This window comes from Theobroma cacao, chromosome 1 (assembly GCF_053813885.1).
Source record: "Theobroma cacao isolate CCN51 chromosome 1, ASM5381388v1, whole genome shotgun sequence".
NCBI classification, from domain to species: Eukaryota; Viridiplantae; Streptophyta; class Magnoliopsida; order Malvales; family Malvaceae; genus Theobroma; species Theobroma cacao.
This window is the reverse complement of record NC_142639.1, coordinates 30,744,170-30,806,273: the sequence shown is the minus strand read 5'-3', so window position 1 is coordinate 30,806,273 and position 62,104 is coordinate 30,744,170. Positions and strand designations below refer to the sequence as shown.

General features: G+C 32.6%; 3 protein-coding genes across 5 annotated transcripts in view; 2 read left to right on the top strand and 1 right to left on the bottom strand.

The window, feature by feature from the left end:
• The first annotated feature begins 23,138 nt into the window (after nt 1-23,138).
• ALE2 (Protein kinase superfamily protein) lies at nt 23,139-29,841 on the top strand. Of its 2 annotated transcripts, none has more exons than XM_007050037.3 (9): nt 23,139-23,810; nt 24,633-24,704; nt 25,545-25,655; nt 25,733-25,843; nt 26,162-26,530; nt 26,618-26,878; nt 27,347-27,736; nt 28,019-28,259; nt 28,701-29,841. In XM_007050037.3, the coding sequence occupies exons 1-9, from the start codon at nt 23,741-23,743 to the stop codon at nt 29,410-29,412; spliced, it is 2,337 nt and encodes a 778-aa protein (XP_007050099.3). In that variant the 5' UTR covers nt 23,139-23,740; the 3' UTR covers nt 29,413-29,841. The 2 variants fall into 2 exon arrangements, with proteins under 2 accessions (XP_007050099.3, XP_088660025.1); XM_088803899.1 differs by lacking the exon at nt 23,139-23,810 and adding an exon at nt 24,151-24,442.
• Nucleotides 29,842-29,983: 142 nt separating this feature from the next.
• Nucleotides 29,984-36,679, top strand: LOC18613022 (uncharacterized). Of its 2 annotated transcripts, none has more exons than XM_018125368.2 (13): nt 29,984-30,304; nt 30,442-30,493; nt 30,601-30,690; nt 30,893-30,970; nt 31,079-31,153; nt 31,989-32,041; nt 32,552-32,702; nt 33,138-33,248; nt 33,914-34,040; nt 34,192-34,289; nt 35,232-35,370; nt 36,097-36,149; nt 36,268-36,679. In XM_018125368.2, exons 1-13 carry the CDS (start codon nt 30,210-30,212, stop codon nt 36,346-36,348), a joined length of 1,203 nt encoding a protein of 400 aa, XP_017980857.2. In that variant the 5' UTR covers nt 29,984-30,209; the 3' UTR covers nt 36,349-36,679. The 2 variants fall into 2 exon arrangements, with proteins under 2 accessions (XP_017980857.2, XP_007050098.3); XM_007050036.3 differs by having other exon boundaries at nt 30,436-30,493.
• Nucleotides 36,680-54,795: 18,116 nt separating this feature from the next.
• LOC108661975 (C2 calcium/lipid-binding plant phosphoribosyltransferase family protein) overlaps nt 54,796-62,104 on the bottom strand; it is an 8,527-nt gene continuing 1,218 nt past the window's right edge. The window contains 5 exon segments of the mRNA XM_018120973.2: nt 54,796-55,442; nt 55,445-55,816; nt 55,819-56,122; nt 56,125-56,172; nt 58,375-59,115. Coding sequence (XP_017976462.2) covers nt 54,796-55,442; nt 55,445-55,816; nt 55,819-56,122; nt 56,125-56,172; nt 58,375-59,115 — 2,112 coding nt within the window.

The following is a 62,104-nucleotide window of genomic DNA, read 5'->3' as shown; positions in this document are numbered from 1 at the left end:
TTTTGAAGTTGGTTTTGAATTGAAAGATATTTCTAAGTCTTCAGACTTTAAATTTTCGGTTGCAAGAATCGACCTTGAAAAAATAGGAATCTATTTTCAATTGTATAGAAAGCAAAATCTCTTTTTCAATTACAAGAAAAATCAATTCTCAAACAAGTACATGTTCATTCTAAAGAAACATAAATCATTAGATAAAGCCAGAATTGACATTAAAAAGTTGACATGTTGATTCTGAAAGCTTCGAAGAGAAAAAGTCAAAAACTTGGAAAAGAAGCAAAAGTTGAAAAATAGATAAGATTGGAGCACAAAATTTCAAGTTTGAATTTTTGGATTGGTGTTTAACACACATGAAGAATTGACATCAAGAGTACAACATGTCGATTTTTGGAAAAGATAAAAAAGTGCAGACTTGGATCATGTCATGAAAAATCAACACCAGATGAAGAACATGTTGATTCTCAAGAAAAAAAATGTACAAATTTTCCAAAATTATAAAGAATTGACATCAAAGATATAACATGTCGATTTTACAAGCACAACAGATAAAGTTCCAACTGGCATGAAACGGAAGGAAAAGTTTTGAATCTTACTCCAATGGTAAAAAAAGGTTAAGGTTTATAAATACTCGACCAAAAAACAATAGACAAAAAAAAAAGAAAGAAGAGAAAGAGAATCAAAAGAGAAAGAAAAAGAACGGGAAAATAAGAAAAGAATATTTATGAAAGAGTTGTAAAAGAAAAATCCTTCCTTTACTCTGATAATGAGTTGAACATCTTTAAAGATCATACTTTCCTCACTATGGAAAGTCTCTAAGCTTAGATACTTCTATCTTCGACCTTTATTCTAAAAAAGTTTTCACCTTTAGTACTCCCATTGCTCATCGGCCTTCTTTAAAGGCATAAAATTCATACCTTTGTAATCCGTTGTTGTATTTGGTTATACTTTCGGGCAAAAGGTAGAACAGTTATGCTTTAACCTTAAAAAGATAGAAACTTTGTGAAAGGTTGTGCTTTAACCTTGAAAAGGCAATGACATTGTTAGGTTGTACTTGCTTCTTTTAAAAAGGCAACAACGTTCTGAGGTTATGCTTGCTCCTTATGAAAAGGCAATGTTTGTGAAAGGTTATGTCTATTCCTTAAAAGGCAATTTATAGTGGATTTAAATTCCTTGTGATATGCTTTAACCTTGAAAAGATAATGACTTTGTGAGGTTGTGCTTGCTTCTTTTGAAAAGACAGTGACATTGTGAGCTTGTGCTTGCTCCTCTTGAAAAGGCACTAACATTGTAAGGTTATGCTTGCTCTTTTTTAAAAGGAAATGTTTGTGAAAGGTTATGTCTGCTCCTTAAAAGGTAGTTTATAGTGGATTTAAACTCCTTGTGATATCAAGGGAGAAGATGCAAGCATTTAAAGTTGAACCTCTATAAAAATCATGATTTTGCACTTTTTAGTTTATGTTCTTTCATACTCTGTTATGCTTTGTTTTTAATTTCGCTGCACTTAAGTTTCATTTTCTCTTTAATTTGTGAAAAAATGAGTTTTTCTTCTAGTAACCAATTCACCCCCTCTTGGTTAATTTACTTTAAGCTTTTCTTAACTAACAATTGGCATCAAAGCAAGTTCTCAAGTTTGTAGGTCTAACAACCTTTGAGAGATCCTAAACAAAACTTAAAGTAACAATAATGGCATCCTCGAGCTTCATTGGTGAAGGACAGTCTATGATGCGACTCTTTTGTTCAAAGGAGAGAACTACCCATTTAAGAGAATGAGGCTTGAAAATTTTATACAATTTATTGGTTTGGATCTTTAGGGTATTATTGTTGATGGATATCATATTTCTAGCAAAACTATTGATGGTGGAAAATGTGTCAAAACAAGAGTTGAATGGATGACAAAGATAAAAAAAGCTGATTCTATTGAATCACAAAGCTATGATAGCTATCTTCCATGCTCTTAGTGAGAGTGAATTTAACAAGGTAGCTATGTGTACTTTAGCAAAAGAAATTTGGGACACATTAAAAAATTGCTATGAAGGCAAGAATCAAGTGAAAGAATTAAAAATTAGTATTCTGACTCTTGATTATAAACTCTTTAAAATGAAGGATAAAGAATCCATTAAAAGGATGTTTGAAAGGTTCACTAAAATTATAGGAGGACTTAAAGCTTTAGGGAAAGAAATGCACAATTAGTGAAGAAAATCATCTATTGCCTACCAAAGTCTTGGAGACCTAAGGTCACTGCCATAAAAGAAGCCAAAGACCTAAATGTGCTTAAGCTAGATGAGCTTCCAAGTTCTTTACTCACTTATAAAATGACCTTTAGGTATGAAAAAGAAAAAGATAAAGCAATTAGAGAAGAATCAAAGAGAAAAGACATTGCTCTCAAAGTTGTAAAAGAAAATGATGAAAAGTTACTTGAGAGTGATGATGAAGAAGATGATGATGATGTAACCTTGTTGCCAAGAAACTTTAGTAGATTCTTGAGAAATGAACAAAAAGACAAAAGACCTCCTAGGAGGGATGGACAAAGAAAGAATTTGAGAAGAGACACAACAAAGGTTGACCATGAAAAAAACCATATAATTTGCTATGAGTGCAAAAAGCCCGATCATACCAAATATGAATTTCCAAGACTCAAAAAGAGTCATCCTAAAAACTAGAAAAGAAAAGCCATGGTGGCTGCATGAAGTGACAATGATTAATCTCAAAATGAAGTGGAAGAGCAAGTAGCCAATTTGTGTTTCTTGGGAGTTGAAAACACCAAGGTATGCTTCTCAAACAATGCCTTTTGCTCCTATGATTTCAATGATGATTCATACACATTTGATGAACTTCAAGATGCATATAATGATTTAGCATTTGAATTTGAAAATATGACCTTGAAATACAAAAAGACTATCTCTAAACTCAAGGTTGAAAATGATTGTCTCATTAAATTAAAAGTTGAGTTTGAAGATAAGGTCAAACATCTATAGAATGAAATAAATGTGTTGAGACAGAAAAATGAGCAATTAAATGAATCATTCTCTAAATGAAATATGAGTTTCACAAAAGCTGAATGGGATGCTTAAAGCTTAAAAAGTCTTCTTTGACAAGCAAGTTTTAAGCTATAATTGGAGACAAAAAGAAGTTAAGACAAAAACTTTCTTTAAAAAAGAAAATAAAAAATTTGGTGCATCACATTTATGCATTTGTTGTCATAAGGTAGGTCATTCTATATATTTTTGCCTTCTTAGAAAAACATCACCCAAAGGAAAAGTAATAAAAAAGGTATAGGTTCCAAAAAGAAACAAGCTTACTTTTGGCAAGATTGTTAAGATCAATGAGGTTCCAAGAAGAACCAACGCGATTGGTTCTAACAAGAAGATCCAAAAAAATTTGGATACCAAGAATCAAATTGAGGTGTGTGTTGAAGGCAATTTAAAGTAAAAAGGAAGATTCTCATGGAAACTCATTACACAGCCGAGTGATTTCTATACCAAAACTTACTCATTTGCAAAATATAAATTCTAAATTGCATGTCTATTATCTTGGTTCGACTAAAATAATTTTTTATGCCACATTACATCATTTAGTTCTTTTATTTGATAATATGATTGTGTCTTTTTTAGTGCACACTGTACATCATATGTTAAATAATTATTGTGATATGTTGATTGATTTTGATGATGATTGATTACCTAAATTATTGCATTTTCATGTCATCATCCAAAACTAAAGACAACCATGTGTTGAACTTGATTTTGTCTATTTGCTTAAGTCAAAGAATCGACATCTCCTTACTTGAGAATAGATTCTCAAAAAGGCGCATTTTCTTTAAAAAGGGAAATCAAAATTTGAAGGAAAATTAAAATGTTAAGGTTTCTTATTTAAAAACAAGACTTTTTCTTTTCAAAGTGTTGCAATTCTTGAATGTCGTATTTCAGTGTAAAAAATTTCTTCAAAAGACACTAATCTAAAGTTGAAAAAGTTGAAATTTTTTAAGAAATTTCTCAAGCTTTCATCTTTAAAACTAATTTTGAAAAGGATGTTTTCTCTCAAACACAAAACCCACTATTTTTATTGAGAAAAAGTCGGTTCAACACACCAAAGCCAACATCTTTCTTCAAACACTAGATCCTTAAACTCAGAATCTCATAATTGAACTGAAAATTGACGAAATGGCCCTTCAAAGGACAAGAGATAAAAAAGGAAAAGCTCCCACAGAGTCTTCCAATGTGTAAAAGAGTAAAAAATTGGATCCTCTTGATGTACATTTCTCAATGAAGGATGAAAGGAAATAATTTGATAATCATTATGCGTCTAAGAAAGTTGTTCATGCCAGAATAATAGATTTTAACTATCTTGAAACAGAGTTTTATTTTCAATATATTGAAAAAAAAAAGAAATTTAAGTTGGTATGAATACTTGAGTATGAGAAGAGGAGTTTGTGAAGAGCTGGTAAAGGTATTTTACTTAAAGGGAAGAGCACACTATCAAGGAAATGATGATGAGGAGGTAGGGAATCATGATAATTCCTTTCCCACATCAATTGCTGGAAAAGCCTACATTATTTCCCCTATGTTGCTTCAGAGAGTGTTGAATCTCAAACTTGTAAACAGAGATGCTATTACTTATATAAGTGAAGAAAATATCATTCTAGAAGATGAACTAAATACTGAGTTTCTGGTTGGACCAATAACAACTCCTATGTTCCAAATAATGCTTCAAGGTTGAGTCTACAAGACAGAATTTTAAACCTTATAATTGTGTACAATATCAGACCTTTCGGATCAAAGAATGTTATTGTAACACTTGAAAAGATGTGGTTCATGCATCACATAAAACAAAGCACACCTATCGATCTTACTTAATTCATTTTCAGGGACATGAGAATTCTTGTTAGGGGAGTAAGAAATAATTTGATATATGGGATGGTTGTCTCTGAATTAATGGAAAAGTTGAAAGTAAGCATGAATCTTGACAAACCAATTATGCAAAACAAGATAAAGTTTCTGGACAGAAGTACATTTATCAGAATGGGGTCTGAATATGATGCAACATCAAACAAATGGGTAAAGAAGAAAGAAACACTAAAGTTGCCAACCAGTACCTATTACTCTTCTTATTCAGACAATAGCTAATCCTTCAACCAATACTCCTTTAATAAGTCATGAAACTCTAAGCCAACTAGATAAAATATACATTGGAAAAGGTGCTTATGACTATTTGAAGACTAGAATTGACATCAAGGAAGAATGATAAAACAAAATCTTAAGGCCATTGACGAGAAAATCGACCATTCAATTGCCAGATTTACTCCTTAATATAAGAATATGTTTGATCATTACTGTCATTCAATTGAAGAATTTGGGAAAAAGCTAAAAAAAATGAGGAAGGCAATTCTACAAGTGTCTGAAATTCAAATTGACTTGGCAAATAAACAAGAAACTTTAAATGATCAACTGAATGGCAAACCTTCCACAGTCTTTGTCATCTTGTTGAAAGCTCTGAATTTGATTCTAATTAGACCCTCAAACCTTTCAATCCTTTAACCCAAACCTAAATCATTCGCATGATATCATTTATGTGTTGTTGCTATATAATTAATAAATGTACTACAAACTTCTCTAGTTGAAATATCTTCTCTTACTAATTATTTGTTGTCAATTCCTTGAATGATAATATATGTCCAATTGTATGAGACATTTTCATAATAGTGCAGTAATTATTATTTATATGTTTACTTGTGCTACTAATGCTTTATTCTTCCCCGTGAGCTTTCATTATGGTACAATTTTTTCTTTTTCTTTTTTATATAACAAAAAATAGGAGAATATTTTGGGTAAATTTGCTATGCTTACTACTTTTTCATTGCTGGACTTTCTTAAAAATGTTTACACTTTTTTAAGTAAGCACAAATTCAAGGGGAGAGTTCTTCAAACTTTTAATGCACAAATTTAATGGGAGTTTTTCAAATGAGCAAATTTAACTCTTAATTTTGTAATATCAAAAAGGGGGAGATTATTATCTTTATTTTGATTTTGAAATGACAAAATTGATTTACTTGAAAGAGATGAAAAAAGTTTTCAAATGTGAAGAAAATCCTAAAAGAGTTTTGAAGTTGGTTTTGAATTGAAAGATATTTATAAGTCTTTAAACTCTAAATTGCCAGTAGCAAGAATTGACCTTTAAAAAGTGAAGATGTTGGATCCATAAGTTTTTGATGATAACAAAACATTCCCACTCATTAATGTCTAACTATACTACTTGAGTGTGTAGGATGAAAATGTATGTCAATAATAAATTAATCACTGGAAAGCAAATATCAAAACTCATTAGAATAAGAAGTTACAAATAAGCCACAAACAGAAGCTTCTTAGTTGGATAACCAAAAGAGTTAGTCAGCTAAAATCCAAAAATAAAGTTGGCTTGTTCAAAGACAGTAAGCTCTTAATCGGTTGAAGCCTTACTTAATCAATTAAGAGAGTAAAGTAGATTGCGAGACAAAGAAGACTTAATCGACTAAGAAGTATTGTTAGCCAATTAAAAGCACACTGTTTGAGAATTTGAATTTGAATAATTGAAGACAGACTAACGGCTAAAATAGACTCTAAACTATTTCTAATGGTCTGAAGTTATCAACATCCATCAAAATTGGTTTTTCAAGTATAAAAGACATCTCCAATGGCTAAGAAGAATATCAGATGCTTCCAAGAACAAAAAGAGCTTAAAAATAACAAAAACCCTCTCAATCCTTCTTGTGTTTCACTCTAATATTTGTAATAGAGTTTAGCACTTCATCTTGTACCATTCAGATTAAGTTAGTGATCATAGGTATTTCTTCATATCTATACTTTTTGATCACTTAAAGTGTGCGAGGCACTTTAAAGGGATTAATCAAGCTTGGGTTAGCTTGATTGGTTTTATACCTTCTAACTTAGCCTAGAAAAAGTTAGATTTGGGTTTTGGTTTATCTCAAGAAAACCCATTGTTAAAAGTTGTGACTGAGCCTGTGAAAAGCCCTTGAAAAAGTTTCGTGGAAGCTTAGGAATTCTACTGATTATAGTGATTTGGTTTGAAAATCCTTGATTAGAAGATCAAGGTAGTGGATGTAGGTCAAAGAGACCGAACCATTATAAATCTTTGTGCATTATCTACCCTATTTTATTTTTCATTTCATTCTTCTTTAGATCATTCTTTCATCTAGCATTTAACTTCTCATCATTAATCTTTAACTAGCCCCCAATTAGAAGTCAAGTTTAATGACATTCACAAAGTGTTATTCACCAACCCTCTAGCACACTTCTATGGGACCAATAAATGGTATCAGAGTTTAACCCTCATTTTTAAGGCTTAACATCCTAAGGGAAGATCCAAATGGCTTTTCAAAAATCTTTTGTTGCTAAGGGACAGTCCATAAACAGACTACCTCTGTTTGATGGATCAAACTACCCTTATTGGAGCACAAGAATGTCTATTTAGATAAGAGCAATAAATTATAAAATGTGGGATGTCATCACTAATGGACCTTATATCCCTTTGACCATAAATGTTGTGACAAATGAAAAGATACCCAAGTCGAGGGTTGAATGGACTGAAGTTGAAACCAAAAAGGTTCAAACAAACTTTAAGGCTATTAATACTCAACACTGTGCCTTGACTCCTACAGAATTTAACAAAGTGTCAAGATGTACCACTGCCAAATAAGTTTGAGACAAACTTAGAATTATCCATGAAGGGACTTCACATGTCAAGGAGTCCAAAATTACCCTTCTAACCCACAACTATGAAATGTTCAAGATAGAACCTAGTGAAGATATCACCAACATGCTTAATAGGTTTACTAACATCACCAATAAACTCAGTTAGTTAGGTAAGCCAATACTTGAACATGAACTTGGCAAAAGACTTCTTAAAAGCTTAACTAAAACTTAGACTCCAAAAGTGACTGCTATTCGAGAAGCTAAGGATTTAAATGTCATCACTCTTGATGAAATTTGTGGCTTTCTTTTCACTCATGAGCTGGAGCTTAAAGAAAAAGAAGAAAAAGACAAGAAAAAAGCCAAAGAAAGAAAGAAAAAACATTGTTATGAAAGTAAACATTCTTAAAGAAGAATTAGATAATATATCATGTGATAATAATGAAAAGTTAGCCATGATAGTAAGAAGATTTAGAAAACTTATGGGACAAAAAGATAGAAGACTGGCTAAGAAAAGTTACAGAAGATATCAAAGTTCTTCATAAAAGATCAAAAATAAAAATAAACCAAACAAGAAGGAAGTTATTATATGTTTTGAGTGCAAGAAACCTAAATACTTCAGATCGGAATGCCCCTTGCTGAAAGAGGAAACTCCCAAGAAAAATAAAAAATCAAAAAAAGCTATGGTGGCTGCAACCTGGTCTGATAGTGATGCATCAAGTTCAGAAGTTGATGAAGAGAAAGTGGAAGAAAGAGCAAACTTATGTCTAATGGCCAAAGATGATGCATCCGAGGTATCTTCTACCCTTTGTGATATTTCAATTGATGAATTTCAAAAAGAATATGTATGCCTCTATAATGAGTTTGAAAAACTTGCATCAAAATATAGCTTTCAAAAAAAGACTACATCTCTTGAGAATGATTTAGAAAAGATAAGACATGATTTCAACTCTGCTTTTAAACAAAGAAATTTTCTTCAAACTGAACTAGAACACTTTAGAACAGATTTTGAACATCTGAAATTGGAAATTGAAAACAGAAATGAAGCATTGTAAAAGGCAATTGATGAAAACATTGCTCTTAAGCGTTTAACAAAAGAAACATTAAGAAGAAAAACAAACTTTAAGAGAAATTTTTATGGTTTCTCATCTAGATGTTATGTTTGTGGCAAAATAGGTCATCTTTCTTATGATGTCATGGAAGAAGAAGCACTCAAAGAGCAAAAATGATTTGGGTACCAAAAGGCTCTTGTGTAGCAACTAACCTTCAAGGACTTATCAAGGTATGGGAACCTGTTAGGAAAAATTGAAAATTTGTTTTGTTGGTTAAGCCAAATCGAGAAAACATATGTTCAAAAGCTCAACTGAAGCAGAAGCAACCATGGTACATGGATAGTGACTGCTTAAGGCATATGACAGGAAATGAAATGTTATTTGCTTAATTGGATAAGAAAAAGGTTGGTACAGTGTCGTTTTGAGATGATTCAAAAGGTAGAATTCATGGTATAGGAACCATTGGTAAAAATTCTCATGCTTAAATTAATCATGTTTTGTTTGTTAAAGGCTTAAAGCATTATCTATTAAGTATCAGTCAATTGTGTGACAAAGGATTTAAAGTATGTCTTGATTCACATAAATGTGAAGTTATAGATATTAGTACCAACAAAATTTCATTCATAGGAAAAAGAATAAAAAATATGTATGTTATATTTCTTGAAGATCTTGAGCTAGATTGTGAGACATGTCTTACATAAAAAATATGTAAATGATGGAAATGATAGCTAGTTATGGTATCAAGGACTTGGACATGCAAGCACGCATACCATTTCAAAACTAATGAGAATAAATCTGGTTATTGGATTGCCTGAAATCAAATTCAAAAATGATCAGATTTGTGATACTTGTCAATTAGGGAAACAAGTTAAAACATCATTCAAACCCAAAAAGATAATCTCAACTTCTAGACCTCTTGAATTATTACATGTAAATCTATTTGGTCCAATCAACATAACCAGCTTAAGAGGTAAATCATATGGTTTTGTGATAATTGATGACTACTCTATATATATTTGGGTCTATTTCCTTTCTCACAAAAATGATGCATTACCTACATTTAGAAATCACTGTAAGAGAATGCAGAATGAAAAAGGACTTCTCATTTTTAGCATTAGAAGTGATCATGGAGGTGAGTTTGAAGGAGATGAATTTAAAAACTTTTGCAATGAAAAAGGGTTGGATCACAACTTTTTTAAACCTAGAACACCTTAACAAAATGGGATTGTTGAGAGAAAAAATCGAACTTTAAAAGAAATGGCTCGAACCATGCTTTGTGAAAATAATTTACCAAAGTATTTTTGGGTAAAAGCTGTCAATACAACAGCCTACATTCTAAACAAAAGTTTCAATAAGGGCTATAATATCTAAAACTCCCTATGAATTATACAAAGGCAAAAAACCAAACATTTTTCATTTTAGAAGTTTCGGTTGTAAATGCTTTGTTTTGAACAATGGAAAACATTTTCTTGAAAAATTTGATGTTAAGAGTGATGAGGCAATATTTATAGGGTATGCATTGAACTCAAAAGCTTACAAAATTTTTAACAAAAGAACTTTAACAATTGAAGAGTCCATTCATGTAGTTTTTGATGAAACTAATGCTTTGCAAAAGAAAGTTTTTGTTGATGATAATGATGTAGAGGACCTTGAGAGACAAATAAAAGAAATGAGCTTAGAGAACAAGAAAAACAGTGAAGAAAACTCTCTTAAAAGAGAAGTAGAAGTTCCATCTTTAGAAGATCTGCAAAGAGTTGAAAATCAACACATTAATCTTTCAAAGAGTTAGAAATATGTCAAAGATTACCCACAAGAGTAGATTATTGGTGATCCTTCAAAAAGAGTTAAAACTAGAAGAGAAGTTAAAGAAACGTGTGAATACTCAACTTTCATTTCACAAATCGAGCCTAAAAATTTTGGAAAGGCAGAAAAAGAAGAAAACTGGATGTTGGCCATGCAAGAAGAGCTTGAACAATTTGAAAGGAACAGAGTATGGACATTAGTTTCAAGGCCAATCAATCACCCAATTGTTGGTACAAAGTGGGTGTTTAGAAACAAGGTAGATGAACAAGGTAATATAATAAGAAACAAAACTGGGCTAGTTGCTTAAGGAAATAATCAGGAAGAAGGTATTGATTATGATGAAACCTGTGAGACCCTGTCAAACTCGATTAAAACACGGTATTGTACCGAGTGGTACAACTAAGTTAAATCGAGCCTTGAACTAGTTCAAATAGAAATTCTAAGAGGAAATTGAAAATTTTGAAACCCACAGAACGACTTAAAATAGTGATTCGGAGTTCAAAGTTCAATTTGAAGTCCATCAGGAAAATTATTTGATTAGGGACAAAATGGTCATTTTACCATTTGATGATTTAATGGAGATTTCTAGCCAAGATTTGATCACATTTGACCAAGAATAATTATATGAAATATAATTATGATTATTGGAGTATAAATTATGTTTAGCAATGAAAAATTTTGATTCCCGGTATTTTTGGAGTACAAGGGTAAAATGGTAATTTTACCACTAGAGGACTAAACGGGAATTTTTATAAAATATTTTTTTTGCCCCATTTGATTAATATTGATCAATATTAGTGTTATTTTAGGTTAAAAAATAGAAATAATGAGATTTTGATACATTTCGGAGTATAGGGGCAAAATCGTAATTTTTCCATCTCGGGGCCAAATCGGTAAATTTCTCACCCCAATACCTGTCAAGACCAAGGGATTTTAATTGTGGTAGGATTGGATAAATACCAGAATATTTGTGGTGGAAAATTAAGAAGAAAAAGTCAAAAAGTTAAAAATTTAGGCCAATAAGCATGTGACACATGGCATGCTTGATTATTTTATTATTTTCTATAGAAATCAGCCCATTAAATCCCCAATTCCCTCACCATATTCGGCCTAGACATCCAGCAACAAGAAAAAAATGAAGAACAAAAGGAAAAACAAAAAAACCTAGGTGGAAATTCAAAGAAAGAGTGAAGAAATCAAGGAAACAAGCTAGGTAAGTTAAAATTTCTTTAATTCTCCTTGATACCTAGCTTACCCATGCTTTTGTTCTTGATTTCCATGGTTGAATATTGAGTTATCATGATGAATTCAATTCTGAAAAATGGGTATGGAAGAGGAATTGTTGTTGGAATAATTTGATTTTAGACTATGTTAGTGTTTAGGGATAGTTAAGCATGGTTATGAACAAAAACACAAAAGAAATATTCAATTTCTCTAGGGTTCCTTGTTGGCCGAACCATGAGGGCTGAATATCAATGGGGGATTGTTTTTAGTTCAAGGAAAATGGCATGGAAAATGATGAAGTAAGGTGAAACGGTTATGTAGAAAAAAAAATTCGATGCTAGTACACCAAATGACCAATTTTTTTTTTTATAAGGAATTGTGAGGGTTCTAATGCTGAATTTGGCTTTATTTAAATGTATGTGGTAAATTAAGGTATTAGAGGAGAAATGAATTAATTTGGAGGTGATTTGGACACAATCGTCGATTAATCGGGTGATCGGTCGAATTTAATCGATACCGTGATTAAGCGGTAATCGGACATATTTTTGCATTTACATATCAAGCATTAGTAGTTTAAATTAATTTATATCAATTTAGGGACAATATAGTAAATTCCTCGACTTTGTTATTTGTCAAGGTGGTGAGACGTCCGAAAAAGGCAAAGGAATTACGCTTGAGGACTATTAGTCAGAGTTCACCCGGAATCCGGATTTTCGACACCTGTGAGTGGACTGCCTATTAAAATTGTTTTGGGAATATGACTATTTTGAACAAAGTGTTTGAATGATTTTATAAATTTTTTTTTATGAAAATGAATGCCTTGGGAACAAGCTTTTGAGAAAAAGTTTATGTTATGAAATGTGGCTATTATGGATTTCTATGTGGTTGTATTATGTTGATATACATATACACTTGAATATAATGTTGTGTAATTATGTTGACTCGACTATGTGCGAGTAGGGAGTGTGCATAAGCCGAGGATGACCAGGTTATGTGCGAGTAGGGAGTGCGCATAACCCGGTGATGACCCAGCCATGTGCGAGTAGGGAGTGCGCATGAGCTGGTGATGATGATGATGAGCTGGTGATGATGATAATGGGTTGGTGAGATGATGATGATGGGTATATACATATATATATATATATATATATATATATACATATGTAAATATGTGTGATATAGCAAATGGATGGACAATGATTTATGGATGTGATGTACATGAAAGTTGACAATTTGTACTTTGAGAATTTTCATGAATTTTAGGTTGATTTTATTAGTTTAGCAGGATGGCTTTTTGTTGAGTGAGGAAAAATGTTTCTCTTGTTGCTCTGTTTTCACTGCAGCGAAATTCATGCTCGCTGTAGCGAAAAACTCTCAAGTTTGGAAGGGTTTTAAATAGGAATGAACTAAATTGCATTGTTTTGAAACAAGTGCATCATGATTTTAAATTTTTCCTAATTGTTGCTTGTTCCCTTCCTTGTTCACTCACTGGGTTTATACTCACCATTTTCAAATTCATGTTTTCAGATCACGAGGTAGCCGATAATTAGGACGAGGTGTCCTTGTAGATCTGTGTACATCTTTTGGTAGGTGTCTCGGCATTCGATAGCTGTATATCCATCAGAGTCACTCCGCGGGAGGTCGAGTATTATTTTGTTATGTATAGATGAACTTAATGTAAATTTTAAAAGAGTAATACCAATACGAGTTGGCAATGTATATCACTATTTTGACTCAAAGTCATGAAATAGGACTTAGTGATAATAAATAGAATCATAAGTAAGATAAATAATAGGCTTGCCTGGGTTTAGTGGATTACGTCCATTGGACCCATGCGCCGGTCATGACCCGAAATTTGGGTCGTGACAAAACCTTTGCTCCTATTGCTAGAATAAAAGCCATAATAAATATTGCTTGCATTTACATGTTTCATAAATTTCAAATTATTTCAAATGGATGTGAAAAATGCATTTTTAAATCAACTTATTTAAGAAGAAGTTTATGTCAAACAACCCTTTGGTTTTGAAGATTTTGAAAAGCTTGATTATGTTTTTAAATAGCATAAGGACTTATATGGATTAAAACAAGCTCTAAGAGCTTGGTATGAAAAACTATCAAAATTCTTGGTTGAAAAAGGTTACATTAGAGGAAGTGTTGATACACCTCTGTTTATTAAGAAATACTTGAATGATTTAATTATAGTTCAAATTTATATGGATGATATTGTATTTGGTGCTACTGATGAAGCTTTATGTAAGAACTTTGCTGAAGAAATGCAAGGTGAGTTTGAAATGAGCATGATGGGTGAACTAAAATTCTTTCTTGGCCTTCAAATCAAACAATGTGAAGATGGTATCTTTATCAACCAAGAAAGATACATTCAAGACATGTTGAAAAAGTAAAGTTAATTAGCACACCAATGAGTCCCTCTACCAAGCTTGATAAAGATGAAAAAGGAATGAGTGTTGATCAAAAGCTCTATAGAGTTATAATTGGCTCTTTACTCTACTTAACTACTAGCAGACCTAACATACAATTGAGTGTATGCTTGTGTACATGTTTTCAATCACATCCCAATGAGTCACATTTAACAGTTGTAAAAAGAATCTTTACGTAACTCTTGGACACACAAAGTTTAGGATTATGGTATCCAAGAGGATCATCTTTTAATCTTATTGGATACTCTGATACGGATTTTGCTAGAAGTAAAACAGATAGGAAAAGCACTAGTGGCACTTGTCAATTTTTTGGAAATATGCTTGTATCTTGGTCATGCAAAAAGCAAAACTCTATTTCATTATCAACAGCTGAAGTTGAATACATATCCTTAGGAAGTTGTTGTGCTCAAATTATATAGATTAAACAATAATTAAAAGATTTTGGAGTAACCATGCATAATATACCATATTTTGTGATAACACAAGTGCTATAAACATCTCAAAAAATCCAGTTCAGCACTCTAGTTTCAAACACATTGAAATTCGACATCATTTTATTTGAGATCATGTGCTTAAAGGAGATATTAAGATTGAATTTGTTAACACTGTGCATCAACTGTCTGATATCTTCACTAAACCCTTAAACGAAGAACTATTTTGCAAAATTAAGAGAAATCTAGGAATGCTTAATGTAAATGAGCTTTAGGTAAATCTTTTGAGTCCTCCTTTTACAAGACAATAGAAACTTAGCTGATCAAGAGAATCATTTAACTGATTAAAAATGTTCTGTGTTGATCCTTTTATTCAGAATGCTTGGCTTAATCGATTAAATGTAAAACTTAATCAGTTAAAAAACTGAAATAAATAAATAATAATAATAATAATACATTGAAAAAAAAAGAAAAGGAGAATAGGGGAAGAGGGAAAAGAAAATTGTCTAACTAAAAACCAAAAATGGGAGCCAAAATTTTGAATTTTGAAAAAGGGATGCCTGACCTTATTTAAAGAGGGAGTTTAATAACCTCTCTTAACTCCACACCTTCTCTTTATATTTTCTCTCCTCTTGAATTGCTCTTTTCAAAACCAAAACCCCTCATCTCAAACTATTCAAACCCTAAGTAGAAAACTACCAAAAACAATGGCTAAATCTTCACTACCAAGTGATGCTTTGGAAAAGAAAAAGGAAAACATCCCATGGAAGATAGTCCATCATCCAAGGTTCAAAAGAAAGGGAAAAAAAGCCATCTAGTCTAGTGATTGAAAAAGCAAGAAAGAAAAGGCATCGAAATCAAAAAAAGAGGTGGAAAGAGGAAATTCCAACAAAAAAGGTAATTTTGTATCCTCAAAATTTAAGAATAAGATTTATGAGGAAAAATTTAAGAAAATAGAGAATACACCCATATCTTGTGGAAAATTCATTGATTGGGACAGTTTTGATGAAGTACCAGATATCAAAAATGGTCTGTCAGAATATTTTAAGGAACTCAAATTGAAAAAACTAAGTGTTTTTTAAAATAGATCTTATAGTGTTAATCTTGTCAAAGAATTTTACTCTAGAATTGCACTAGATAAAACAGAGCTTAATGATCTAGAAAATTTTGTTGAAGATGGCCTTAATGTGTTTTTGAATGGAAAGGAATTTGTGATCACTACTACTGGTCCGGAAAATTTGGTAAAAATTGAGTGTAATGTGGGTGAATATGAGATTCTAGAAGAATATGATCCCTCCCTCATCTCTATGGGAAATCATCATTAGGAAAAAGGAAAGATACTCTTCCAGGAGTTATGCAAGTTTTATCAAGAGTCCTCAAACTAAGACCTTACACTGCTTTATTGCATCAATAATTCATGGATGAAGTAGTAGCTTTAGCTATGTAAGTCTTCAAGACATGTGGCTGATGGAACATGCATTCAATGTAACTCCCCTCAATCTTGGTAGATTTATGATTGAAAGAATGGAGGGAACTTGCCATGTAAATAAAATTAATCTGGCATATGGAAACCTTATTACCTCCTTGGTAAGGAAAAAAGGAATCTAGAATACAAGATATCAAATGGATAAAGTCAAAAGCAAAGATCAAGCCATCTATTTGGGAAGTCTACCAAAAATGGGATATAAACTTGAAGGAGAAAAATTCATCAAAACTCCCGAAGACACCCCAAGAAATGAGTATCCCACCTCTACTCAAACAAAGTCAACCCCCTCTTACATCTCAAATGAGATGATTTTTAAATTTATTGATGAGAATTGATGGCAAGCTAACTGATCAGTCTGAGAAAATTCTAAAAATTAAAGATCATTTGCAAGAGATATCAAATTTTATGAAAAAAAAAAGGAAAAACACCGTCTGGTCCTACATCTGAAGGTACTTCAGTAGCCCCAAGTCCTATACCAGAAGGATAAACTGCTAAGAATCCCACTTCCCAAACTGAAGGTGGTGAACCTAAACCTATGCCAGCAAGAAAATAGTCTACTCCTGAACTTGAAGTTGAAGGATAATACAATGATGATGTAGAAGTGATTGAATCTTTTAATGACATCATTGACAATTCTAATCCTCAACAACATGATGAAGCACAAAAAGCTAAGCCATCCCCAACAAATTATGAGAAAGTCTTAATTATGGATGTGTTTCATCAAATGGTAAAGGAAGAGTAAATAGAAAAAGAAGTAGCAAGAAGTAAAACACAGAAACTAACACCTACAAGAACTTTGCCTGAATTAGTTCACACCATAGGTAGAAGTGAACCTATTGACAAAGTGAAAGAGAAAGCAAATGTATCTACATAAGATAAAGCCTAACTTACTAAAAAGGCAAAAAGAAATTGGCAACGAAAACCAAGTTCCTCAATAGAAGAATGTCTTTCAAGTTGGCTGACAAAGATAGATCCGTAGTTAAATCCTCGAGCCAGAATCCTCTCCAAGTCTCAGACACTCCTTCCCTTAATTCCTCACCCCAAAAATCATCACCTTTGTCATCTACCAGATCCCTCGATGTTCACTTTGGAACTGATGAATCCACCCCTTCTAACTCTTCTTGAATTAGTATACCATCCCTGTTTTGCTGATGACAAAAAGGGGAGAAAGTAGAAGTAACAATACAGTAATTTAGGAATTTGATTCTAATGATGCGTAGTTATTTATGACATTTTGCTATTTTGACTACTGATGGTTAGTGTTTGGATATTGATAACTTACTCTTTGTTATGATACCTTGTTATCTTTGTTGGCTTGTTAATGACATTTGTTTTTAGAATAGATATGGTCTGTTGATGATGATATGCTAATGATAGTTGGCTATAAGATTGATAATATCTTATCACTTATTACTAGTAGTTTTGTAAGTGTGTATGTTAATTCATGAATATATTATATTATATGTTTGAACCAATGTTTGTTATCTTCATTAAGAAATAAAAAAAATTAACTGGCCTGCTAAGTTAGATAACAAAATAACTTAAAAAGAGAGCATGCATACATTAAGGGGGAGCACACACTCAGGGGGAGAAATTCCTCATCTTGTGCAATACAAAAGGAATGAATAGATACTGTGCTATTAATCAACGAATGTTTTGTTATCATAAAAAAGGAAGAGATTTTTGGCTCCATAAGTTTTGGATGATAACAAAATATTCCCACTCATTAATGTCTAACTATACTTCTTAAGTGTGTAAGATGAAAATGTATGTCAATAATAAATTAATCACTGAACAACAAATATCAAAACTCATTAAAATAAGGAGTTACAAATAAGCCCCAAACAGAAGTCTCTTAGTTGGATAACTAAGGGAGTTAGTCAGCTAAAATCCAAAAGTGAAGTTGGCTGGTTCAAAGACAAAGAGCTCTTAATCGGTTGAAGCCTTACTTAATCAATTAAGAAAGTAAAGCAGATTGCGAGATAGAAAAGACTTAATTGATTAAGAAGTATTGTTAACCAGCTAAAAATACACTGTTTGAGAATTTAAATTTGAATGATTGAAGACAAACTAACGGCTATAATAGACTCTAAACTGTTTCCAATGGTCTGAAGCTATCAACATCCATCAAAATTGTTTTTTCAAGTATAAAAGACATCTCCAACGGCTAAAAAAAATATCAGATGCTTCCAAGAACAAAAAGAGCTCAAAAATAGCAAAAACTCTCTCAATCCTTCTTGTGTTTCACTCCAATCTTTGTAATGGAGTTTAGTACTTCATTTAGTACCATTCAGATTACGTTAGTGATCATAGGTATTTCTTTATATATGTACTTCTTGATCACTTAGAGTGTGCGAGTCACTCTAAAGGGATTAATCAAGCTTGGGTTAGCTTGATTGGTTTTATAAGTGTTGGGATGAGCCTTGCAGCCAATTAGGATTGGTTGAGGCTTAATTCCAATCATGCAATAGTATCATTCATGTTGAATGATTAGTGGTTTTCCTTCATCAATAAGACATTAATTATAATGAGTTATAAGTCTAATTAGATGAAATCCATGAGATTAATATACCTTGCAAGGAAACTGTAATGGGTTGTAATTATGAGATTCCTATGCATTAAAGCATAATCTCAAAATGTTCCTAGTCAATGTATCATTGAGAATGGATAGTAATGATTCTTAGAGACTGATATATTCTATGTTCCTTACTTTGGAAGTAAGCAATCGATCTTATAGATTGAAGTATAGAGATACTTGGAACTAGAATACAAGTGCTTGCCTAAGAGAGCAAGTTCACTAAACATGACCTGCCATGAGAAGTGCATTTGGTAATACACTCTAGTGTCTATGCAGCACTTCTCATGTGTTAGTTGTGTAAATACTCCCTAGACTTGAGACACCAAGTTGTCTTATGTGTGGAGTGCTATGCTTTGATTTCATCCTTACGGTTGCCTAATCAAGGATGCCAAAACAAGATGTTTTTGGGTATAGTATGAAGCATGTGAAGGCAAATGAGTGGTCAAAATAGGAATCATCACCTCAAGTGTTTTAGAGGACATATCCTATCAGTTCTTGGTTAACATTAGCTTATTGAAGTCCTTGGCCAAGGTGACATGGAGATTACGTAAAAGGTTTCATAACTCTTTATAAAGCTAAAGCTATAATTGCAGGAACAAATATGGAGGTCAATAAAAGTAGATATTGTACCAAGCTCTTATCATCTCCAAGATATATGATGAGGGAATGAATTACACTGATAGACTATACATTGAAAGGTTGTCAAAGAACCCTTGGACTCTCCCAACAATTGGGTGGCCATGATGCATTGCTAGATGCCAATCTTGGTCTATGAAATTGATTATAAATTAATTAATTGAAATTTATATTAATAACTTAAGTCATTAATCAATTCCATTGCCAACATGTTGGGAACCTAATGGGTCACACACAATGATTGCATTTGAATTAAATTGGGAGAGTAACGATTTAAGTTAGACTTAAATCACATGCGATGTAATTAACTTCTATAAACTTAATTAAAAGAGTTTAATTAAGTTTTTGACATAATTATAAATAGTTATAATTATAAAGTCTTGATTGCAAAATATAAAGGAAATTAATTTTGATTTTAATTTTCAAGGACTTAATCAAAAGAGTTTAATTAAATAATGGGCCCAATATTATAATGTGTTATAATATTGAAGGCTTAATTGCAAAATTGAAATTATTTTAACCTAACTATATAAGTCACATTTTAACTATTTTCCATATGAGAGTTTTTAGCAATTGAAGAAAACGTAGTTTTTGTCAGAAAAAGAAAAACGTTTTCTTTCATTGCCACCACTCCTTTTGTGTGAAAGAGAAAATTGCTTATGAAGCAATTTTCAAGAAAGGTTCGGCTAAGATTGTGAAAAAGAAGAAAAGGACAATTGTTGTCCTCTTTACTAGCACAAAATATAGTTAAAAACTCCTTCCTTCGTTGAAGGTTCAAGTGCAATCGTGTGTACTACTATTGGAAGCTAAACACTTGATTGGCTAGAGTTTTTGCTCCTTATGGTGTTCACGGGATTGCTTTGGGAAGTGCCATTGTGATTACGAAATTACTTGGCAAGGTAACTTTCTAAATAATAATTTATTTTGTGCTTTTATGTATTAAATATCACCAAGGTGATCCATGGGTGGAATCATGTTTTTGTTGTTTAGTTAAAAGTTTTAATTTTCTTTCCGCTGCGTATTTTGAGAATGTCATCCATAGCCAAACTCATCAATAGGTTCTAACTCAACCTAGGAAAAGTTAGATTTGGGTTTTGGTTGATCCCAGGGAAAAATCATTGTTACAAGTTGTGACTGAGCCTGTGAAAAGCCATTGTAAAAGCTTGGTGGAAGCTTGAAAATTCCACTAATTATAGTGATTTAGTTTGAAAATCTTTGATTGGAAGATCAAGGTAGTGGATGTAAGTCAAAAAGACCGAATCACTATAAATATTTGTGCATTATCTACCCTCTTTTACTTTTCATTTCATTTTTCTTTAAATCATTTTTTCATCTGACATTTAACTTCTCATCATTGACCTTTAACTAGCCTTTAATTAGAAGTCAAGTTTAGTGACATTCACAAAGTGCTATTCAGCCCCCTTTAGCACACTTCTTTGGGACCAACAGAGGAATCGATTCCTAATTATACAAAAAGTAAACTCTCTTCTTTTATTACAAGAAAAATCGATTGTTAAACAAGTAGATTTTGGAGAAACAAAAGCCATTTGATAGAGTGAGAATCAACACCAAGAGGAACGTCAAAAACTCAAAAAAGAAGCAAAAGTTGAAAAATGGATAAGATTGAAGTGCAAAATTCAAGTTTGAATTTTTGGATTAGCGCCAAACACACATAAAGAATCGACACTAAGAGTACAACATGTTGATTCTAGGAAAAGATAGAAAGGAGCAGACTTGGAGCATGTCATGAAGAATCGACACCAGATGAAGAACATGTCAATTCTCAAGGAAAACAGAAAGATGCAGATTTTTCAGAATTATAAAGAATTGACACAAAAAGTACAACATGTCGATTCTATAGGCACGATAGACAAAAGTTCTAATTAGCACGAAATAAAAAAAAAGTTTTGAATTTTACTCCAACGGTAGTAAAGGTCCAAGCTTATAAATACCCAACTAAAAGACATTAGAAAAAAAAGGAAGGAAGAGAGAATGAGAATGAGAAGAGAAAGAAAAAGAGAAAGAAATCAAGAGAAGAATATTTTTAAAAGAGTTGAACATCTTCAAAGATCATACATACCTTTCCTCATTATAGAAAGTTTCTAAGCTTAGATAATCTTTTTTATGATATTTATTCTTAAAAAGTTTTTGTTGGTCCCAAAGAATGTGCTAGAGGGGGATGAATAAACTTTATCGAATGTCACTAAAAATTGATTCCTAGTTAAGAGCTTATGAAAGGAAGTTGATGAGAAAAGTTTGAAACTTGTTAGAGGAATAAATTAGGAGTAAGTAGTACAAGGAGAAAGTATGAGTTTATTTTACATGCTCGTAAATTCTAAACAGATGCAAGTTAATATAATGGGTAAAATCTTGGGTAAAATACCCCTACTCCTCTAAGTTTTAATCGAATTTTTAAGTGAATTTATTAGTTTTCGAAATAGACACTTCGCCTTAAGAGTGCAAACATTGTTAACAACGATTATCAAAAAACTACAATACCTTTTTCTTTCTTTATTAATTTAAAAAATTATTATTATATTTTTTTAAAAATAAAAAAATAGAGAGCACAGACTCTTCAAGAAAAGTGAGCACCGTGGAGAGGAGCATAGGTGCTCCTTTAAGGAGCCCTAATGGGGACCTTTTTTTTAATTAATAAAAAATTAATAAAATTATATAATAGTTATTTTTAAAATTAATTAAGAGTAAAATTATCTTTTTACTTGTACCACGTCCTCAAACTGATAAAAATATTAATGATTGACTAACGGTTGGACCTACGTGTTTGGCGAAAAATATTTTTTTGGGGATGGAGTGTCCATTTTGAAAACTAATGGACTTCCATATAATTCTAATCAAGACTTAGGATGATGAGGATATTTTACCCTAAAATCTTTTATTGCTTGTATGGAAACATTTACCCATTAGTTTACAATAAAAAGGAAACCTTACTAATCCTAATTTTTGAGTTATTAACTTAATGTCCATTTCAAGAAGTACAAAAAAAGTGTCAAAAATTTTAGTGAAGAGTTAATGATAAAAATTACATTTTTAAAAGGAGATTGCAACTAAATTTTTTAAATAAAATATATATGTATTTTTTCAATACATTAATAAAACTGATTATACTAAAGTAAAATGTAATTTGTTCTTAACATAATACTTAAAAGAGCTTTTAAATTATTTAGAAAAATTTAAATAAATATTTATTTTTTTATTATATTCAATCAAGTTATTAATTTTTATTTTGGGACAAATAAGTTTTTATAACGGTTGATTAACTGTTGTTATTTAAAATATTACATAGTATGTTAACATATTATATTGGATGATAACGTGAAATATTGATATAATATAATAATATGATTATATGGTATTTTTCACTTTCTATGTCAGCGTCACATTAATATAAAATGACAAGTAGTATCAATAATTAATTAAAAGAATTTATTTAACTTAAAATAAAAATATAAAAATTTAATTCAATGAAATAAAAGAATAAAAATTTATTTAAAATTTTTTCAAGCATTAGGTCAAAATATTAATACAAAAGTAAAATGTTTCAAATATTATTTTACATATAAAGCATGAAAAGAATCCACAATTACAAATTATGTTAGATAATGGTACCCTAGCACTCAGCACACGTAGATATTTATTTTCCATGTTTATATTTACCAAATCCTCCGGCGTTGATAATTTGGTTCATTCTTTAATGGAATGAAATTTGATAAAACGGTTTCCAAGTGACGGCAACAAACGGCCCCCAGGTTTGTCGTTTTCGTCGGTGCGTTAATAGAACGCGCCTGTATAAAAGCGCGTTCCAGACAGCCACCATCAATTTCCCGAAGCAGTATTTGCTGTAGCTACACACCAGCAATAAAGCACCTCCCCACCTTCCCTCCCACTCCCACTCTCTCTCTCTCTCTCACAGGTCTCTCTTCAGTCTTCATTCTATCAATTCCTACTCTCATTTCAAGATCCCACCCTCTTTTTCCGTCTCCTTACTCTCCCAGTAGATCCCCTTTTTCCCCTTTGCTCTCCAACAAGGAAAGACAAGAAAGGAGGAAGGAAAAAAATCTCTTTTCTTTACATTGTTGAGGTAGATCTTTGCCGCATTTCATGGATCTACAATCGCGCCGAGCCGCATTGTCTTAATCTTGTCTCTCCTAGGGTTTTTTCGAAGTCCTCTTTCTTTTATTTTTGGCGCTTGGCGGCGGAGCTGTGTAGCTTTACTCTTGCTTGGTTATGAGGTGTATTGCTTCGCTCGGAGAATGCTACGGAGAGGTTTCCCGGCGGCAAATGGTCCACCGGAACTTTAGGTCTCTCCAGTGGCTCTCCGACGAGGCTCGCGCGGTCCGAGTTGGTCTCGCTTTCTGACGATGGTTGTTGTGGACTCTGGTTCGGCGAGGGAAGATGCCTGCTTTGACTCCGCTCTTTGTGCTACTTGTTTACTTACTCAGCTTTCTCTCTTGTTCTTGTTCAGGTAACACTTTTTTTGGATACTTTAATTTGTTTTAAATTTAAGTTTTTCATCGGTTTAGTTACTGAGAAGATAGTAGAAAAGGAAGGAAGCTGGAGTAAATCCAGTTCGATTTAGCTTTTAATTTTTATTTGGAAATAAACAAAAAGTCAACGTGCTTTGTTAAGTTCAGTAGACTTTGGCTTTTGTGCTTGTTAGTATTCAGTTTGTGCTGATTGGCTCTCGTATGTCTACTTAAATTTTCCGCTATTAAATTCTCCTTTTAGCTTACTCTTTGGCCTTCTCCAAAACTAAAAATGGAAAAAGAAAAATGTAAAAAAAAAATGATTATAGAAGGCTTTTTCTTTTTGAGTCATCTATTAGTCTGCCGTTTTCTGATTCCATAGAGTATTTTGAGGGGAATAGGGAATTTAGAAAATATTTTAGATAGTTGATTTACATTTCCGCCCCTTGAGGAATTTGCGATTCTCTGTTAGTTTTCTGCTGGTTTACTGAAAAATTTGTGGTCGAGTGAGGTGGTATCTATATATATGACTTTTATATTTTGTCATGGGTGCTCCTTAAATGGAAATTTGAGCCTTAAACATCTTACTAAATTATGTTTGTAGCACTTCTTTGGAATAAATCTATTTTAGGTAAATATTCAAAATTAATTACTCTTGGACCTATTGAGATCTCTTCATAATTATCTAACTGTTGCAATATAGAGTTATTATTTGATGCATTCAAATACAGGCACAGACATATATCACTACAATAATTTCAATAACTATTGCTCATTAAGGAAAATTAGCACCGATTCCATTTTATGTTATTTATTTTCAGGGCTGCAAATATACTTGGCTTCTGTGCAACCAGTGCACCAGATGTCTGCGATGGAATCAATAGTTGACCATGGTATTGATTTATTTTTCTTTCTTTTTTTTTTTTTTAATTTGGTTTCACCTCCTGTCTAGACTTAAAAGAATGTATTAGTATATCCAAATATAGAGAGGTTGAGGTAGTATCTATGAAGGTATCATGTTAACTGAAGATCTCGGAGGAAAGAATTTTTAGAGCAATTTATGTTTTCTTTTTTAAAAAATAAAAACTGTGGCCTAAGCTATTACCATTCAAACTCCTGAAGAGCCTTACCAGTATGCCTTAATCCACTGAACTTGCTCGGAGTCATATGTCTTCACAAACATTAATTACTTGACAAATACAAAAAATAATGGAAAGTATTTTAAGAGGCATCTGGCTTTTACTTTTAGTTGATGAATTGGATTGTCCTAGCTCAAAAATTGTCATCATTTTTCACAAGCTTGTGAATTCTGTTTTACAGTTTTATATGTTTTTTGGGCCATTAATTGTTCTAGCTGAAGAATGATCTTACAAGGATCTTTATGTATTTTGTTTCAAAGAGGGACTCTCACCTTTCTTTTCTTGAAGTAGGTTTTATCATTAGATAGTCATTTATTATTTCTTTTTGCCTAATTCCAGTTCATTTTAAGTCAAGGTTATTAAAAGGTTTTTCAATCCTCCTGTTACTTGTTGTGGTATATACCCATTATGCTAAATTCTTGATGTAACAAAAGGCAAAAAAGTACGAGGTCAAGCTGTTCATATTTACCAATTTGCTATAGATGTTTGTTATAATTTATCAGATGACTTTGAAAGGCATCATAACTTCTTTCCTTTCTGTAAATTATTGCTCTTGCACATTGATTACTAATAAGGTTGCTCCACTGCTAGCAGCTAGGTTAATTTCAATGCGTGCGTTATTTTCTCGACCAAGATCACCCCGGAAACATGTTAATCCTTCTTTTGGACCAGCCACTGCACCTGCACCTTCTCCTATCCATCAAGGTACTTATTGCAATCTATGTCCAGCACCTTGCCAGTACATTAATGCTGTCATTTGGCTGATGTCTCTTGCATTGCAGCTCCTGTTGCTAGCCCCAGTAGCCATGTGGTACCTCGTCATCGTCATGGTGGTCATCACCATCATCGTCATGTTAAACCTCAAGCATCTGCTCCATCACCTTCAGAGCAAGGTAAACTTCCCATGGGTCTTTAAGCAATATCTAGATGAGATGGCCTGCATAGGCTTGAATTTTTAGTTGGCCACAAAAAAAAAAAAAATTATTGTTTGAAATTAGTTGAGGGGCCTACAAAAACTTATTGTTAATCTTGGGGAGTATGGCATGGTTGGATCTGTGCTTTCACATATTGGAGCATATTTGAATAATCATTGAGTCATAGCATGTGTCTACTAAATCACACACTTGCTTTTATTTTAACTCTGTTTTAAAATTTGTGACACACCTTTCTCAGATAATTCTTTTTGGTTTTGATTATAAAATCTTTGTCAGGTTGTGATCAAATTTGCGTGGAGCCACTTACTGCAACCCCCTTTGGTTCACCTTGTGGTTGTGTGTTCCCTATGAAAGTCAGACTTCTTCTAACTGTAGCTCCTTATGCTGTTTTCCCCGTAATGAATGAGCTAGAGATTGAGGTTGCTGCAGGCATATATTTGCAACAAAGTCAAGTGAAAATAATGGGTGCGACTGCTGATACACAAAATCAGGGGAGAACGATGGTGGAGATTAACTTGGTTCCACTTGGAGAGAAGTTTGATAATACGACAGCAATACTTACATATGACCGACTTTGGCATAAAAGAGTGTCTCTAAATTCAACTCTTTTTGGAACATATGAGGTGGTATCCATAAGTTATCCAGGTAGTTATCTCTTCTTGTTTTTAAATGACTTATCTCATACTATTTTGTTGTTATGTCATGGTTATGATTTCAAAAACATTTTATCAGGAATTCCTGCTTCACCACCACATGGGAATTTTTTGGGGAACGGTCCAACCGGAAGTGCTGGAGATCTCCCAATCACGGCCAATTTTCTTAACAAGAACCAGAAGATGAACATCAGGATCATTGCGATTATTGTTTTATCCGCTTTTGTGCTCCTATTGGTTTTAGTTGGAGTGATCTCTGCCCTTATAAAATGGAGGAAGGTTGGAAGACCATCCAATGCTGTTGGTCCGGCATTGCCTTCCTCAGTAAACAAAAGATCTGGTAGGTTTGCAAGTGAGCTTTATGTTTGAAATTTAGAGTCTGTTACATAGAACTGGAATGTACTGCAATGCTGGTAACTGGTTGTCCACTATTGCTGTGTACACACAATCCTTGGCTGATATTCTTTATGCATTTTCAATGACTGCAGCAATTACCCAGAAGTTTGGATATCTGCAAATGCCATTATTTTGGTTTCTCTTATCCGCATATGTGATCATAAAAGTTTTGTCCATATTGCTAGAACTTTCTTTGTTTCTTCAATCCTTTATTGTGGGTGCTTGCACTGTATATATCATCTTGATGAGGCACGGTTTGCAAAACGTCAGGTTTTTACTGTATTTTATTAAATATGTTGATTGACTTTACTGGAAGGGTCTAATCTAGTTATATTTCATTGTTGTCTGTATGAACTATCCTGATGCCAGTGAAGTTGGAATATATGATGATTTAATCTACATGTTAATGCAGGCATTGGTTCTATCTTCTCAAGCAGTATTGCAAGCTCTGCATCAATGTCACTCATGTCCACTATGGCTACTTGTGCTCTCTCGGTTAAAACATTTGCACTTGTGGAGCTTGAGAAGGCAACAGACAAGTTCAGTTCAAAGAGGATTCTTGGTGAAGGAGGATTTGGACGTGTTTACCATGGTGTTATGGAAGATGGAAATGTGGTAGCTGTTAAGTTACTTACAAGAGATAATCAGAATGGAGACCGTGAATTTATTGCAGAAGTGGAGATGCTAAGCCGATTGCACCACCGCAATCTTGTGAAACTTGTTGGTATATGTATTGAAGGACGCATACGCTGCTTGGTTTATGAACTTGTTCCAAATGGAAGTGTGGAATCACACTTGCATGGTATCAACTTTGCCCTTTTTTTTTCTGTTATGTTTGTTGAACTATTGCTTGTTCAATTAGTATTGTGCATTACGTTAAGAAAGCTACCCATTAACTTATTATCCTGTAAAATTTAAAGGAAAAGGAAAAGTAAGAAAAAGGTATTGTTAATTCCTATCTATATTGGCAAGATCACCTGATGTTGCAATGCTAATAAGCTTTTTATATGATTCGAGTTTTCATTAAAATTGATTGACCTTTAATCCAAGTTTCCTATATATGACCTTTCTATTGGTGGTTTAGGTGTTGACAAAAAGAAAGGACCTCTTGATTGGGATGCACGCCTGAAGATTGCCCTTGGAGCAGCTAGAGGATTGGCTTATCTTCATGAAGATTCTAACCCTCGAGTGATTCATAGAGATTTTAAGGCTAGTAATGTTCTATTAGAAAATGACTTCACCCCAAAGGTCTCAGATTTTGGTTTAGCAAGGGAAGCAACTGAAGGAAGCCAGCACATTTCTACTCGGGTCATGGGAACTTTTGGGTAACTATTCTTTCATGCCAATGACTAGATAATCATCATATGGTAGCATTAAATTTTCTTAAGAAGTATTACGTACTACTAATTTTCCCCTAATTTTAATGGACTGTGAAACTAGCTGAGTAGTTGTATATTATTAAAAGTTATTCATTCGTATTTTATGGACTCATCCAGCAGAGCTCTTGAAGACATAATGTTAACAATTTTTTATATCTGAATTGTCATTTTCTAGTCATCAATTTCTGAAATCTCTTCCAGATTTTAAAATTTCTTTATTCTACCAAATAAATGTTGTGCCTCGATGTATCCCTTAAAGTAAATATCTCCTAAACCCCCCCATGTTGTTATTTCTGTGATCAAACAACCAATGAACTTGTAGCATCCATATCTTCTGATAGATTTGCTCGTCAAAATTTATTAAAGGTGATGTTTGTAAATTTGCAGGTATGTTGCCCCTGAATATGCCATGACAGGGCACCTACTTGTTAAGAGTGATGTTTACAGTTTTGGGGTTGTGCTCCTTGAGCTTTTGACAGGAAGAAAACCAGTGGATATGTCCCAACCTCAGGGACAGGAAAATTTAGTGACTTGGGCGCGGCCTCTACTGACCAGTAGAGAAGGTGTAGAACAGTTGGTGGATCCTTCCTTGGCTGGAACATATGATTTTGATGACATGGCTAAGGTGGCAGCCATTGCTTCCATGTGCGTTCACCCAGAAGTAGCTCACAGACCTTTTATGGGTGAAGTTGTGCAGGCTCTGAAGCTGATATACAATGACACAGATGAAACTGGTGGGGATTGCTGTAGTCAAAAGGAGTCTTCTGCCCCAGAATCCGACTTTAAAGGGGATTTTGCCCCTTCTGATAGCAGTTGGTGGAATGCTGGTGGGGTAACCCCTCGCTTAACTTATGGGCAGACCACTTCTTTTATCACAATGGAGTATAGTTCTGGCCCACTTGAAGAGATGGAAAACAGACAGTTTTCAACTTCGAGTTTGGTTGGAGATGGAACATCTTTACCAATAAGACATGGTAACAGATCAGGTCCCTTGAGAACAGTCCGAAGCAAGCCAAGCTTTTATAGATTAAGAGGGAGCATGAGCGAGCATGGGGGACTCCTTCCAAGGCAAAATTGGAGTGACGCCTATTGGGTTTGAGGTGTCTTTCCCAGCTATTGTTATTTTTTGGAATTGTACAGTTCAAAAGGGGCGGGGCTTTTCAGAAAGCGGTCAACTGTAGTCTAGCATTCGGGGATTCTGGAATCTCCACGGACGATGAGGGGCAGAGAGCTGACCATGGCTTCTTATTTTGAAAGTCTTGATTCATTACCATACAAAAATGGAGATGTAATTTGAATGCTTCCTGTATTATATATTTGCAAAGTTAAATTCTTCCAAGGGCGACAGGTTTATTTTAGGCTACAAACAACTTATTTATTTGTTTATTTTTGGCTACAAAGAAACACAGTACTATAACCGATGCGTAAGGGCTCTCTTGTAACCCAAGAATTTAGAGTTCTGGCAACCCCCAAAAAGAAAAAGAGTTAATGGATATTACGGTTGTAGAATTTCTTTCTCCCCAAGAAATTGCAAGAAATGGGAGGATGCGCTTCTTGGGTTCCCTGTTTGGTTAGGCTGAGGCGAGCTTCTCAGAAATTCTACGATGATGCCAGAGCTAAAGGCTCGTCCTCATATTTCTTTTTAATAGAATATTTTTTATTGACATTGATTAATCCAAATTTTTAGCTCCCCAAACGCTAACCTCTGATACCGATCGTTTGTTGTTTTGGTCCAAGCCAACTTAATTTCACCAGACGTGGTTCGCTTCTGCTCCTATCCTATGCCAACAGTCTTAAACGTACGCCTAGTTTCGCACGCGAACTGCACTCCATTAAAATAGCTTTTTGAAGAATTTTTTCTTTAAAAAAAAAAAAACAAAAGAAGAAGTGAAAGCGATGCTGTCATCTCTGGCACCATTCCCCAATGCCATTTCGCTCAACCTTGTCTCTCCGTTGTCTTCCGCTCGCTCCCCTCCGTCTCTCTTCTCCAGGTTCCCTGTTCTCTCTTTTCCGTCATTCTCTGTCTATTTATAATAGATATATATATATTTATATATCATAGCCAATGTTTTTATTTTTAATTTTTTTAATATATGCCATATCTTATCTCCTTTGAGAAAAGTTTCAGGGCCCAAATGTCATCCGAATCGCTCCCACCTCTTCCCCAACACCGCATCGTTGTACGTTTTTATTTCTTTTTGGGATCTATTTTTGTCCTGCATTCATATCCCTCCTTTTTGTTACGCTATAACTGATAAAGTTTGAGCTTTGTTAACACAACCAACAGCTAGGCTGTGGAGCGGTGTCTGTGGATTTCTTGGCCACGGTTGCTTCTTATCCTAACCCTGATGACAAAATCAGAAGCACTAGCTTAAAGGTTCTTATGCTAATATCTACATTTCCTACTTCATCTACTGATTTTTGACTTTTTCCTTTTTCTTTTTCTATTTTGAGTGTTTCAATTATTTCCCTTTTGATGGATTTTAACTTTACAGTGAGATAATGCAGTTCATATTTGGTCAATTCTGTCTTCTATTTCTTTTGTGATTAATTAATTATTTTGGCTGTTGTTTTCTTAGGTTCAAGGAGGCGGCAATGCTGGAAATTCCTTAACTTGTGCTGCTCGTTTGGGATTAAATCCACGATTAATTTCTAAGGCCTTACATATCTCTGCGCCTACTTTCATTCTCTTTTTGCTTCCACTCCGCTGAGAAGCTTGACTATTGACTGCAGTAACATTTTTGTTGTATCATATAAATCATTAGGTTGCCAATGATGCTCAAGGCAAGAGTATACTGGAGGAGCTTGAAGCTGATGGAGTCGACACTTCCTTCTTAATTGTAAGCTTTTGAGATAACTTTCGATTCATAGATTTGGAATTGATCTTTATTCATTAGCCTGCTATTATAGTTGTTCTATTCTTGATTGGTATATAGAGGTTATTTGTCTTGAAGATTTATACCATTGGTATTTTGGCTATGTGACTCCAGAAATTATGCTCCACCCAGATTCTATATAAATATATATAAATCATTTGTATATGTAGATCATTAATTTCCTGAGCCCAAGTTAGAAGGAAGGAAAATGACCTAGGAACTCCGACCATTATACCAACATTTAGCAGAGATCAACCTGTCAATGAATGGGTTTTATCATTTTTAGTTTAGGAAGTACACATGCATCACATCTTCTATGGAACTGTTTCTTGGTGAACCAAGCAAATCTGTGTTATTTGCTCGGTTCATATGCATGTTTTTGTTTCTCCCGCTGAATATTAAAATGAGAAATCTTTTTTCAGATGATGCAGCACAGGAGCCTTGTGCACTGGGCCACCTTTTATTATATCATGCATCTTTTACTGCCATTAACTGTTGCATTATGACCTTAACTCTCTCGCAAAGCTTGTAGCAGAGTATACTGTGAGATCAAATTCAAGTCTGGAGAAGTTCGACTGAATTACATAATGATGAAAATTAAGTGTTAATTAAGTGTTACATTTTTTATCAAGAAAAAAATATATTAGATATGTGTGTTACTCATTGGGGATGTTTTGTACAAGACAAGCCAAGTAGTCATTTTGGCTTCAATAAACAGTAGTAATATATTTTCTTTTTCTCTTCTTTCAAAAAAAAAAAAAAAAAAACTCTTTCTCTTACTTAATTATATTGCTTTCAGGTTTCTGAGGAGGGTAATTCACCATTTACTTATGTTATTGTTGACAATCAAACGTGAGCACTTACACTTCGATGGCTATGACATTCTGTAAATTTTGATATTCTCCCCTTACTGTTTTATTCTCAGCATTGGTTTATATGTTATCCTTTCAGTAAGCAGTGTCTTTCCTTGAAAAGTTCTCCTTTTCTGTTTGTCTCTTTACATAAACATTTGGGATCTGCCTTTATTAGGTTTAAAGTACTGAAATTGTCTTCAGCAGAGTGGGTTAGACGGCTAAAGTCACTTTGGACTTGGTCCTACGGCTCTTTCTTTACAATAATGTGGATGTTAAAATGTATTTTCAATTCAATTACATTTTCTTTGGGTGTGGCATCTTACACTCATGACAAGAACAACAACAACAACAAGTGTCTTATGTTAAAAATGAAGTGCAAGGAAAAAATTCAGGATGTTGGCTGACTGATGTGATTCGGCCAAAATGCATATTATTATTGGAAAAATCATTAATGAATTGAAGTAAATACTCATATATCCAGTTGGTTGACCCTAAGTAATAATTTCAGGAAAACTCGTACCTGTATTAACACCCCAGGTTATCCACCCATGATGCCGGAGGAGCTTTCTCAATCAAGTTTATTATCTGCATTGGATGGAGCAAATTTGGTCTATTTGGATGGAAGACTGCATGAAACTGCTTTAATTGTTGCAAAAGAGGTAAATTTTCTTTTTCTTCTTCTGCTTACATCATCGAGGTAGATGAAACTAAGAGCTATAGTAGTGGTTGGCAGTTTGAATTGATTCAATAATGTATTTTCAATTTCCTAATTTTCTAATATAACAGTTGTCAAATCGGTTCCTTGGTTGAAAAACTATGATAATGAAGAGTTTGTTATTGTTAACAGTTAGGCTGCTCACAGGCTTGTGAGCAACTAATGTTCTAATTGAAAGCCTCTAATAGGACCAAGTTCTTTGAATTTTCCTTATTTTATGTTCCATGATTAGCTTTAGCTTCAGTTTATGGCGTACTTTATGTTGGCAGTTTGCCATTCTAATTGCTAAAATATCAAGTCCTTCCTTTATGTTCTTCATCAAGATTAATATCAACCAATAGCAAGTCGATAGCATTTTTTTTGGATTTTTCCAGTACAGGCAGCTCGGAAGAATATACCAATTTTAGTCGATGCAGAACGGAAAAGGGAAGGGTTAGATGATCTTCTGAATTTTACTAGTTATGCTATATGCTCAGCAAAATTTCCACAGGTAAGTTCATCTTGTTTGATGGATCACTATAAGTTTCTTTTACGTTAAAAATTCTATCTCTTGAGCATCTTCTGTCTCACCACCTTTTTATTTGCCTTCAAGTTCTTCCGGAGAAGGAAATTGTGATGGCTAGTGACTTTTCCTCTTTATTTTTTGATGGAGCATGTAAGTTTTCTCATAAAACAGTATTTGCAAATGTGGGCAGTTTGTATTGAAACTGGCAATGTAACTTTTCGCCATCAACCTTGCTGCTTCTGCTTGAAAATATCCATGCTTGGCTTATTTTCTTTTGCTCCCTTCTGTCATAGTTGTGTTGGGCATAATGTCTGTTCAAATAGTTGGCTGTATAGTTCCCATTAATGTTGAAAACAAGCTTAGTTTTGCAAATGTTTGTCAAAATAAATGCATTAATAAATAAAGGAAATGTCCTACAATTCTTGTTCAACTGCCAAAGGATCCTTCTTCCATAATCTTTTACAAGTGATGTCTTCTACCCATATCCTTGCAAACATCTTTCGCTGTTATCACTTAAATCTGTTCAATAATTGGTTTTGGCCTGGTTCTTTAATGTTTAGATACAAAGATGATATACTTGTGCATCACTGCTGAAATCTTTTAACTCATTTGATTTTTGTGGCACATGTTATGAACTTCCAATGAGACAGGCATGGTCAGAGGCTCCATCTGTCCCAAGTGCACTTATTTCCATGCTTTTGAGATTGCCAAACTTAAAATTTGTGATTGTGACATTGGGTGAAGATGGGTGTATAATGCTAGAAAGAACTGTAGATGGTGAGTATAGTTGCATGAATTGTGTTATTGCAGAATGTCAAATGAACCAGAACTAGAAATCATGGTTGCAACCGACAATGAAATAAAGAAATACTGTACTTGATTCATTGGAATGGACATTTTTTACAGGTTTTCTTTACTATGTTTGCAGGTGGTTCTGATGCTGAAGAAAAGGATATTCACAGTTTATTGGAATCACTAAAGCTGAGAATAGATGACAGCAAGACCACCCCAACATGTGTCTCATCGGTAAAATACAAAGTGGAGGACTTATAATTGACTTACATATTATATCTCTAGTGCTTCATGTTTAGTCTGTATAGGTTTACTATAATTTGCCGTAGGTGGGGATAGCGTTGTTGCACAATATGAACTTCACTGTCTAAATCATTTTTAGATTCAAATTCTTAATTTAGGAAGGGAAGGAGAAGCCTATTCTTATGGTTAAGCTTGCCTCCAATAGCTTGTTGCTATTTATCATGGATTGGCTTCTACGGCATTCGATACTCTGTTGGTTGTCTAAAATCTTTCTTTAGATTTGAACTCCTAATTTAGGAGGGGAAGCAGAAGCCTATGCTTATGGTTAAGCATAAGCTAAGATATTGTTTTAACTCTGCTATACCTGTCTCATCATCACCAGTTATAATTGTAATTTGCATGTTTTAAATTTTCGACGTGGTATTAGCGCAAGTGTTATCCATTCATAGGTCCCTTTGTGATTCACACCACGTCGTCTACTGTCTTTACACGTGAGGGGGAATATTCGAAGTGATAAGGAATCCTATAACTGTTAAGTTGGGGATATCTTGTATAAATATAGTAAGGGTCCCTCCACTTATTGCTAATTGATTTTAGGTTAGATGCCCGTTCTAAAAAATTCAATGGTTAAGTTTTTAATGGAACCTCCTTATTCACTGACCTCACCTCATTTTGCTTGACTTTGAGTTAAAAGGTAATTCTTTTGGGCAAATAATTTGGAAGGTATTTCTATTCTTCTACAATCTACAGAAGTTTTAAAATTTTCTTTCATCTTCCATTTATTGTTTGTTACATGGCTTCAACATATATTAAGAATGCTATGCGGTTGTTCATTTTCTAGATGAAATTCTTTAAGGAAAGACGTCAAAGGACGGTTGTGCATTTTTTTTTTTTAATTTGATAAATTTGCTTTCCCCTTTTATCCCTTTGTAGGCGGTGACCAAATTGAGTGCAAATGGGATAGGGACAGTGACTGGACGGTTATTTGTGGGAACAGCTGAGAAGATTCCGCCATCAGAACTTGTTGACACAACTGGTGCAGGAGATGCCTTTATTGGAGCAGTAGTTTACGGTACATATAACCATTCAACCTAATTTATCTCTCTTTTGTCTTCTAAAGATTCTTCATTCATCGGCAAACAGATTTTTGTTTAATGTACCTGAATATTGTTAAAGATAGGTAGGAAAGACTTTCGTATTAATCTTGAGGTTAACATGTGTCTTGATTTTAACAATCCATTGTTCCAAAAATGCCTAAGCAGTAATAAACCTGGAATAAAAGTCAGCTTGTTTCATTTTCTGATAGTGTGGGAGTCGAACAAGAGTGAAGTGTGAGTAGACAATTACGTCAACAGTGGCATCACAACCACTCATCACCTTAATCTTCTGGATGCAGTCAATTAATGTTGAAGGTGATTGTATTTGTATACAAAATGAGCCTTTGTTCAACAGTTTGACCAGTTAGTGAGGTTTTGTCTATTAGTGGATGCACAATTGAGATCCTATGTTAGAAGCCTTATTGGAAACTTTGTGATCCTGGCACGGCTGAACAAGTATCATTTTACAGGGATCATACCACATGGTTTCATTGATCTTACAGTTTCTTTAACTATATGTGGTCTGCAAAATTATGCAATTCATAAGCTAGATAGTTTGTTCTCTATAGAATTTGAGAACTTGCAAATTTCATGGCATGATTTTTTCCATTATTTCAGTACTGCTCCTTTTGTTTCCTACTTACTGATTGTGTAGGCCATTTGTGAGGTTCATGACCCTTTCATTTCCCTTTTTTGTTTAGCTCTCTGTGCCTGTATGCCACCGGAGAAGATGTTACCATTTGCTGCTCAAGTGGTAAGCTGATATACTCTTAAGCAAATTAGGTGCAAGTTAATCATTTTAGCTTTGAAGGGGGCGACACGATGTGGTTGCTTCGAGAAGTTTTGCTGACCTGATGTGATGCCCATTGCAGGCTGCATCTGGCTGTAGGGCTTTAGGAGCCCGAACTGGTCTTCCACACCGTACTGATCCACACTTGGCAACTTTTTTATAGCAAGTTCCGACATGGTGCTGTAGGCGAAGTAAATGGAAATGTTGCCCATGCAGGCTACAACCAGAGTATGTACATTGGCCAGGACATTGCTTTGAGCTTTACTCTCATTGCATCATGCCATGGGCCCTAGTTCAAGCAAGGCATCCTTTTATAGAGCAAAGGTTGTCTTTTACAACATTATTTATACTTGCTTCTATTTCACTTTGTATTAGATACATCCTCTTGTGGAGATGCTTCTTTGACTCGCACTACTTGAATCTAAACTCTCAAAGCCTCCGTCTTCATCTGCTTTGGAGCTTTAAATATATAGTAAATTGCCTACTTTTTTTAATTGCGGAATTTCTTCTCTAATTAGATTTGATCATTCTTGTTAACTTGTCTTAGTTGTTATTCTGTAAATATAAAATACAAACAATTACACGAGTAAATATGAATATGACATAATTAATTGAACGTGTAAAGATTTTAAACATAAATATAAATATATTTATTAAGGATGTAACATAATATGAAATAACATGTCTATTAAACGAATTGGATTAAATTTTACATAGCGTGATTTATAATTCATTTAAATGATTATCAAGATTAAAATTTTAAATACAATTACTGTAATTAAATTAAAATGTATATAATTATAAATAAAATATAATTTTATTATTTAAAATTAATAATAAAAGAAATTATGACAAAAAAAAAATTCTATCTTGAGTTGTTGTAACCGGATTGATTTGATTTTTTTTTTTTATATATACGCAAGTCAAGCAAAGAAGGGCATGCATTTTTGCACTATTTATGTTTTTTGTTGGATAAGATTTTTATAAATCTTCCCTTAATAAAAATATTTCATATACTTTTTTTTAAAAAAAAAAACACAATCATAATAGAAAAATATTTCATAATCAGGCCATAAATTTATGAAATATACACATTTACATGACTAATTAAAGAGATGACGAATTATGTATGGACAAGAACTAGTCTGAAATTGAGATGTAACCTATGTGGTTTACATGAACATAACAAACAAGGTTGTTCAAAAAGAACAGCAGTGTACTCCCAACTAAAGGAAAATTTCAATTAATGTTATTTTCTTGATTTCTTTAGTTGAGATTATATATTTCTAGTTCTAATATTTTGTTTTTCTTTGTTTTTGAGGTGGGGAGAGGGAATTTGCATGCAACAAAGGAATATAGGTGTTGGAAGGCAAGATCTTGGGTTATCTTCCAATCGAACTACCGTTACACAATCAAATGTTGTTAAGGTAACACAATTCCATGATGGTTGTGTTTTTCACATATTGATATAGTGTGTTCCATGAAATGCTATATGTACTTTTCCTATTATAGGGTAAGAACTAAGGTCTATGAACCAGTGGCACTCATACACGTCCACCAAGGGGCTGCGTAATTGATAACTCTATTTGGCTTAGTTCTTGTAGTAATGAATAGAAATTAGTAAATTTTATTTAATTATTTTAAATTAATTATTTTATGTGAGTCAATCTATTCTTAATTAATTTTATTATTAATTTGGTGTTAATATAGTTAAGATAGGTTGTATTGATTTATTTGTATTTTAGTAGGTGTTTGAAAGAAAAATTTTAATGGAAGAAGGAGAGCAATTTCGAGGTGTAAACTTCCAAAGCACATGTTTCAGTATTTTGATCATAACTCTCTCTACAAAGCTCCAAATGAAGCAATTCTTAGATCATTCGAAAGATAAGAGAAGAAGCTACAGCTTTTATGTTTATCACTTTACCCAGTTCGGCCTGTAAAATGACCAAAAATCTTATTGAAGTTGACCCACTGCAGCAGTTCTAAAGCAATTAAGATTTCTTTTAATTAATTGGGCAAGGCTATGACTTACATAGTGTGATGCAGAAATCCAAGCTGAAATTAACTTCTTTCTTCACCCAACTTGGTCTAACTTCAAAGCCTATAAAAACAACCTTTCAGATGACTTAAAGAAAAAAAAACACTAGATTGAAAGCTAAGAGTCGGGCCATAAAGTCATTGAAACTAAGAACATTTTGAAGGATTCAAAAAGACTTGGAAGATCAAGATTATAATTCTTGAGTTTTATCTTTTTGATTATTCTCTTATTTTCTTTGTTTGTTTTTATTGTTTAAACTTTATTCGATGATAATGTGTGACTTGATGGGGAACTAAATTTTTAATCTAAGATTATGATTGAACTCAATATATAGTCTGAATTATTTATCTCTCTTTTACTTATGTTTGATGGATTTAAGTTGTTTATTTTATTCTGTTCTTAATGCTTCTAATTGCCTGATCACTAATTAGATTGAATTGAAATCCTAGGTTAAACTTGACGAAAGAGATTTAGGTAGACTTTGAATAGAATAACGTATGATCGAATACACTTAATTGATTAGGTGGTTTGATTTGCATATAGGGTAGACATACACCTATAAGCCATACGTAGCCAAGATTAGCGTACAAACTCAATGAATCTTTCTTCAATATAATTTGCATAGATATATAGTAAATTAATTGGGATAGGTATTTTTATAACAAACTTAACAGAGACTTGTAAATAATTTAAGATTCTAGGTTAGCAACTTAAACCATTAAACTAAGTTAAGAGAGAGAGACAATAATTAGATGAAGTATTGAGGGATATTATAATCCTATGTCTGGTAGTTAAGTGAGTTTTATTTACTATTTAATTTTAGTTTTAGTTTATTAGTTTTAATTTTTCTTTTTTATTTTGATTGTTTAGATAAAATTAGGGTATTATAATTTTAGTAGTTACTAGTAAGAATTAAACAATTATCTATGGAAATGATACTCTATTTTATTACCATATTACTTATTAACGATACGTGCATTTGCGAAAGAAATCAACAACAAGTTTTTGGCGCTGTTGCCGAGGAATTGATTTTTAATTCTCTCTTCTTAATATTAATACCAAGCATTCCTAATCTTACTTCAAACTTTTTTTCTTATTTTCAAATACTTTTGATTGAGGTGATGAACTATTTGTGGCCATCTGAACAATTTGTGTCACGACCCGGTACTCTCTTCGAGCCCGTGACAACCGCCGCGATGTCTCAATAGACACTCATTACTCGGAATGTCAACCAAAACCTCACAAGGCTCTTGTATCAATTTTAGGTCTCCCTTGTGAGTAACAGTTACTAAATATCATGTTTTAAGGGAATATAAACTATTTTTAAATAAAAAAACAAACAAAAGTAATTTCTACCACAAAGGGTTATTTTGGTCATTTTTATCCAAAAATTTTGAAACCTGGTGAAAATACAGCATACGATCGAAAAATATACATTTCTTATCTAAAAATAATTTTAGTAATCTAAATCATCTATTTAAAATGAAATTTTGGCTAATCAAACCAAATAAAAATATTAAATAAAATATTTTATTTTCTTATAAAACAATATTTATAGAATCCTGCATAAACAATTTTTGTAGCGTAAGAGCAAAATAAATTCATATATATAATAGCACACTAAACCAGGTATACGAAAATATTCTACAATGACATGTGGGTCCCAAAATAACCTTAAATATGTCTAAGGATGCAAATCCAAAAGCAACCCTCGACAAAATCGGTTGTCTACAGACTGTCCTGAGCTTGAAATAGATAAAAAGAAGGGGTGACTTTTTACAAACCCAGTGAGTAAGCAAAATTCATCTATAACATCTAAATCCGAGTAAATGGAGACAGTTAAATCATCCCATCATAATATAGTTTAGAACATTCAAAACTCATTTCAATTCCTATAAAACAATTACATTTCATCAAAATAATCAACAAAGCTTATGATTCTCTTAAAAAACTTGGCTTGTGCCAAAACTCATACTTGGTGACACCTTGGCCCGGGCATCCAACCGAGTTCGCCAAGGATGTTAAAACGACATATACCCATAAAACATGTTTTTACTTTTAAAATATAGTCATTGCTTGGCGTTGGCTGAGTTTCATACTCACGTGGTGGTTCGGCGTGAAGTGAACTCTAAACTTACCTTAGGAGATACCCTCTGCGTCTCTCATACTAAGGTAAAATATAACAAGGTTTACCGTGCCCCTCTAATAGGCTGATCCACGGAAACCCGCCCACTGCAGTAAGCTAATCAAATAACCCACCAAATCAATAAACATTTCGACAGCATGACATGGCTAATATGATATTATCCAGCCTGTCAAGGTAAAACAAAAATAGTTCATATAATCCACAAACCACAAATCTAGCCATTCATGCCATCACATTGTCATAAGCCATCAATCAAACCACATATATATATATATATATATATATATATATATATATATATATAGATAACACAAGTATTTAATCTCCACTTATTCAATTTCCAAAATTATCATTGAAATGCAAAACAATTTATAAATCTCATTCATTTAACCATCACTTAAATTGTAAAACATAAAAATCTACGGTTTAAGTTCATTATTCTTTAAAATCATAAAAAAACGAATATAAACTACTTTAGATAGTTAAGATGAACATTTGATTACTCACAATAACAAGAGTTTAGAGTACTTTTATTCTTGGTCCTCGGGTACAATATCTTTACCTTTATCAGAGGGCTCACCACCTATACATAATACACGACACGTAATTCAATATATTTGTGCCAAACTGTTATAAAACTATTTCAGGCTCTATATGAATGCATGACATTGAATGAGAATTGTCTGAATAATCATTTAAAGACGATGTTCTACGTGGGTTCAATTATGATCAGACTGAATTGGCATTCGACCTAACTCGCACTATGCCTTGTTTAATTAGCCAAAACATCCAATTCAACTCCCAATATCTTCATTACACTTCCAATATTCCAAATACACCAAAGTACCTCAATGAGCTTAATTGTGACTTAATTCACCATAACCGAAATTCATTCCGATTTCGATATCTAATACCATAAATCATCAATTACGAGCTAAATAACATGAATTACAACCAAATCCATCATCAACATGCCCTATAGAAAATTCGGCCAAATGAGGGTGGTTGAAGAACATGTGATTTTCTTGTTTGTTTTTCCTTCCAAACATCACAAAATGACTAAAAACACTAGGATATTATGAAATCTAGCAAAATTCATCACCAAAACTTCTCTCTCTAAGTTTGGCCAATAAAGGTTCCCTCTTGAAAACTTGAATTTCAGCCATGGAGAATGAAAAAAAATGCATGGGAAAGGTAGATCACAAGCTAAAATAAAAAAAAAATCTTACCTTTACTTGCTTGATTCTTTGAAATCCAACAATTTCTCATGGATTTTTCCTTCCTAGGGTTTGTTCTTCTCTTTTTCTCTTTGTTCCCTTGCTTGGCCGGCCATAAGAGTGTTAATGTGAGGGTTTTAAGTGAGTTTATATAGGCAATTAAAATAAAATTAAAGCTTGACACTTGTCACCTTTTAATTGGTCCATGTTTAAAAACTTAACAATTAAGCATTTCATTCCCACCACATATAATCTCTCACTTAAAAAAATAATGGGTGAAATTCATGGGTTTGACAAGTGTCATGGTGGTGTAAAATTCCAAAATTTCCAATTTCGTCCTCATGGACACTTAAAATGATCGTTTTACCCCTATGTTTGAAAAAATGTCGAAATTGAAATTTTTTACTTCTCAAATTCTAATAATGGTCTAATTAATCAAATTTAGTCAAAATATCATCCAACATTCCAATTTTTCTCTTAAGTAGCAAAATGACCATTTTGCCCCTATGTTATTAAAATTCTCGAATTAACTCCAAATCAATCCTCGAATTTTGAATCATCATATTAAGACATTCTAAGATTCAATAACTCTCAAATACATCAAAACATCTTTATTTGGCCTAGTTCGAGGCTTTAATCAACTTAATTGTACTATTAGGTACAATACCGACTTTTAACGATTTTTCGATACATTCACTTATGCAAACATTCTATCAAGTACATGAATGACATGACAAGTATATAATAGAAGAGGACTTGAAAATTTGTGCCTAGGAGGGTTGCTAGTGATTATGCATTGGATGCAATCAGTGTTTTAGCCACCCAAGTAGATGCTTTGTCTCAGAAAGTTAACGCTTGGGGTAATAATTCTTTTCAAAGTGCTTTTGTGACATGTGAGTTTTGTGGAGATAGGCATTCAAGTGATTATTGTCTAGTCTATTACAAATCAATGCAATTTTATGAAAGCTTAGATGGGCAACAAAATAAGTCATACTCCAACAATTACAACTCAAGATGGAATCACGAAAATTTTTCATGGAGTAATGATCATGGTCCTACATATTCATCACAGCCTATTTTCCATAATGGTTTTTAGTCACAAGTTAAAGCTCCTATGCTAGAGAAAAAGCCTTCAATGGAGGATATGTTCATGCAATTCATGACAAAGACAAATGGCTTCATGACAAAGACTGATGCCATCATGCAAAGTTAGGCATAATCAATCCGAAATCTTGAGACACAAGTGGGTCAACTAGCTAATGCCATCAATAATAGACTTCAAGATAATGGAGATAAAGTAGATCAAGGAAATACTTTCAGCAATCAAGTTCAAGACAAAGAAATTAAGCAAGAAGAGGAAATATCTACATCACCGCAAGTCAAGCCATATGTGCCTCCCATTCTTTTTCTGGATACAGTTGATTAGTTACCTAAGGAGATTATAGCAAAAGCGCATTATTCAAAAAGAACTCAATCTGAGAAATTAGATAGAAGTCAGCATATTCCACCACCTTGGGTTAAGCAAACATTAAAACTTGAGTTAAAGGCACTACAACCTCATCTTTGGAGGAGGCTACTTTCACACCTCAAGCTTTTTCCATGCAAACTCAAACCTCAACCAAAGTCAAGCTATTGAATATAAAGAAGCGCTTCTTGGGAGGCAACCCAAGCTTTTGAAACTCTTATTTTTTAGTTTTTGTCATTTTATTTATTTATTTATTTATTTATTTTCACTAATCTCTATTTATTTTTTTCAGAAAAATTTTTTTCCCATAAGTGACAATGAAGATGATAACAATAAGGAGGAGGAGGAGGATTAGAGCTTCTACAAAATTCATCCAATCATCAGGGGAGTATTCTTCACCTTTCTTTTATTTTATTTTTTCTAACATTGAGGGCGATGTTTAGTTTAAGTTTGGGGAGGGAAATTTATTTTTCTAGTGATGAATATTTTGTGGAAGTTTTAGATTTAATTTGCATGCATATTTATAAATAATTTAGGATTAGTTGGTAAATGAATTTATTTCTTGTTTGAATTTTAGGAATCTAGAGTAAAGTTGTGCCAATTTCTTTTCAATAATTTTTTTTATCCAATGATGATAACTAGTTGTCTTGAATTTTTAGTTTTTGGTGAATAAGGTTTTTGTGTGGATTTATGCTAAATTTTTTTGTTAAGTATCATTGTTAGAATGTGATTTCCACAATTTTGAACATTATATTTTTTACTTTGAATTATTATGAATATCTAGAGAAGGTTTATATTGATATGAATTTTAGATTATGTCATGAATTTTAGAATTTGCTTGATTTTCTCTCGAAGCGAAATCTTACGTAATACTTAGATATAGAGATGATTTAGGCCATCTTTGGACTGTATGAGCCTAAAAAGTCAACCTTGTTAAATTTTTATCCTTAGAATACCCCTTTTGAGCCTAATTTTCCTTTTCCTTTTTAACTGAAATAATAATTGAGCTTAGCTTTAAAATTAATTTTTCAATTTTGCAACCCCCACTCCTAAGCATGTATATTGTTTTAGGAAATATAAATTGAGCAAAATATTGAAAAAGGTGGAAAGGTGATGTTGATGTGAAAAAAAAAGTTCAAAATATGAAAAGTAACCATACTAATAATACAAAGAAAATAAGTTTGAGGGTGTAAAATTATGAAAAAAAATATATGTTGAAAAAAAAAAGTTCAAATGTGGAAGAAAAAGTATACTTGGAGAAGGAAAATAGAGCTCTCTACGTAGGTCCTAGAATAATTATGTACTTGGGGTGATTTGAGCCACATTAATATCCTTTATCATACCTTGGCCCTAGTCATACATTACAAGTTTTATAAAGTCCTATTGATCCCTAGCTTTGTATCGGTCTACATTAGTGGAGAAAGAGATGAAAAGTAAACCTACGAAAATTTAGTACTAATTTGAAATTTATGTTGGCATAAACTCATCTGGATATCATGATATTCTTGGTACAAGATTATACACACACACACAGAAATTCATTCGAGAATGTGCTTGCATTAGAATTAAAACATGAATTTAAATTATGCCTATATTTTTCCTTCGGTTAATAATTGATAAACATACTTTTGAGGAAATTATAAGGAATCATTGAGTTGGTGCACTTTATCTTTAGTGGTAATAGTAGTAGTAGTAACTATAATTATTTTAGTTTTCATTAACTGAATTTGATTTTCGTAAGTTAGTTTCTTTTTTATGTTTTGCTCGAGGACTAGTAAAATCTTAAGTTTAGGGGTGTGATAACTCTATGATATAAAGTTATTTGGGCTTAATTTTGATAATAGTTTAGCTTAGTTCTTATAGTAATGCATAGAAATTAGTAGATTTTATGTAATAATTTTAAATTAATTATTTTAGGTGAGTCAATCTAATCTTAGTTAATTTTATTATTAATTTGGTGTTAATATAGTTAAGATAGGTTGTTATTGATTTATTTGTGCTTTAGTAGGTGTTTGAAAGAAGAATTTTAATGGAAGAAGGAGAGCAATTTTGAGGTGCAGACTTCTAATGCACGTTTCAGTATTTCAATCATAACTCTCTTTACAAAGCTCCAAATGAAGTGATTTTTAGATCATTGGAAAGATAAGAGAAAAAGATACAACTTTTATGTTTACCACTTTACTCAGTTCGGTATGCAGAATTGTCAAAAATCTTATTGAATTTGACATACTGTAACAGTCCTAGAACAATTACGATTTCTGTTAATTAATTGGGCAAGGCTGTGACTTACATAGTGTGATGATGAAATCCCAGCTAAAGTTGACTTCTTTCTTCACCCAACTTGGTCTAACTTCAAAGCCTATAAAAACAACCTTTTGGAGGACTTAAAGACAAAAAAACACCAGACTTAAAGCTAAAAGTCAAGCCACAAAGTCATTGAAGTTGAGAACATTTTGAATGATTCAAAAAGACTTGGAAGATCAAGATTATAATTCTTTAGTTTTATCTTTTTGATTATTCTCTTACTTTCTTTGTTTGTTTTTGTTGTTTAAACTTTATTCAATGATAATGTGTGACTTGATAGGGAACTAAATTTTTAATCTAAGATTATGATTAAACTCAATATATAGTTTGAATTATTTATCTCTCTTTTACTTATATTTGATGGATTTAAGTTGTTTATTTTATTCTGTTCTTAATGCTTCTAATTGCCTAATCACTAATTAGATAGAATTGGAAACCTAGGTTAAACTTTGAAGAAGGAGATTTAGGTAGACCTTGAATAGAATAGCGAATGATCGAATACACTTAGTTGATTAGGTGGTTTGATTTGCATATAGGGTAGACATACACCTATAAGCCATACGTAGTCAAGATTAGAGCACAAATTTAATGAATTTTTCTTCAATTTAATTTGCATAGACATATAGTAAATTAATTGGGATAGATATTTTTATGAGAAACTAGATAGAGACTTGTAAAAAATTTAAGACTCTAGGTTAGCAACTTAAACCATTAAACTGAGTTAAGAGAGAGAGAGAGAGAGACAATAATCAGATAAAGTATTGAGGGATATTATAATCTTATGTTTGGTAGTTAAGTGAGTTTTATTTACTATTTAATTTTAGTTTTAGTTTATTAGTTTTAATTTTTTTTATTTGTTTGGATAAAATTAGGGTATTATAATTTTAGTAGTTAACAGTAAGAATTAAACAATTCTCTGTAAGAACGATACTCTACTTCATTACTATATTACTTGTTAATGATACGTACACTTGTGTGAAAAATCAACAACAGTAACCAACATTGCATAATAAGCTCATGTGAGGGTAATAAAATATGTTGTGAATGGTGAAAAAAATTTGTTCAATTATAATAAAAAACATTCTAATGATTGTGTTTGGTTGCCATCTATGTGGTGCCTTTATAAGGTAGTATGCTTCTGTGTTGTTTTATGTTATTTTCCTAATGATAAAAACCTTTGGTTGTAGGGTACTCAATCACAATCTAGGAAAGGTAAGGAAAAGATCCCAAGTGAGGTTCCTCTCAAGAAGAACCAAACTAGAGAAAAAAGAAGGGGATTCAAAGGAATTAGTATCTAAACAAATCTGAATACTAGTGCAAAAATTTAATTTACTTTAATAAATCATCAATTCGCAAATGTCATTATCCAATAATGTTTTGGTGTTTTTCTAACTTAGAGGCTTGGGAATCTGTCTACTAAAAGGAAGATTGGGACTTGTTGATTCCTTTTGATAATTCTATTTTATAGAATTATTTTATTCTAATTTTGTTATTAAATATTAGTTAAGTCCTCAATTTTTAATTATAATTTATTTATTTTTAGTTGTTTTTATAATTAGTTTATTTTTAAGTGAGTTTTTTTAATTTTATGTTATTCTTTTTAATTTGGTTATTATTTATTAGTTTTTATATTTTTTGTAGGAACTAAAAGAAATTGGGCTTAATTTTGGAAAGTGAGATGTTAAAAGACCCGAAAGTCTGCTTGCATATACTTTAGTTTTTTGGCCATAAGTCGTGCTACAGAATTTTAAATAATGCGATTCTTAAACCATTGGAAAGTTAAGAGATAGAGCTACAACTTTTATGAAGATTACTTTGCCTAGTTTTACATCGAAAATAGAGAAAATCGCATCGGAAAATGACTAGATGTACTGCACCGAGAATGAAAATTTGTAAAGATTCACAATTGATTTTTAGGTCTCTCATTACACTTTTAAGCCCAATTAAACCCTAGGTCAACTTAAGGAAGTATAGGTTAAGTTATTAGTATAAATAGGATAGTTTGAAGAACATTAGGGTAGACAACCTTTGGAGATTCAAGAAGCTAGAAGTTGATACTGAAACTTGGAGATCAATGCGGCAAATATTGTTTTGTTTTCTTCCTTGGCTTTTATTGTTCTTGTTATTCTCAATAGTTGAATTATATACAATGTTATTTGTTTTTGCGATTATGAGTAGCTAATTTTCTTTTCTAGGATTACAATTGAACTCACATGTAATCTTAATTTTTAATCTCTTTCTTACTTATCTTTAATCGGATTTGAATTGTTTATTCCAATTTGTTCTTAATGCTTTTTAATTGCCTGATCACCAATTAAATTGATTTAGGAACCTAAACAAACTTGGGAAAGGGAGTTTAGTGTAGATTAAAATTGGGATAGCATATGATCAGATTAATTGATTTGCTTATAAGATAGGGATATACCTATAGGCCATATGTAGCCAAATTAGAGTATGAACTTAATAAATCTATTTTAATTTCAATTCACATAGGGATATAGTGTTTTGGTTAAAATAGATATTTTTATAAGATGAGTCGGGAGACCCTTATAAATAATTTAGGACTCTAGGTTAGCAATTCAACCCATTGAAATAAGTTAAGGAAGAGAGGTAAGATTAGAGGCGGCCAATAAGTTCAAAGGCCTAAAGCAAAATATTCAAATGAGGCTTTTTCTATTGAAATTAAAAAAATTTATTAAAATTTTATTTTTTTAGCTTTTTGAGATGCAAAATTTTCAATTAAACTTTTATAATCAAGTTCCTCTAATATTTCTTTTTCAATTGATAATATAGCCAATCCATTTAATTTTTCTTAAGACATTGTCGATCTTAAATAAGATTTTATTAATTTTAGTTTTGAAAAACTCCTTTCTCCTGAAACAACACTTACTGGATTTGTTAATATTATTCTAAAAGCAATATATGCATTTGGAAAAGAATCAAGTCTTTTTATATGATTAAGTATGTTAATTGGACTGTTTTCTTCCTGTATAATTTTTTTAAAAATTTTTAACTATGAAAATAAATCTAAACCATCAATATCAAAATAGTTATTATATTTTAAGGAACATTTAAGATTAAGGCAATATTCTTTCAAACTATTATCATCTAATGACTTCAACTTTTTACCGTTATATAGAAAACCAAAAAAATAATTACTTTTATATGTAGAAAAAAATAACTGTTGAAAATCATTGAATGAGTTGATTGGAAACAAGAGAAATAAGTGAGAAAAAAATAGCTGTTGGAGATGATTAAACACATATGACCGTTAGTTGATTGGAAATAAGAGAATATAGTTAAGAATTAATAGCATTCTTAAAATAAGAAAGTGATAGAAAATTGAGATTTATTACGCACATAATTAGAAAAATGAGAAAACAAATAATTTTTTTAATTATTTTTTACTTTGATATATATTTTTAATTTTTATATATTTTTAATATAATTAATTATATTATAATTATTATAAAATTATAAATTCTCCCTAAATTTGAGGCCTCCCCAAATTGGGAGCCTAAAGCCCTTGCTTAGGTGGTTTCTGTCACGACCCGAAACCTCCCTCAGGCCCATGACAATCGCCACGACGTCCCGATTGACACTCATTATCCGGAATGCCAACCGGAACCCCGCAAGGCTTACATATCAGTTTCTTTCCTTTCCTGTGAGCAATCATTGTTAAATATCGAGTTTTTAGAGAATATATACTATTTTAGATCAAAAACAATCAAAATAAAATTTTCGCCACACAGGGGTATTTTGGTCATTTTTTTCTCAAAAATTTTGAAACTGGCTAAAACGTAATATACAAGTACAAAACACATAATTCATATTCAAAATGAGTTTAAAAGTCTAAAATCTTCATTTAAAACGAAATTACGGTTATTTGAATATAATAAGAAAATAAAAGAAATATTAAGGAAAATATTCTATTTTCTTATAAAACAATATTTATAGAGTTATACATGAATAATTTTTATAGCGTAAAAGCTAAATAAATTTATACATATTGAAATACAGTAAGCCAAAATATTTAATTTAATTTACAATAACAAGAGGGCCCTCGAATAAACAAAAGTAAAGAGGACTGCGAACCTACGGTTGGAAAATGCATATCCAATGATAGTCCTCGATGAGATCAGCTATCTACAGTCTATACTGAACCTGAAATGGGTGGAAAGGAGGGTGGTGAGATTATAAAATCCCAATGAGTAAACAGACATGATCATAAATATCTAAAGGCGAGCGAAATGGAGGCAAGTTTAAACAACAAATTTCAACCCATTTCATAATGTTTTCAATTTATTTCTTAAACCATAAAATATTTGTAATTTACCAAAACAGTTGTTAAGGCTTATGTCTTTTATTAAAACAAGGCTCAAGCCAAAACTAATCCTCGGGGATACCTTGGCCGAGGCATCTAACCGAGTCCGCCAAGGGTGTTAAAATATTCACACGTGAAACACATTTTTATTTTTAAAACAAGCCGTCCCTTGGCGTTGGCCGAGTTACACATTCACGTGGGGGTTCGACGTGAAGTGAGCTCTAATACTACCTCGGGAGTTACCCTCCTCGCCTCTACAATCGGAGTAACTATATAACTGGGTTTACCGTGCCCCTCTAATAGGCAGTCCACGAAAATCCGTCACTGCAGTGACTAACCCACCAATTTTAATAAAATTTCGACAGTATAACGTGGCTTTTATTTATTTATCCAGCCTGCATAGTAAAATCAACTTACATAAATTTCCCAAATGCACTCACAAAATATAGCCACATATACTCATTTCTCATAAGCCATTCCTAGGAAAATATATATTTTTCAAGTCAATTTGTAGCCTCCAAGTACTCAATTTCATAATCAATACAATATATTTTTATTTATCACATTTATTCCTAAAACATCAAAAATCTCGTTTTAATCTCGTTTTCATTTCATAAAATACATAAAGGGCATTTAAAAATAAACTCTAGATAATTTACAATAATAATAAGTTTACTCACCGTTTGTACAAACTAAAAGCTTTCTAAGCGCCCCGATCACTACTCGTCGGGTACGACTCTTTGCCTTTTCCGGAAGGCTCTCCTCCTAGACACATTACAAAAATTTACACAATTCATCACATTGATGCTAAATCACTATATAATTAACTTAAATCCTATACTAATGCATGGTATGAAATGCAATAGCCTAAAACGGCTTAAACGCGGTATTAACCTATTTTTGGCACTTTGCCCGATAAATTGCTAACGTGCTCCATTTTAGCTCTAAATCATCCCATTCTCTCTCCAACATTTCTAACCATTAAATATTAGCCAATAACCTTCTAAAAACAACAAAATCAGCTCACTCCCTTCCTTGGAAAATTCGGCCAAAAATGGGACATTAACTTGGTTAATTTTCTATTTTGTTTTTCAATCACGTTTAATCGTTTTTCATCATTTTCTCTTCATTTTCCTTAGAATAAAATCAATTCATCATCATTGTACAGCATTGAGCATCCAGCCAAGAGTGGGTATTGTGAAAATTTAATGATTTCTTGCCCAATTTAATTTCTAAACACATTTAACTAACTAAAACTATCAATTGAACTAAAAATCAAAACCTAAAAATTTCAATTTCTCTCCCCTAGAATTTCGTCCAGGCCTTGATATCACTTTTTGATTTCTCTCCTCAAGCATGCTAAATGGAAATAAAGGTATAGGAAAGGTAGAAATCAAGCTAAAATCGAAAAATCTTACCGTTAGACGCGTAAACGGTCGAAAACCGCGAATTTCCCTTTGAATTTTCTTGTTTCTCTTTGGTTTTTCTTTTTTTCTTCCTTTCCTCTCTATTTCCTCTCTTGTTCTTCCTTATGGCCGGCCAGCACTTAAAATTTGGGTTTAAATGGGCTTACTTTTTATTAAAATAATATTATATCATTAAAAAATGTCACATGTCACTTTCCCATTGGCCCATTTTTAAAATTTCATCCATTTGTTTCCAAATTTTCACCATACACTTGTCTCATAGATTCATAGCTTAGATAAAATTCTCAGACTCATCCAAAGTCTCGGTGGAGTAATTTTTGAAATTTACACTTTTACCCCCGTAAAAGTGAAAAATTACATTTTTGCCCAAAAAACTGAAAAATTGCCCATAGACATATTTTTCATCCCTTATACTCATACCATTCTCCAATTTGTCAAATTTGATCTAAATTCTCTCAAAATCTCAAATTTTGTCCGTGGGTGGCAAAATTACGATTTTGCCCCTACACTCCAAAAATCACCAGAATTAAACTTTTTCACTTCCTATCATTAAATTATACTCCAAATAGTTAATCTTGGTCAAAAATTTCACTCCATGATCAAATTATTATCTTAGGTGGCAAAATGACGATTTTACACTTGAATATCAAAATTTTCAATTTTACCCCAAATTAACCTTCGAACTCTGAACAATCATTTTTTTTGTCATTTCTTGACTATAAAATATTAAATTTCATCCTACAATTCCTATTTGAACTAGTTCGAGGTTAAATCAACTCAAGTGTACCATTAGATACAATACCGAGTTTCGTCTATTCTTAGGTGCTTTTCCTAGCATAATAACATACTACTCAGTGCATGTATGTCATGACATGTATTTATAGGGTCGGGTTTTATAGTTTCACTCAAGGGCTAGCTTTGGGTAAGATTTAGATGAAGTGTGAGGGATATTATAATCCTAGGCTTGTTTGATTTGATATTTTCTCAAGTTATTATTATTTTGATTTTTCTTGTTGGTTTAAATTTTAGTTAATTAGTTTTAGTCAATCAATTAATTTTGTGTGTTTGGATACGATTAATTTGTTTTAATTTTAATACTTAGTAAAGTTTTAGATCAATTTTTTGTAGGATCGATACTCTGCTTACTTATATACTATCTATTCGATACGTATACTTACGTAGTAAAATTTTAACTGACACCTTTCAATTTAATCATGGCTTGAAGTGGAGAGGGAAATGAAAGACTACATCAAGAAAACTGCATGAGTAAATAGAAGGAAGAAAAGTGATCCAGGTTGTGGGCGCACAGGGTGGTAAGGCTAAACCTTGGAAACACTAAAGTTAGAATGTAGATTTGGTGTCTTGACTTTTTGTTACGATGGTCCATTTTTTGGGTTTGTTGAACTCTTAGATGGTTTATGCCTTTTTGAGATACAAGATGCATATTTTGATGGAAGCGGTATTATATTGTTACATGCAACTAATAGTATGTCATCTCATAATAGAAATGACAATTTGGATTTAGTTTTATTTAGTTTAAATTGGAAGTAAGAATTTCTTTTTCTTCTTCTCTAGTTACTTTACATTTTTCATTCTCAACATTAAAACCTCTTACCATCAAATCTTTTAGCCCCCGTTAACGGACGCCACAATATAAAAAGTTGTTTTTGGGTATAAAGTTCTTGGGCGTTCAAATTTGAAGAGACAAACCCGTCAAGATTCTAAACTTTCTTGATATTTGAACTTTAGGTAGCATTTCGTATGAGGGACGTGCACTCACATTTCCTGTAATATATTTAACTAAATTACATTACAGTTTTTGTTTTAAATATAAGCCAACCTAACTTCTGATTGTATTGAAAAACCAATACAATCTCATATTACAATTTATACTGCAATATTATAAAACTTAATTTGATATTTTTTACTTTCTTCAATCAATATAATTTTAAAACTTAATTTTTATCGCTTTAAAAAAATTAAAAAAATTAAAAATAATTTTAACATTTTGAAATAAAATCTATAAATTTTGAAGAACATAAAAATAATTTATCATTTTTTGAAATTCTAAAAAATTTAAAAAACCCCAAAAATAATTTTTAATTGTTAAAAAAATTATAAAACAATAAATAATAGAAATAATTCTTATTTTTAAGAAATCATAAGAGATAAGAAATTTTATAAAATATAAATATATTTAGAATTTTGAAAAATAAAAGATATTTTTTTATGCTCATAACATTTTAAAATAATAAAAAATTTTTCTCTTTGTAATTTTAATAAAATTTTAAAATATAAAAAATATTTCTTTTTTACTTTCCAATTTTTCAAAAAAAAAATTTTGATTTTTGATTTTTTAAAAAATCATTTCTATTTTTTATTTTTTAAGAACTTTTAAAAATAATAATAACAATATATTTAAAAAATTTTAAAATTTTTTTAAAAAATAAAAATTATTTTTAATTAATATAAAAATGGATTTACCCTATTTGATACTTGTTATTTGTTGGGAGAATGTTGGCTCTAGTTTATGGTTGGTGTAAACTAATTTTGATATGTTTTATGATTTTCTTATTGTGATGTTTTATTATGGGTAAGTTCTACACTTTGATTGTTTCTCAATTGTCTAGCAGATTGCTTGACCTTTTGATGTAGATTATTTAAATTCCAATTGATAAAAGTTCAACCAATATTGGTGTATTATAAAATAATTTTTTCCTATGAAGATTGATAGTCAAAATTCTATATGTTTCTTTTTGTTTGTCATATATAAACTAAATTTGTATTATAATAAATAAAAAGAAAATATATGAGATTATAATAAGAGATAAAAATGAAATATATGAAATTAAAAATTTATTTAAAAGATGACATTACATAAAAATCTATAATAAAAAAACATATAAGTATATTAAATTTGTATTTTAATACATAAAGTAATTTTGAAAATTAACATTGTATTTTCAATAAAGTGCTTATAAACCAAAGTTGTAATATTATCTTTTCAGTATTTTAATAAATATTTTTTTAATATATCAAATCCTAAAATATTATTTTCTAGCACATGAGCATTTGTCTCATTGGTTGATGCATAATCTCCCTACCTAAAGAGTAGGGTTCGAATCCCCCATCCCCCAATTATAAAAAAAAAAAAAGTTAAAACCTTCTAGTTTCATGGGAAATTCAATTCTTAGCTTGGGTCGAGCATCTTTTCCTCTCCGCAAATGAAATTTGGACATCTGGCTGTGAACACCTACTTGTCTAATTTGTGCCACGCGTCGACGTTCTAGATGCAACTTATGTGAGCCAATTCCATCCACAAGGAAGCTTTCATGGGCTAAAATTAACACTAATAAAGGGCTTAATTCAAAATGAAGGTAAGTTATGAAACTAATCAAGGGCTAAATTCATAGTAATGTATAATACGGCCATTGCCCATCATATGCCATGTAATCAAAACAAGTCAGAGGTTTGGAGAAAAGCATCATCAGCATAAAAATGAAATCTTAAACATGTTTTCTTCCTAAACAGCTACACACAATAATTACCTTTGCAACAAAACAACAATGCTTAACTTAAAAAGATAAGACCTATATCCCAAAACCCCGAAACCTTACACTATATGTTCAAAACAAGAATATTCATCCCCACTAAGCCTACATTTCGACCACGCCCTTTTTTCTTATGTCCTACAGCAAACTATCAGGTTTTATAGGTAACCTCTTAAAGAAACTCAAGGCCCGGGAAGGCAACTTGCTATGGAACCTTAGGGGCCTTAAGGCATATAGCCCTCACAAAGCTACTACCACCCTGATAGGCACAGCATAAAACCCAACAACTGCAAACAAGCGAAATATCACAAACAAGAATGTGGCCCTCGAATCTTTCCAACTCAACAATGCTTGAAATTGTTCACCTTGTGTTACCATATCCCCAACCACAATTTGAATCCTTCTTGCCACACTCCTTAACCGATCATACCTCATTCTAACCACATATGCACTTTAACTTGTTGGGAATGAGTCAAATTCCTCATACAGTTCATCTGGATAAACATTCTCAGCATGGGAGAGTCAGGTGTCCAAGTAGGGTGGATGTCAAGGTCGGAACCTGCACTGCCACAATCCCATAGCTACCATGTAAAGTAGCATTGCAGGAATTATGAGTTTAGGCAGGGCAACGAACAATAGGAAGGTTGCAACAAACAAGGATGAGTACACTGGCTTAGTCCAGTTTCGCATAGACTCCACCCAATGACTCATGGGAACAAAACCAGATATCACATTCATTAATCTAAAGAAGTTAGCTTTGCTTCTTCTCATGCTCAACATATGGAGTCATGATCAAGCATATACTCAACAAACTCTCGCCCCAGTTGCGGCTCTGCCTTACTAACCTAGGATACCACCACATTCATAGCTTGATACCTCAGGCTCTCCAATTGGTTCACACTCAAATAGTGCACATAATGCATCTTTGGTAACAACGATAAAGTGTACATATGCAACATGTTTCCCATATTAGCACACAAAAATCGCACGGCTAAATGAAGCTCATCCATTTTCTTGACACCAGAAGTGTGCAGCATAATGAATAGATAGGAATGAGTATAAACTCGATCAGATTCAAGCGTGGACAGCCTTATTCTAACCTTCCCAATTCGAGAGTCACGAGCACCAATAGTGGTACTGATGCTTTTATCAATCAAAAATTATCAAACACACCAATAGTGATAACCGTGCAAGGATCAAAAACCTCATAAATATATTGCTCATTCCATTTTAGGGACAAGCTATCAACTACAGTTCGCGTTCTCATACATTTATATCCACACTTGGAAACACAATAAGCATCAGTGGTGCCTCCTTTGCCTTCCTTGATTTTCATTGGCATAAGCCTTGTTGCACCCAAAATTCCCATTTCAAGCACACCAATGTGAGGCTCCCATAGCTGTTTTGTTGTTGGCTTGACATCACTGCTATACATTGTGGCCTCATCAAGAACATGGTATCCCTCTTATCAAGTGAAACGCGGAGATGAATTCTAAACCCAAATCTCGTCACCAGCTTTGTAACGACTCAACCTCGGTCGCTATCGGCGTTCGAGACCTCCGAGAGATCCCGCCAAGTCCCGAACAAGCCTTTATGAAATTCTTGAGACATTTATTAAAAATGCTCTCATGTGCATAAGCGATTAATAATAATAGTAGTACTACTGATATTTCTTTTTAAATTATAACAATTAAATGTCAACCACTAAGTTTTTAACAATATATATGCATGAATTACAATAATTCACAACATCTAAAAATCTTATGTAACTTAACCCTAGACAGCGAAGCGACTCGGAGCGGGTTAAGAGATGCCTTTACCTATTCTCATTAGATTGAACACACCGATGAGTACCCGCTAGACTGATCCCTGCCTGAAAAAAGGGGATATAAAAGGGGTATGAGTCTTATAGACTCAGTGATCATCATCGACCTCGTGAGCAGGCGATAAAGGGAAACAAATATAAAGGTGGAATGTTTATAAACCCGAGTAAATGTAGAAAATAAATTCCATAAAACCAAGAGATTTGTTTTTATACCTTGCAATTCTTAAAAATAGTAATTCCCAAGTAAACATGTATGAAGACAGCTGTATTTAAGATACTAGAAAATCTTTCAACCCCGACATCCAGCCAACATTAAATTCAATGGAAAGTGAAAAATGAAAATTCTTAAATATAAAAAAAAAGTGAATTAATTAATCACCAATGAATAGATAAATTTCACTTGCCATTAAATAAATAAAAATTTTCAAGTATTAATGCCATGCATAGTAAAATAAAAATCCACAAGGGAACATCATCCTCGGGTAAGTTTAATATAGCCCTTAGGCTTACTCTCTCAGACATCATCACCTACTCGTGGGAACTACCCACGCCAGCATACATAAATCAGGGCTTCAAGTCCCCTTTTACCTACTCGTGGGAACTACTCACGTCACCATATATAAATCGGGGCTTCAGGTCCCCCTTTACCTAGTGGTGGAAACTACCCACGCCACCCAATATGAATCGAGGCTTTAGGTTCCCCTTTACTTACTCGTGGGAACTACCCACGCCACTCAATATGAATCGGGGCTTAAGGTTCCCCATTACCTACTCGTGGGAACTACCCACGCCACTCAATATGAATCGGGGCTTCAGGTCCCCCTTTACCTACTTGTGGGAACTACCCACGCCACCCAATATGAATCGGGGCTTTAGGTCCCCCTTTTTAAATCAAATATCAATCACATTCAAATAAAAATCATTGCCCTTATAATGCATTTGCAAAACATAATAGTTTGCAAACAATATAATCACAAATCAATGTTGTGTATATTGTATCAAAGCATGGTATATTTACCATATCAGCATGCTAAGTGAAATAGATAATTTATCCTCAAATTCCATAAATCAATACAAAAGGGCATTAGCCTAAACATCACAAAAACTTGCAAGGTATGATTTTGAAGTGAAAAGCCAGTCAAAGGTTTGTTTCCCCGTATTTAAAAGCATGTAGATTTATATATTTATATATATTATAAAAAATGAATTTAAAATCCTTGTCACAAACACAAACAATCTAAAGCTTTCTACCAACTCATGTTGTCCACAATTTCGTCAACTATCAAATGTAACATATATAATATATTATAGGGAAATAATTTTAAAATCTAGCACCCACAAACCTTAAAATAGCGGGACGCTACATCATTATTTCTACTTGTCAACGGTTCGTTATTTCCTTCAGCCTGCCACCACAGTGCACCATCTTTACTTATTACTCTTAAATATTGATACCCACTTAATATATATATTTATTTTTTTTTTTTCCTTTTTTTTCCTCAGCATGTTTTTGCTCCCTTTCTCTTTCTTCTTCTTTTACTTCTTTCTTCTTTCTTCTTCCTTCTTCTTTTTCTTCTTTCTTCTTCTTCTCCTCGACACGTCGTTGCTCCCTTTCTCTTTCTTCTTCCTTCTTTCTTCTTCTTCTCCTCGGCATCGTTGCTGCTCCTTTTTTTTTCTTCTCCCCGAGATGCTACTCCCCCTCTTTTTTTTTTTTCCTCTCTCATTTCTCTCCCTTGGGCCCCCCACTCTCTTCCTTCTCTTTTTTCTTGTCTTTTCTCCCTTTTTGGTAGCTTGACTTTTCTTCTTCTCTCTCCTTTCTTCCTTTTCTTTTTAGTCGGCCCCCCACTTACTTCTTCTTCCTTTTTTTTTCTTTTTTATGAATGGGGCGTCACAAGCTTGGTCTCAACAGAGTTGCCAAAATGGTTATCAAGGTTAAACCACCTAGAAACCACTTACTTGTGATCACTTCCTTTTTCAATTGCAGACACAAGAAGTAATACCCTGCCCACAACTTCGTCTCTTCCTAGCTCAACATGATCCTCAACAACAATAAACAAATAATCTTCAAACAGCTATGCAACTACAAACAAAAAATCTTCATTCCAAAAAGGATTCAATAAGTTTCTGTTAGGGTTAGCCGTTGAAATTTTGGTCCTAGAAACTTGATTCCCTACTTGGGCTTGTGCTAAAAGCTCAAGGTACCTCATCAATGTTGACCTTTTTTCACCCAAAACAACATCTCGTGCTTCAATGATTGATACTTTCAAATACCAAAGCTTTAGTGCTAAATAAAACTTAGATTTAATAGAGCAAAGTCCATCAAAATGCACATTTTCTGCCTTTGAGTGCTAAGCCTCAGCAAAAGCCTCATTTACCTGAGTCCCAAACCATATCGGAAGCATGACTTCCCCTTTAGACTTGTCTTCTTTCCTATTTTCCATTCTGTACCATTTAGGAGCCAATTGACTATCAAAAGGAACCTTCTTGAGAACGTCACTTAAATCAAACCAAACTCGGCCAAAGAGATCATCTTTGTTACCTTACTTAACAAAAACCTCCACCATTGATGACTGTACACAATCTTTAGAAAAAGCAAAAACTTGGTCCCAATTTAGATGGTTTGAGCTAACCCTCTTGGTTGTTATTGATATCAAGCAAGAACATTAGCCTCTGTTAAAAGTTAAGAACAGAGGCAAGAAAGGAACTTGCTGAAATTTTTATATATTCTGCTGTATCAAAGTACATGAAGATGACCAGCAAGAACACTTGTATGAACTTAAACACTTGTATGATGTCAAGCTCGGCTCTATAATATGTTTATTATGTCATTCGTACATAAGAACGCATGTTTGCTTACTTGGGTACCTCAAAAATCGTTAAAGGACGGTAATGTACTAAATGGTACAATTAAGTTGAATTAAGCCTTGAACTAGTCCAAACAGAGATTTTAAGATGAAATTGAGAATTTTAAAACCTCAGAATGACTTAAAATGGTGATTCGGAGTTCGAGGACCGATTTGGAGTCAAATTAGAATTTTCATGACCTAGAGGCAAAATGGTCATTTTGCCACCAGAGGTTAAGATGTGAGTGTTGGATGAAATTTTTGACTAAGATTGATCATTTGGAGTATGATTTGAGTTTGAGAAATGAAGAATTTTAATTTCGACATTTTTTCGAGGATAAAGGCAAAATAGTCATTTTGCCACCCTAGGGGCAAAATTATAATTTTTCACCACCCAATACTTGTCCAGCACATGAATTTCACTCATTATTATTATGGATAATTGAGGAATTTTAAATGGTAGAGAGAGATTGCTTAATGGGTAAGTATGACACATGGGCCAATGGAATGGTGACATGTGTCAAATTTTCATCCATTTATTATTTGGCTTTAAAAATCAGCCCACAACCCTCCCAACTCATTTCTCTTGGTCGGCCAAAGGAATAAAAGGGAAGAAAAGAATAAGAACAAAAACCTAGCTAAGAAATTGAAGAGAAATTCATAAAATTTCAAAGAATCAAGTGACAAAAGGTAAGATTTTTCAATTCTAACTTGTGATCTACCTTTCCTATGCATTCTTTTTCATTTTCTATGGTTGAGAATCAAGTTTGCATGAGGATGCCCTTGCTGGCCGGATATGGGGGGAGGAGTTTTGAACTTGGATTTGGTTAGATTTCAATATATTCTAGTGTTTTTAGTTAGTTAGTGATGTGTAGCATGGAAAACAAACAAGAAAAATTCATTTTCTTCCAGCACCCTCCATTGGCCGAATCTTCCCTATGGTGTGTTGATGGTGGACTTGATTTTATTTCAAGTGATTTGGTTAGGAATTAATGATTTATGGTGTAAAAATCAAGTGGGAAAAACTATAGTGTTCATGCACCCACCATGGTCGAAATTCCCAAGAAGAAATGTGAAGATGATCTTGCTAAATTTTATGTTACTTGACTTGAGTTTGATGATTTGGAGTATTGGGAGAGAAGTTGAGTTATTTGGAGTTAAATTAGACATATTGGCTAATTAATCGGGTGATAGATTGAATTAGGTCAATACCGTTTTATTTAGGTACACAATTGAATTTATGTAGAATACTGTGTTTAGACAATGATCCGAACAATTAGCATTCTATTTCAAGCATTAGTATAGAGCCTAAATTGGTTTTATAACAATTTAGCACAAATGTAGTAAATGGCTTATTGTGCATTATCTCTAGGTGGTGAGCATTCTGGCAAAAGTAAAGAGATAGTACCTTAAGATCAATAATCGGAGTACTCGAAATTCGATTCCCATTACAGTGAGTAACCTTATTATCGTCTTAATTATCTAAAGTATGTTTTTATCTGATTTTGAAATTTTATGAAAAATGTGTTTAAACGAAATGATTTTATAAATTGTCTTGAAATTGAATGATGGCTTAGAAAATGGAGTAATTGGAGATTACTTGCTGTATTGTAAATTATGTTTTGAATTAAATGGCTTATGATAATGTGGGCATGAATGGTTGGATGGGTATTTGTATTGAAAATGCATAAACTGTTGTTTGCCTTAATAGGTTGGATAATGATAAAATTACCATGTCATGCTGTTGAATTTTTATTGAATTAGTGGGTTATAGATTGGTCACTGCAGTGGCAGGTTCTGTGGACCAGCCTATTAGAGGGGCACGGAATCCGAGTATATTCTTACCTCGGTTGAGGAGGCGCGCAGGGTAACTCCTGAGGTAAAACTTTAGAGTTCACTTTACGCCAAACCACCACGTGAGGGTGAACTCAGCCAACGCCAAAGAACGACTATGTTTTCAAAATAAAAATATGATTTATGCGTACATGACTTTTTGACAGCTTTGGCAGATTCAGTTGGGATAGCCCCAGGTCAAGGTATCCTTGACAACCAAGTATGAGAATGATTTTGGCACGAGCCAAGCTTTTTAGGAAATCATAAACCTCGTTGTATATTTTGAATGAAATGTAACTGGCTTAGATGATTTGAAATGTGTTTTGAGGTTATGAACCATTTTATGATGATCTATTTTAATCGTCTCCATTTATTCAGCTTTAGATATTTTAGATGATATTTGTTTACTCACTGAGATTATATAATCTCACCACCTTCCTTTTCACCCATTTCAGGCTCAAGATAGTCGGTAGATAGTTCATTTCGTTGAGGGCTACAATTGGCTTTACTTCCTCAAAAATCGTAGGTTCACAACCTTCGTTCACCTTTGTCATTTGGGGGTCCACGTGTCATTGTAAATTAAATTACATACCTTGACTATCTGTATTACAATATGTATGAATTTATTTCGCTTTTACGCTACAAAAATTTCTTACAGATAACTCTATAAAAATTATTTTATAAGAAAATATGAAATATTTTATTGAATATTTTTATTATATTCAAATAGTTATAATTTCACTTTAAATGAATGTTTTAGACATCTAAACTTATTTTTTATTATGAAATATGTGTTTTACACTCGCATACTACATTATTAGCTTGTTTCGAAATTTTCAGGGAAAAATGACCAAAATACCCCCGAGAGACGAAAATTATTTTTTTTATTGTTTTGGTTTGAAAATAGCTTATAATCTTTTAAAATATGATATTAGCAACTATTACT

Bases quoted from the DNA above. Each gene is read 5' to 3' on its own strand.
- ALE2 (XM_007050037.3), top strand. From the start codon at position 23,741: ATGCCTGCTTTGACTCCGCTCTTTGTGCTACTTGTTTACTTACTCAGC. The intron at 27,737-28,018 runs GTATCAACTTTG...TTGGTGGTTTAG, and splicing joins TGTGGAATCACACTTGCATG to GTGTTGACAAAAAGAAAGGA. The intron at 28,260-28,700 runs GTAACTATTCTT...GTAAATTTGCAG, and splicing joins CGGGTCATGGGAACTTTTGG to GTATGTTGCCCCTGAATATG.
- LOC18613022 (XM_007050036.3), top strand. From the start codon at position 30,210: ATGCTGTCATCTCTGGCACCATTCCCCAATGCCATTTCGCTCAACCTT. The intron at 33,249-33,913 runs GTAAGTTCATCT...CCAATGAGACAG, and splicing joins GCTCAGCAAAATTTCCACAG to GCATGGTCAGAGGCTCCATC. The intron at 34,290-35,231 runs GTAAAATACAAA...ATCCCTTTGTAG, and splicing joins CCCCAACATGTGTCTCATCG to GCGGTGACCAAATTGAGTGC.